The sequence below is a fragment of the Papaver somniferum genome, unplaced genomic scaffold (genome assembly GCF_003573695.1).
Source record: "Papaver somniferum cultivar HN1 unplaced genomic scaffold, ASM357369v1 unplaced-scaffold_137, whole genome shotgun sequence".
NCBI classification, from domain to species: Eukaryota; Viridiplantae; Streptophyta; class Magnoliopsida; order Ranunculales; family Papaveraceae; genus Papaver; species Papaver somniferum.
The window spans coordinates 9,441,837-9,513,925 of NW_020622934.1; the positions used below are offsets into that span (position 1 = coordinate 9,441,837).

Sequence of the window (72,089 nt, forward strand, 5' to 3'; positions counted from 1 at the left end):
TAGATACAAATCTTTGAGAAGGTTTACAGCACTTTAATCTCTCTAAAATTCCCTAAAACAGGTCACACACGTGACTTTCCATATATTTCTGTTGTGATAAAAATCCGTCGATTGAGCCCAGTCTAATCGATTTCAACACCCATATCAGATTCCTAGACCCATAAGGAGTCTTTTCTATGAAATTCAGAAGTTTAATCGACCTCAAACTCCTCCAAATCAAGAACCCTAAATCTGCCAGAAACTGCACCTACTTTCCCGCCATTTTGAATTTCAAACGGAGAAGATGGTGGTCGCCCCCTATCCAGAGTGGGGGTGCGAATAACAGCTGCCTTGGGGGTGTTCTGGGGGTGCCCCTTATCCAAACCGGGGGTCCGAATAGCAAGTGTCCTCCGGGTGCTTTCCAACAACTTTTCGAGCCAATTTTTTCCAAAAATGTTTATTGGCCAAAAATACCTACAAATAAATAAAACACCATAATAAGTACAAAAATGAGCCCTAACAATATACAGAATCAAGACAAATTGGACGCAAAAAATGTGTCTATCACACACTTCATGGGATCAAGGTGTTTACAATTCCAGCAATATAAAAGGCCTCTGAATCATGATTGAAACAAGACAAGAATTTCTCGACAAGTTCATACAGACAATATTTCGTCTACACGAACTCATCGTCTGAGAAATCACTCTCAAACTGAGTAAATTCAATCATTCAGAACTTTCTTACGTAGAATACACAACACACCTACAATCTCGATTACCATTGATCTCACACATTTCTCAGCTTCCCTCCTACACATCGACCCATCCTCTCTTGTGACCGAATTGACTCTGGAACGACCATTGTCTTAGTTTAGTCCGGAGTCCTACAGATTGATCTCTCGAACTTAAAGCACTCCCTTCTTGCAGTGCATCTGTGTGAGGTTGATCATTTGTTCGGTTCAAGGAGTCTCCTCCGCACGTTCATCTCCTCGATTCCGTAAAAACCAGCAAATTGTTTTTCCCCATCTACAGATTGGCGACCACAGAGGTTAATCTCTCGATTTCAATCTCAATTCACAAAATGGATGGTCTTAGGTTTGGGTTAGTTACAGGTTCCAACACAGACATGCTATCACTAGAAACAACAACAATGAGGATATCCCGAAAACCATTATGGCCTGTAACACTGACGGTGGTGATGTTATTTCTCCTCACGCTAACATGGAAGGTCATCCCCTATTCTGCCGGCACCCTAAGGAAGTCAGGGGAAATCCACCACCTACCATGGCTGATCTCATCAAGGTGCAAGAGACTCTTGCAAAGAATCAAACTGACATGGCTGCAACACAGAAGGAGCTATTCAATTATCCCAAGACTCCCACTACCAAGATGACAGAGAATTCCGCAAAGCTGCAGACGATCCATCAGCGAAGGAATCATCAAATTTCATTACTCGGTAATATTTGGAACGCCTCTTGGAGAATCATGGAAAAGACAAGACGTCACATATCCATCGTCACCAACCTCCATACCCTGCTTCTACGCAAAGGATTCCTCTTCCAAAAGGTTATACCTCTCCAACCTTCACTTTATATGATGGAACGGGCAATGCTCGAGAGCATTTTTATCGGTTCCTGGAAGCCTTGGGTGAACATGAGCATAACCATGTTATTCGCCTCAAAGAATTTTCAAAATCCTTGAAAGGCAGGGCATACACCTGGTACAACAACATCGCACCAGGAACTATCAACAATTGGGGAGAAATGATTAACGCCTTCTACAGGAAGTACTTCTTTGTGTCAGAGCAAGTTACCCTCTCTGATCTTGGAAGAATGTTTCAGAGGAACAATAAACATCCCAATGACTACGTGAAAAGATTCAGAGTCCAGGCCCTGAATTGTCATGATCCAAATGTCACGGAAAACAACTTGTAGACTTGTGTATTAACGGCATGATACCGGTCTACAGATCTTTGTTGGAAAATCTTCGTTTCCATACCTTCTCAGAGCTTCATTAAGCGGCGAAGAGATCGGAAACTACTGCACCCGCTTTACTGGAAAGAACAATAGCTACGAAGGCTGAAGAACCGCGAGATGCTCGAGGTAGCAGACGTCTAATCAACAATCATTACAACCTCCAGCCTTCCAAAAACGTTGTCGTAGAAGAGAGCAAACGGAAATATGAACCACCGCGCAAGCATACCTCAGCTCCTTCAAAAGCACAAAGGAAGGATAAGCAAAATGCACAAGCCCCTGACCAGCGCATAGAGGCTCTTGATCAAGACGCACCCGACTTTCCCCTTTCCATAGAGGAAGTGATCGAACTCCTGGATGCTTGGATCCAAGATGGTTCTATCAAGTTTCCATATGTCAAGAAATAACCAACTGAAGAAGACATGGAAAGTCCTCGTTACTACCGCTCCCACAGGTTCGTCAATCATCACACAAGTGACTGCATAGTCTTAAAGAGTATATTCATAGAAAAGGTTGAATCGAGAGAACTTAACTTGGGGACTGAAGGAGTACACAGGGATCCTCTCCCAGTCAGTACTTTCTCCGTCTCTGAACGACCGGTCAAAGAAGCAGTTCAGTCATTAATTGAGCATGTCTGCGAATTGTTGTATCTGTCGAAGGCGCAGAGGGGAGACATGTTCATGGATCTGAACCACCTAGTGTCTGGGAAACGTCTGCCGACCCCAGAAGTACCTCATGAACCTCCAACCACTAACAAGGAAATGTATGACTGGGGACTGCTCACCACAGTGCATATTAAAGGAAATGAATTCAAGAGAGCATTTGTTGATGTTGGCACTGCCATCAACATCATTCCTTTGAAAACTCTCAGAGCTACTGGCATTACTCGACAAGAAGCTACTCATGCTCCCATGGAAATCAGGGATCACGAAGGGACTTCCGGAGACGCATATGGCTATATCATCCTCAAGATCAAAGAAAGTTCGGTATGCACTGAGACCAAGTTTTACATAATCCGGGAATATCCAGGGTATGACATGATCCTTGGACGAACTTGGATTCATGCTGGAAAGATGGCTCTAACGCCTTCAGCACACTCTACTGTTGAAGAAGACTCTGACTCGGAAAAAATGGAGGATACCCCACCATTTGAGCATCTGGAAGAAGTTAAAGCCCCTATGGAACTTACGCAAAAACCTGTAGAAAGCACACACTCTTTCGTTAAAAGGTTCCGTACTCAGGCAAGTCTGATTACCCTTCATGCACCTATATTGCCAATGTTTAATCATGTTTCCCTGGTCCGGGGTCTTCTTCCCACTGACAATTTAGCTGTCGCAAAGTGTTATGAGTGGATAGACCACGTCAATATTACACCAAGTGGTTGAATACATAGTTTCTTCAGAATGAGCATTCTATCAAAAGATTTATTGCCGAAGACATGGCTAGGCATGACAAACAGTACGCTGGATACTCCCCTCTACACGAATTTCCATATGTGCCGCAACCATGGAATCCCATCATACGAGGAATTCCGAATCAGCAGAAGATATTCAAGGCGCGGACGACCAAGCCTAACAAATTCAAGGAAGGAATTATTAACGCAACTAAGCGTGATCTCCATTCTGCAAGGAGCTCCAATTGGGAAGGACCTTTCATGGTTGTAAGATCCATAACTAGAGGCTACTACAAACTTATCAACAGATATGGCAGGACCATGCCGGTGATCCATGAGAATTGGCTTAAGGCATTTGACGCCTGAAATTATTGGGCATTTGAGGTACTGGGCATTTGAGCATTCATGACGTCTGGGATTTTGCATTTAGGATTTTCTTTCATTGTATTTCAATTTCTCCAAAACGTTTGCAATACTTGCATTCAGCATTTGAATTCAGCAATTTATGAAAGTTCAGTTCATTTTGCTTAAAGAAAATCTCTATCAAATCCAAAAAAAAATCCCCAATCATCTACCAATCAATATCAAAACCAAAATAAAACCTCACATCTCTCAGAAGTTCAGAAGTTCAAGAGATTATGAAAAGTAAATCAAAGAAAATCAGCAAAGAAAGATTTTCGCTCCTCTGCATCCTACAAGACTTGCAAGGCCACCTTCTCCATGTTCAGCTCCTCAGTCAGTTTAGCAATCTTGTCTTGTTTCTCCATCGCATCATCATTAGGAAAGGGTATGTTATTCTCACACGAGTTCTTGATAGCATCTATTTTCTTACGAAGCCACTTCACGTTGAAGCCAAGTCTTTCAGAATTCTCCAAGTTGAACTCCCAATCAAAGAGTACATCTGGAGTCATAATATTTCTGGCCCTAGCGCATATATCACTTACAACACGCAAGATGACACTTGCTTGCATTGTTAAAGCATAAGCACGTCCAGGGTCTCTGGTAACAATGATGTGACCAAACTTCCTCCATATCTTCTCGTACAAGCCCGCATATCCAATGAGAACGCTGAACCCACCGACTATTTCATGATATGGGAGCGATGCATCAAATGGAGGATCAAAGGAAACTCCCACACTTGTATATTCATGCACCACTATACGGTTCTCGATTACTGGAGCAACTTCTACGGTCATGGAAACAGTTTCTTCAGTCTCCTCTACTTGTGGCTCGGTTTCTTCTACTACTTGAGTAGCAACAATCGAGGTTTCCATAACTTCAGTGACAACCCTCTCATGGCCTTTAAGTGCAGGGATGGTTGTCTCTTCATCAATAACTCCAGGGCTGCTCGCATTATCATTATTCATTTCAGTATCCTCAACTTCGGTATTTGGTACCTAATACGAAGATTACATGAGGTTAGAGAAATCTAGACATGGAAACCAAGTAGGATCATAAACTACATAATAAAAGCATTCCAACGTTATCAAAGTTCATCATTGTGCACTCAAGATGCGAACAAATAGCGTGAAAGTCATAAAAACACGTTTTGCGGCAAGCTCATCTGAAGAGATTTTACTCTGCTCTGTTCAAGATGACAAACTGGAAGCAAGTTACAAGGAATATGAGGATGAGTTATATACCATTTTCTTTGTATGGATGTTTTATACAACATACCAAAATTTCATAGCAATCTGATAAGCGGTCAAGGAGATATGGTCAAAACATTGGGCAACGTACAGTCTGAAAGTTCTGAAAGTCTCCTAGAAGTTTACAGTTTCGCCTTTTTCAGGCCCTAAACGTGCTCAAAACTTAAAAAGCTTCTTGACTAGAGCTTGGAAATTTTCCGGGCTTGAAGATGCATATGCATATCGTGAAAATCCGACTTCAGACGAAGATTTTATGGCGTTTTTTCTAAAAGACTGAGTTCTGAATTTTCTGGTGACGTATTTCGGCAAAGTTTTTCGTATATGTACATGGATTCTTGTTCACTCATCCATGAATCAAAAATTTCATGTTTCTATGGATAAACTGCAAGGGAAATACTTACTTGGGTGGTCTCTGAAACGTTCAAAGGATCAGAATTGCCCGTGTCAACATCGAGAGTCTCATTACTTCCATTCGGTTTTGAACCTTGGGAATTTTCTTTATCTCTATCCTCCGAGGATGAACGAGTATCAGCACTCTCCACTTCCATGGAAACATCCTCCTGGACATATTCTCAAAAAATTAGCATTTTATCTACGAAGCATCATATTTGGCTATGTGGAAGAGTACTCACATCATTCTCTTCTTCAACAGTCAAGTCAGAAACCGTCTGCCCAGCAGCAGAGAATTGAGGACCATCAATACTTGATGGAGCAAAGTTCTGTAACCAAATAACGAATGTTGGTTTACGATCCTAGTAATACGGTAAGAAAAATTCACGGCGGAAAAGTATTGACAACTCACCAAGGAAACAACTGGGGACTTTATGGTTTTAGGAAACAACTCACAATTCTTGTTCCTGCCTTCTCCACCGTGAATGACTGTTTCTGCTTCTGAGAAGTTTACTTCGATTCGAGGTCTCACAGCATGACCGTCCTGCAAAAGAAAATTGATGCGACAGTAAAATAAGTTATTTTAATCTTATGAAGAATATGCAAAAGATACATACTGGTGAACATCCTGGATATGCTTTTCGCTTATCACCGCCAGAAATATGTTTTAATCTTGGTCGATAAGCAATCATATCAGCAGAAGGAGGCTCTTTCACTAAAGGTTGGCCAACCATTACAAAATGATGTAAACGCTCAAGCTGCTGATCCCAGAAGTCTATATAACCTGGAGTTACATATGTAATTCATTCAGAACAAAGAAACCAGTAAGAACCTCGTTCCATACGTGTGCGATCTAAGCAGGTCTTAAGTTGTTCCACTGATGGTTTCCTTCTTCGAAAATTTGGAACACATTGATCCATACCCATTTGACGAGCTGCTCTATTTATGTTGTCTTCCTTTTCTGAAATGTCTCCATATATTGTTGATATCAAGTGACCTAGGGTACAACTCAACATGAAGGATCTTTCGCCATCGTTCAAGTCAACACCAGATTTCAAAGTCATACGTTTTTCAGTATTGAAAGTTTTCAACTGAGAAACATATGAAGGAATTAGCACCCAAGGGCGGAAATTAAACTCAGATTCATTGTCTAACACATCGATGAGACTTGTCTTGAATTGAGGTTGCTTTGTAGACTAGCGCATAATCCTGGCATTATCCTTCTCAGGAAAAATACGACGAGAATCAGCAGCATTCAGCCCTTGCAAAATATTACGAGGAATAGGTGCATAATTTTTGAAGCGCTCCCACATAAAGGCCATGAGAAACATCGTATTGGCGTAGCATTCAATCTTCATAAAGCCATTCGAAACGCTGGAGTCTATAACCAACGAGTCCAGGTTAGAGTACAAAAAACCCAAGAATAGACTACCTATGGGAAGTTGTTCACCTTGAGCCATCTTAATGGAAAAAGAGATTACAAATGGCTTTAGCAAAGTTCTGAGGTCTTCAAACACATCCCTGGACAAATATAAACACAAGAAAGCAGCAATATATAACATACCGTCATGTTTGTCAAGAGGGGTATCTCGTGTCCACCAGTGGGCGTAACAACCTTTGCTAGACGCATTATTTATTCTCTCCATCTCAACTGTCAAGATGTTGGGAACTGCTGTATCCTCTGCTGAAAGCTCTTCAGGGAAGTTACCCGTGATTGGGAGATGCAACAAGGCAACTACATCCTCCAAATTAATGGTAAACTCTCCCCATTTGCATATGAAGGTATGAGTTGGAATGCACCAGCGAGCAAGTAAAGCTACAATACCTCATGCATCATGGAAAATGAACAAATCTCCAGATGCTTGGATTTCCCTGGTCACCTGTGCTTTATCCAACATGGCTCTAACACGAGGAAAACCCAGCATATGTCTCGCCAACCCAGAGAATTTTTCTAAAGGTCGTCGAGAAAGCTTGAATTCTATAATCGACGCAAGAAAAAGTCCTCTTTCAAGACAAAATAGAATAGCTGCTCGAGGAGTCACTAATTTCTTCTGAACAACCTCTATGGGATTTATCAGAAGGAGAAATGTTGGAGATTGAAGATGTTTTTCAGTTCCCTGCTGAACCGCGAAAAATGCATCATCTATATTTGGAACGTTTTTGAACCCAGGAGTTTCTTATTCTTCTTCACCAGCAGAAGTCTCATCCATACATGTATCGTCTCTGGAGGCATCATTTTCCTGGGAGTCAAACATCTTTGCGAAGTAGCTGTAATGTGCGCAAACATTATTTTAGAATATTGTCATACAAGATGCAAACTTCGATAATATGATGGAGCTATACAATTCATGTAGGCATCTACAAAAATGGTAATCCTTAACTATTACCTCTTTACAATTCCACTAACAGTAGTGATTGTGATACGAGAGCTAGCAATTCAAAACCTTTTTGAATCTACAAAAGACGAACAAAACTCAGGTTTTCATAAAATCACGAACACTTCCATCATGCGAGCATTAATCACCGGATTATGAAAAACTAAACAAATATTTCATCACAAATAATTGTTTGTTTTCAAATATTGCTCAAACTGTTTTCGAAATACATATACAAATATGTGATAAAAAAAAACGTGATTAACTCATGTAAAAAAAAAAAATCTTTGTGGAGGCTCTACAATTTGATAAAAAAAAAAAAAAACTTTTTCCTTCGTACAATCGTTTTTCTTTAAAACGAAGGTGTATTTCGGTTTTGTGAAAAGTTCACACCTTTTGAGATAAAGTTTTGATTTCCATGAAAGCTCATAAACAAATTTTTATCACTGGACACATGCCTATTTCAAAAGAAAAATCTCTCTCAAGCTAGGGATTACTGCTAGTCTCTTGAACTAATGATCGAACGAACATACGTTTAATAAAATAAGGGTTTTCCTACAAAACTCACACTTAATATATGCACATATATATAAGTTTAGCATGAAAAACTCATGGAGGGATCATCAAACTTCTGGGGAAAAAAAATTGACGCACCTGACGGCGCCAGCCGGACGGTGATCGGACGGCGGCGGCTCCGGCGAATTTCTGGCGATTCTTCCCGCTGCTGACGTTAGGGAGGTGAAGAAGAAAGGGTGGTGGTCGGTCTAGGTGAAATTTAAAAAAAAATCGATTAATTCCTTTTATATCAAATTTTATTTCTAGAAACCTAATTTCACAAGGATTTCCTTATTGGGCCCGACCCGTGAGTCCTAAACCGACCAAGGTTCCACCATCAAATCAACGGTTCTACACCAATTCATGCTCATTAGACGATGCTCTATCATGCCACTGGGATCTCCGTTCAATTTGTGGTTCGCTCGCACGATCAAAAATCCGGTAACATCTTATCTTACGACTAAGTTCAATTACTTATTTCGTTCATAACTGGAAAATCACCATTCAGTGCTGACTGAGGAACATGACTGTCCCTCACTAAGCAGAGGACTTAATGTAGATGGTAGATTTTTGACAAGAGTTAAAATCGTAAAACCATAATTATACATGCTCCTGATCCAGCAATCAGATGAGTATTGAGGCTCATGTCTCTCATTGAAGCATGAAAGCTCATGCCATGAAATCTCTGACAGAGAATACTGTCTCTCATAGTATATGTGGATGTGTAGTCTCTCAGCTGAGGTAGCGGCACATCTCATGAATACTGAGTAATTTCAGTAATTACTTCTATATAGAATCGAATGATTGGAGGGCTCCTAGACAGCTTTCCTGCTAGTATAGAGCAATAACGTCTTCAGGATGCAACAAGGTTTTCCCTGACTATATAAAGGAAATATGACGTTTCAACAAGCTCATGTTTGTCAATTCTCAGATAATTAATGCTCCTAGACAGCATGCCTGCTAGTATAGAGCCATCAATTAATTATCTCTAATCGTTAACTGAATATTCAGCAATATTCTACGATTCTTCGTAATATTTCGCCACTTAAATTCGTGGTTCTTCCCAGCAGAATTCCATGGGTTAGTGATAAATGTTCAACGTACGGGCATCTGAGCCGCTATCGAGTAAGCCCCGACCAAAATGGTGCAAGTGTACTCAACAATAATGCACAAATGAGCACCTGAATGCACGAACGAGCATTCCAAAACACGAAGGAACGATGAACCTATGCAAAATAGGAAGAAAATAATAAATAATAAAATATTAATTGAGGTGTCAGGGGACTGGGCCCACCGGCCGGACGGTCGTGTCGTGGCCAATCCCACACCCAATTTTATATTTTATCATACTTTTATTATTTTCCTTGATCTCATGAAAATCTCTTCGTTTGAGCAAATATCCTTCGTTTCATGAAAACTCTTTAAATTCATGAAATTTCCCTCAAGTCATGAAAAATAATATAAAATTGGGGAAACTCGTGGAACCGGGCCCTAGCCGGTCCCACACGCCCCTTATCTTATTATTATTATTTTTTATGTTTTCCTCATCTCATGGAAACTCCTTAATTTCAACAAATTCCTTGGTTTCAACAAACTCCTTGATTTTATGATATTTCCCTAAAATCATGAAAAATATTATAAAATTAGGGAAAGTGTCTTGGGACCGGGTTCCTTGGCCATAGCCGGTCCCACACTTCATGACTCTCTATTTTATTATTATTATTTCCATAATCTCATGGAAATTCCCTAACCTCATGAAATTCCCAGTTTCATGGTATTTCCTTCACAGCAGGGAAAATACATAAAATTGGGAAAGGTGTTGCGGGACCGAGCTTGCTAGCTGGACGGCCATGCCTTAGCCATGGCCAGTCCCACGCCTTGAAATCCCCTATTTTATTAATTATATTTCATCATCTCATGAAGATTCCCCAGTTTCAGCAAAACCCTGAATCCTTCATATTTTCTCAAAATGTTGCTCAAACGCGCATCAGAAAATATCGAAACTCTCAGGACTGAGACACGGACATTATGGTGACACGGGCATGTCTCCTTGACCGACCAAGGTCGGACCTAGGGATTTCAAATAGCCGGTCCCACATGTTTTATTAATTTTGACCTAATTTGCTCAATTGCTCATATTAGGTCCAAACTTTTCTCAAACAACTGGGAGTTTGCTCAAGCGACCATCAGCTGGTCCCACGACCACCAAGAGCCGGTCCCATGACTCCTTGGTCGGTCCCTCGTCTCTCCATAATCAGGTTTTACTACCTAACGCTCACACGATCATTATTTCAATAAATGATTAAACCAGCATTTAATCATCCTTTCACCAAATGGTCTTCAGGAGACTTTAGTATTGCTCATTTGAGCATCTGGGAGTTACATGGTTGACTGGTCATCCCATGTAGCCGGTCCCTCCTTCACTCTTTGGTTGATTTTCAATAAATCACCGATTGATCAAAAATTAGGGTTTCGAATCCAGAGCTCTTCAAAACATAATTCTGAGCAGATTCAAATACTAATAATTTTATGATGATCCCGTGACCAACACTTTTATTATTATGCTCGGCCAGTATCTTAAATTAATATTTTATTTTGGTCCTGCCATCAACAATTCATCACATGAGCAATATTTGCTCAGATGTGCAATATTTGCACAGGAATATTGGTTCAACTATCAATATTCAACAACTCAGCAAAATTTTCTCACCTTAAGTTATCAACATTTATTCGACAATATACTTTTCTCTCAGCAGGCATGTTCAATTCATGAGTCTCGGAACATTTGCAAATCACATTCAACTCATCAATACAAGGACTCATCGTCCCATAAAGTCAGCAACTGACTCCACAATCACGAGATATCAATCGTGTCACATGGGGGTATGTTAACTAGGGTTTTAGTCTGGCGGTCTACGACACGTGTGTTCATACACACGGCGAGAATGTGAGCAAGTCGTGCAATCAGTTGGAGGAGTTAGCAAAGTAGTGGAGGGGAAATCAGCCAAGTCTCCGCACGATGAGCAACTGGTTTTGACACGACTTCCCACTTCCCCACTCTTTGACTTCAATAACTGTCACACTTCATGGGATCAAGGTGTTTACAATTCCATCAATATAAAAGGTCTCTGAATCATGATTGAAACAAGACCAGAATTTCTCGACAAGTTCATACAGACAATCTTTCGTCTACACGAACTCATCGTCTGAGCAATCACTCTCAACTGAGTAAATTCAACCATTCAGAACTTTCTTACGCAGAATACACAACACACCTACAATCTTGATTACCATTGATCTCACATATTTCTCAGCTTCCCTCCTACAGATCGACCCATCCTCTCTTGTGACCGAATTGACTTTGGAACGGCCATTGTCTTGGTTTAGGACGGAGTCCTACAGATTGATATCTCGAACTTAAAGCACTCCCTTCTTGCAGTGCATCTGTGTGAGTTTGAGCATTTACTCGGTTCAAGGAGTCTCCTCCGCACGGTCATCTCTTCGATTCCGTAAAAACAGCAAATCGTTTTTCCCCATCTACAACAAGGAAGTGACCTTTTCTGATAAATGGTTCCTTTGCCAATCACATATGAAATCTTATTGACTTCACATGAATTGGTGTTGGGAACAGTTTGTGCTTAATCAAAAGATTTGACAGGCACATGACTTTTATAAGAGCATTTTCAATTTCTCTAGGGAATTAAGCTTTTCTAAGAATTTCAAAACATTTTCAAATGACCTAAACAGATCCTTGTCAATTGATCCTTTATGGTAGTATTCCTCAAAAAGATTAAGAGTAATTCTTGTGAGAGTCCATACCTTTGAGCGTTGACCATGTTTTCTTTGATAATTCTTTCTCTATTTTTTTCCTTAAATTGTTTTCTCACATCTAGATTTTCCGACATGCTAGATGGAATGTGATTATTATGAGGGACCGTAGGTCTAATGAATAATCTTTGAACAATCTTTAAGGAGCTGTGGTGTGCCTTACAGATGCCATGAGCAAGTCTCCCAAAAATATTTCCCATAGGGATAGACTTTTGAGGATCGAGCAAACACAGACTTATAAGGTTTAAGGTGTTTTCCTGCTCTGGTACCAATTGAAAAAGCAGGGGTCTAACAACCACACCCAATTATTTTGATAAGAAATCTGTATGGACAAACTCCAATATACTTTTACGAGAATAAACTAGACAGTTAGACTCAATCAATAGAAAAGTATATCAAAGAGTTTTATATCTCTATCGCTTGATTTAAATCTTACTTAAGCAATCTGCGAGTCTCGATTAAATACAAGAGAGATAAACTTGGATGGTACCAAAGACCAATATCCAAGGATCAATCAATTTCTAATCAACAACCAAATGTTGGATTTCACTATTGATCGATACAACGCACAACCTGTGATATTTCAATTATATAACAAAATATAATGCGGAATAGAAATAACACAGACACCAGAAGTTTTTCTAATGAGGAAACCGCAAATGCAGAAAAACCCCGGGACCTAGTCCAGATTGAACACCACACTGTATTAAGCCGCTACAGACACTAGCCTACTACAAACTAACTTCGGTTTGGACTATAATTGAACCATAATCAATCTCACACTGATTCAAGGTACAGTTGTGCTCCTTACGTCTCTGATCCCAACAGGATATTACGCACTTGATTCCCTTAGATGATCTCACCCACAACCAAGAGTTGCTACGAACCAAAGTCGAAGACTTTAATAAACAAATTTGTATCTCACAGAAAAGTCTACAAGGATAGATAAATCTTTCTCCCACAGATAAACCTAAAAGTTTTGTTCTGTCTTTTGATAAAAATCAAGGTGAACAAGAACCAATTGATAAACCGGACTTATATTCTCGAAGAACAGCCTAGCATTATCAATCACCTCACAATAATCTAAATTGTATGGTAGCGAAACTAGATATTGTGGAATCACAAACGATGAGGCGAAGATGTTTGTGGCTTCTTTTTATCTTGCCCTATCAGAGATATAATCTAAAGTCAATTATTCAGTTGAAATCGTAAGATAGAAAATGACAAGATCAGATCGCTCAACTACAAGAGAAGTAGTTTCGTCTGGCTTCACAATCCCAATGAAGTCTTTAAGTCGTTAATCGACAGGGTCTCGAGAAGAAACCTACGATTAAAGGAGAATCGACTTTAGAAAACCAACTAGTATCACACAGGAGGTGTGGAAAAAAGTTTTGCACAGTTGCTAGACGTCTCCTTATATAATTTTCAAATCAGGGTTTGCAATCTAAGTTAACTTGGTAACAAAGCATTCAATAATCATCATTAGATGAAAAACCTGATTTATCCAAGCTAATATCTTTCAACCGTTAGATCGAAACTTAGCTTATCACACACAAATGAAATGTATTCATTTAGGTTTGAGTAACCATACCTAAACATGTACGTTGGTTGGTTTACAAATGGTTGACCAATGGTTATCCATATGAGTGCTTTCATATTAACCGTATTCATCTTTCTCATAACTAGTTCAAATGACTCATAAGAACTAGTCCAAGAGTTGTTCAATTGCTTAGGTCTTTATACATAAACACAATTGAAACAAAATCGATTTGATTCGTTTGAATCAATTCATGAACAATATAGCCACGGTTTGCAAAGATTGCATTCCTTATAATTTATTGTTTTAAGTCTATGAACTACCGATTTGAGAAATAACCAGCTTGGGCATGCGTACGGGTATGCGTACCTTAGCTACCGGATTTTGAGTTGGTTTTAGTTTCAAACTCAGCAGAATTTTTCGGGTGAAAAGTTCCGCTAGTACGCGTACCTAAGGTGACTGGTTTTGAGTTCGTAAACTCCAAACTCAGCAGAAATTCACGGACGTGAACTTTCGACAGTACGCGTACGGGTACGCGTACCCAACCTGACTCCTTCACCAATACCGCATGCACACATATGCACGCACTTGGTTTCCGACACATGGATTTTATACACTAATGTGCGAACACACTATATGCTTACATCCATAGGTGGTTACATATTCTCAACTCTACATTTCAATCATTGAAACATTCTTCTATAATGTTATAATAATCGTTAGACATAAAGAATCGACTATCGTCATCAAAGATATTTTCAAGATTGAAACATCATCATGAATTTCGTCACAGGTAAAGATGAAAATGGTTAAAGCAAAATCTTACCAACACGTATTTCGAGAAAAAGATAGGCGAGAAAACTCGGCTCGAAATAGCAAATTTGTATGTATGAAAACTATCATACTTATATGACTTTTTTCTCAAGAGTAGGAGATAGAGTAGATAGACTTTTGAGTGACAAGATGAGTTCAAGTCTCCACATACCTTTTAGTCGTATGAAGTTCCACTGTTTCCTTGAGTAGTTCTTCGTCTTTGCAAGATAATCGCCATGGAGTCTGGAGCTCAACTATTCCTAACTATCCTAGAATGAGACTTAGTCATAAGTATACTAGAAATCAAGACATATAGTTTTGATCACTAATATTGACAAACATGCTTGAGATAGCAACGCATGCGAGTTTGACCGAGCAATGCTCTAACATGTGTTGTACCGCACAGGTTGTCCCATCAAAAATATTAGTGAACACAGGTAAATTGCATTTAGGAGGTATTCTCATCATCTGTATTTGTCTCGCAAATAGAGTTTTTCCTGCTTCTTTAATGGCCTCATCCAATTGTCGCCTTCCTCCTTCTCTTCTGGTGGTCATAATTTCTATTACTTCTGCTAACTCTCTTAAGATTTGTTCATTTATCACCGGGTCTTGTTGCATAGGCCTTTTAAACCTTGCTTGCCTTTCTCTATTTTCACGTTTGTTCTGTCATATTGCCTCTTGTAGTTCTTGTTCTTATGCTTCATCTCTTCTTCTCCTACGTTCATCTCTTTCATCCCTTGCGTACATTTGAGCGTCATTATACCTTTCATCTTCCTCCATGCGATCCTGTTGAATTCTTGTCATTTCTCTGCCTTGTGGTATAATTCTTCGTTGTTCTCTATCAACTTCTGTATTCTGGTTATGGAGCGCGCAATGACGTTCGCGTCCTCTCACCCGATTGTCATGATTGTTCTGACGCATAGCCTCTTGTAATTCTCGTTCTTCAGCTTCTTCTACTCTTCTCTGTCTTTCCCTTTCACGCTCCAAGTTGGTCTGCGCGACATTGTATCTCTCAGCTTTATTTTCGCGCTCGTGATGATTCCGTAGAATTTCTCTTCTTGTAATATCACCCTCCTTTTTTCTGGTTCGTTCCCATCATCTTGATCATGACGAACGCGATATCGTTCGCCTTGCTGTTCATGTCTATTATTTCTGTTACCTTCTTGTATGCGATAACCTTCGCCATGTTGTATGTATCGATCATCAGTCGGTTGTTGTTCTATGCGATATTCACCTCGTGGATCTTGTAAATCTTCATTTATCTGAAAGTTCTCGACAATGTTGTCCAAAGGTGGTTCTTGTCTAATATCTCTGCTACTAGACCTTGACCTGGAGCGCGTGGCCCTTCTTGATCTTTGCTCTTGCAATCTTAGATTCTCTTCTCTTAACTCATTATTCTGGCATGTTAGATTCGCACGTTCTTCATCTTTTATTCTTCTTTCCGCAACCAGTCTCTGTCGAAGTTCCTCAATCGTCATGTTCTCTTCATTTACTTATATAAGTCCTTCGTTTACAGTCATTCGTTCTCTTTCTTCTTCTGTTGAATCTGTTTGTGAAGTATAAACGCTTACTCTATCATAATCGATAATTCTATTCTGCATTGGTTCGTTTTGGATCTGAGTTTGGACTTCATTTCCTCCGTTGTTTCTTTCTCCCATCCTTGATGATTCTACGATTTCACTCATTCTTCTACCAGCGATTCTTTTACTCCTTCTAATTGGTACCGCTTGTTCTGCTGCAATTGCGTGTCTCACCATCTTTTCTGTCTGTAACAATATACTAACAGTGATTGTTTTTCTAAAACAACAAAGATTGTTCACTGAATTTTTCAAACTTTTCCAAGATTAGGAAGATCTTCTAATTTTTTTTTCAAGAAATTCCACCAACAAGGTATATCATTCCGAGCTGATTTCTAGCGCCAAAATGTGGTTGCAGGAAATCCTACAACCACACCCTTAATGAAATCTATATAAGAACTCAAGTAATCATCATAAAATTCATAAGAACATTCATTGGATCTTTAATTTGGATACAAAATAACAAGAAAACTCTAACTTGGAGAATAAACAATCTTTCTCTCTCCTAAATTCCTTGTCTAAACTCTCAGAAAGATCTCTCTCAATACAAGGTCGCTCGATCCTTTATATAGGGGTTTACATAGTGGATGACAGCTAATAAAGCCCTTATTTTCGGATCTAACATGCGTCGTTAACGCACGCTTACATTGACTCTTTTCGCACGTGCTCTATAACATCGCATAGCTCTTCACACTTTTCTCGTGACTAAACTGACGTCATCTGCTGCGTCATTCTGGATACAATGCATGCGATTGTCTTCGCTCAGTTCTGACGCTCGTTATTTCGCATATCTAATAGGTGTGTGGTATTTTACTCCTACATATTTCTTTGGCAAAGGTCTAAAGACCCAAACAAAATAAGGGTATCTATAATAGGAAAATTTATTCCAACATGGTAATGGAGTTGGATGCCCATATCCTAACTTGGTTTAAGATGCTATCACTAAACTTGTTCAGAGATTATGTTTAGCTGCGACTAAACATCCTTTACAAGTCTGTCATTTAATTGAGTCAACTTGCTATACCAAGGCAAGTAATGATCCAAAATGGCGTAACTCCATAGGAACAGAGATAAATGCTTTAATTCGAAACGACACTTTCACTAGAGTATCATATAGGGAAGGAATGAACGTTGTAGGATGTAAATGGTTGCATCACATCAATCAGAAACAAGATGGAGGGAGTGGACTATGGAGAAACATTCAGCTCGGTTGTTAAGCCATGTGAAAACGTGGGGGGTACCAAAATACACTACCAAACTTTTCTTACACAACCTGTATGGACTAAACTCAAATACAATTATGAGAGTTCAACTTAATGAATCTCAATCAAAGAATTATATGAAGAGCTTACATCTCTTTCTCTCACAATCATAAAGTTAACAGAAGCAAGTCCATGAACTTGATCATGTGTGAGAGTACTTGGACGATTCCAGATATCAATATCCAAGAATCAATCAAGTCGTATCCAAAAAACAAGGTTGGATATATCTATTTTAATTGATTAACGTACAACCTGTGATATTTCAACTATAAAGATAAATAATATAATGCGGAAAAAGAAATAACACAGACATCCGAATTTTGTTAACGAGGAAACCGCAAATGCGGAAAAACCCCGGGACCTAGTCCAGATTTGAACACCAAACTATGTTAAGCTGCTACAGACACTAGCTTACTATCAAAACTTCGGACTGGAATATAGTTGAGAATGAGTTAGCCGTCACAGCATTTCAGTTACAGTCACGCTCCTTACGCCTCTTGAATCCCAGCAGGACTCCGCACAATTGATTTCCTTAGCTAACGTCTTTTATAGCCTAAGAGTTGTTTTAACTCAATTGAAGACTTTAAACCAATATGCCTCCCACATATAAGCCTATTTGTTATTTCCTTTCTGATCAAAGATCAAGGTGAGGTAGGAAATCAATTGTAATAGACAAAGTCTAGCAAACCTCAAAATCCAGTCTTATGACTCCCGAAAAGCATCTTAGATTATTATTCACCTCAAAAGTAGACTCATACGGAATCACAAATTCTGAGACGAAAATATTTTGTGATTTTTATCTAACTTGTTTTGTCGGAGCAAGCTCACCAATCAAATAAGATTAGGATACACGAACTATCAAGATAAAGATAGTTGGACCTGGCTTCACGAATCCCTGGGTGAAGTCTTTTTAGTAGCTAAACCCTAGAAGTGTTTGAAGGAGAGGACGACTCTAGTTTACAACTATGACACATAAGAATAGTGTCAGGGATTCAAAAATCCCAGTTGTTAGAGGTTCTCCTTTTATATGCTTTCAAGATCAACGTTGCTTTAGGTTTAAGCTAATACAACTTTTCCGGTTTACATACTGGGTATGCGTACTGAGTCACAGAATTTTGTGGTATGGATACCGGGTATGCGTATCACAAAGTCGTTGTCGAACTATAGCTACGTTGGTACGTGTACTGGGTACATGTACTGCGGCTTCAGACTTATAACAGTTCTCCCAGTATGTAAAATGGTATGCATATTTTCACGTATCCATATTAACAGTAGTTTTATATCTCTCTAATAATCAATTCAAAACATTCCCGAATAACATCAATGGCACATATCACTGTTCCAGGATATTTTCAAATGATTAAATCTTGAATCATAATTTAAGTCATGAACAATAAATTTCTCTTAACCAAATTCATCAAGTATGAACAAATGTTCTTAAGCATAAATAGTCATATTTAGAGAACAATATTCAAGATAAACTTGATTTGAATTTTTTGTTATGCACGTACTGTCTAATTTAGTCATGCAATAATGTCTCATAGATAGAAAGGTGAAAACTTGATAAATATGTGGTTCAGTCTTCACTTACCTTTCGATGTTGAAGTTCTTCGAAGCTCCTGTTGATCATCGCCTTCAAATGGTTGAACCCAATGATATTCGATTCTCAACTAACATATCTATCCTAGTCTAAGACCTGACTAAATGTAGACTAGAAATCAAGATATAGTTTTGACAACAATCTTGAGATAGCAATACTTGTGAGTTCGACCGAGCATTGCTCTAACAATCTCCCTCTTTGTAAATTTTAGTGACAACACTATCAATACATATGGATTAAAATAATCAAAGATTCAAAACTCAAGAATCTATCATGCTTGATTTCCTTGGTTCTTCAACTCCTTGGATTCTTCGTTACTTCAAGTTGCAATGATTCTGAACGTGTTCAACTCAGCATCGTTGTTGTTGAAGATCCGTAGCGATAACAACTTTGAAAACATATATTCTCAATTGTCGTGATATAAAAACATAGTATTATTATCTTCTCCAAAGTTCAATTGTATCATAACTTCGAAGTAATACTACGTTCATATGTTTCTCCCCCTTGATCTATACTTATATCTTTTGCATAATATGTGAAACCTATAGATGTCATTCACTTCGGCTTACATAATGATCCGTAAACCATATGTATGTAATGCAAAGCTACTAATTAGTTCTCCCCCTTTTGTCAAAAAAATTGGCAAAGGTACGAAAATTATGGGATTCTAATGAATTCAATCAAATGATATTTCAAGACTAAAAGGATTATATATCAACTTTTATTTAGATGATATCACTGAGTAAAAATACTTAGAGCTCATCTAGGATATTTAAGATAAATTCCACATCCACTCTCCCCACAAAGGTATAGCAATTAAGCATAAGTTCATTTAAGAACTCTCCCCCATTTGATGTCATTCCCAAGAGAACAACATGAGTGACCTTACTTTTATAAAAAAGAAGTATTTTCTTGGACATTAACAAATCACATGGACTTGTATCCTGAACATCGACATAAATTAATCTCAACGCCAGTTACGATCAAGGAGATAATTTTAATCGTTATGACTCAACATAAGAAAATCTTACGGAGTAGATAGTCCAGTAATAACACAAAAAAGTGATCACGATAGATCAATACTGCGAAAAATTCTCAGAAAGTTTGTTCTATTTTTAATTCAGAAAACATAATAGATTTAACTTTTGAGCATATATGAGATATTAGTTCAATTCACATAAAGTAAACGACACATATATCTCATAATACTTTGCAATACATAAAACCAATAATGATTAAACACAACAAGTACATCTTCCAAAAACTCTAAAATTTAAATAAATATATCTAAAAACATGCAAGATGAAAATCGTTGGAAATGACTTGTGTAATCACAATATTATTATACCAAACCCTAGTTATCCTTCTCGAACACAAGAATAAAAATTATCACAAGAAATTTCTTAATACATAGATGAAAACAAAAATAAAAATATTATAACTTATATATAGTCAGCTACTTAAGATTTGAGAGAACTAAGATCATCAGTTGTTGTTAGAACATAGCTCGGTTGAACTCACCAAGTGTTGGTATGTCAAGTTTGGTTGTCATATTTTAGTGTGTCAAAACTCATCTAAAGTCGCTTGATTATATACTAGAGTCAACTTCGTTTAGGTTAGACTATAAAGTCTAGGAATGTTGAGACATACAAGTATTACTCCGAAGACCTGAATAATGTGAAGAAGAAGAGAACTATAACGACAACATCATCCTTCCTCTTGAGGTTAGTAATATTGACTTGAAATGTTTCATTCCTAACTTATCTTTCAAGTCGTGCTATATCGAAAAAATAACTGCTAAGCTGTATATACTATACATATTGTATAATACTCTAGTGATGTGACATGGTCATATTTGTATGATCATAGTATTAGGGAATTAGACCACGAAGTATAACGCTTATCTTTTGAAATTCATAGATATGACATCGACATAATCTTGTATATACTATTATGATTATATGAATGGGTCATCATGAAGATTTCATCCTAGGAAACAATGTTTTACATTTGTTTAAAGGAAGTACATTCATGAACTTGTTTTATGAATCGAAAAGGAAATCGTTAGGCTTATTGGTATGGATATTCATCGCAAATCTTTGGATTACCAATATATGTGAGATGGTAGAACCAATAGTAACTTTGTTATGTATCTTGGTATAACTAATCACAATGCCTGACCTATGATTTGGTATGACTAGTTTTTATTAATTGGTGTAACCGATCCTAAGTAATCACCATGAGATGGTATGATCAATATTTGTAATTAGTGTGATCGATCACAGAATGTTGTGAAATCGATCCTTGTAATTGGTAACCGGTCCTGGAAATTGGTGTAACCGATCCTGGTAACTGGTGTGACCGATCACAATCAATACCATGAGAATATAGTAACTGGTCCTGGTAATAGATGTAACCGATCCTGGTAACTAATGTAACCGGTCCTGGTAACTTGTGGGATCGATCAAAAGTATTTCCATATTGAGGTATAATCGATCCTAGTGATTGGTAGAACCGATTGAACCCATGTATGCGATTTGATATTTGATCAATCACATAGTAATTTTGGAATACAGGTGAACCAATTCTAAACTTGTTTGGAAGTGTGGTATAATCGATTCCAAGAATGTAAATCCATGTAAATATGAATAAGGATTTATAGTGAAAAGACGTCAAATATACTTTGAACACGTACAATAACTCTTACTCCATCCATTTCAAAAAGACAGTCCGCTTTGACTTTATCAAAATATTAAGGAGACCGTAATAGTTTACATGCATACCCTTAGTTACTTGCCTAATTTATTTCAATAAAAACATTAGTAATAAAAACTACCAAAAATTGTTATGGGATTGTAAATAGCAAATAAAAAAAGAAAGCTAAAAGGAATGAAGGAATATTTGTTTCCTTAATTATACAAATTTCATTAATATTTTAGATTGGACCCATTAAAAAAGAATTTATGAATATAAAACCTTAAGGGTATATTAGAGAGTATATTGGAAAAATATGACTATAAACAGAAGCTGGACACAATTTTGAAACAGACCAAAATGGAATAGAGGACGGTCTTTTTGAAACAGAGGGAGTATAATTTATTGTTTAAAGATATTCCTTAGTACTCAAGGAGATCATGTGCCGAAATAAATTGAGAATCTTTTAATTAAGGTTTTTGGTTTTAAATGCTTTATTTACCAGCAATTAAATGCATATCTCTAGAGAATAAAAATTAGTAACGTGCATCTACTAATTGGAGATTTTCTATTGAGAGATTTCAGAAATCTTGGACAAGCATTTATTGGAATTAGGAAAACCGAATTTTGCTATTCATTGCATATCTTGAAAATATTTTCGGTTTTGGAAATTTCTTGGTGTCCAAACATCCTTGGTCTATAAATACCTAAGTTTGCATTTCTAGCAAACTATCCCAAGAATCAGGCAAACTTCATTCTTGTTGTTTCTGGTGGAGACGTCTAATCGGAGAGGAAAACATCCTAATTAGGTGAAATCTCTTACGACCGCTCGTTTACAGATTTTTGTGGGATCAAGAAGCTCTACCAGTACCGTTGGTGGGAAACTATATAATTGCATTGTTATTAGTTTTCGATTGATTTGATTGACTAACGGTTGTTGAAACTTCGATTGCACCTAGTTCGTTTATTCTTGGGAGTCTTCTATTCTGATATAAGATTCACTCAAACTAGATCGAAGTATCGACGAGATCTTTAGAACTGTTTGTAGATCTAAAGACATCTTGTGATAATCCATTGTTAACAGACTCCGTTCTGTGTGTGATTGATCACAAGAGATTCAAGTGGTGTTGTGCAGGTTTTTATTGAATATTAAAGAATATTTGAAGACGAAAAAGATTTATTATTTAGTTCTTATATCTTTGTGTTGGACAAACCTTGATCGTCTAGGATCCAACTAGAATCGGATTTATTCGATTGATTAGTTGCGTGAGATCGGCATTCTCAATATATCTTTTTGAGATTTATTTTGATTGAGTGTGAATCTAAATTTGAATACTTTGGTAGTTATTAGATAGATTGATCTAACCAGGCAAAGGTGTTTATTAGATTAAACGGAAGAGCCTTTGCATATGACTTGAGATATCTTTATCTTGAAAGAATCAAAAGAGTTGTTACCAAACATATTTGTTGTTCCTTTACTGTTTGGAATACGATCCAAAGGAATTGTTCTAGTGCGCGCACTCATTGAAATTAGAAGCACATGGATACTGAGGAAACTAGGTGAACTAGGGGTAGTTGCTTGGTTTCAACTATATGAAGTTGGTGTAGATTTTGTATAGCTGCTTAATTCTGATAATATTCAATTCTGGACTAGGTCCTAGGGTTTTTCTGCACTTGCAGTTTTCCTCGTTAACAAAATCTTGTTGTATGATTTACTTTTGTTTTCATCAATTATATTTGTTTATATATTAAAAAGAGGGGGTCTAACAACACCACCCAATATTTCATTTAGCAATCTGTATGGACAAACTCAAATATACTTTAAAGAGCAACAAGACTCAATCAATTAAAAGTACATTAACGAGCTTATATATCTCTCTTTTGATTTGATTTCCTCAAACAGAAACTGCGAGTACTGATCAAATGCAAGGAATAACTTGGATGGTACCAAAGACCAATATCCAAGGATCAATCAACGACAATAAACAACCAAAGGATGGATTACTCTAATTGATGATCTAACGCACCACCTGTATTATTTCAATTATAAAGATAAAACAATATAATGCGGAAATTGAAATAACACAGAAACCAGAAATTTTGTTAACGAGGAAACCGAAAATGCAGAAAAACCCAGGGACCTAGTCCAGATTGAACACACATTGTATTAAGCCGCTACAGACACTAGCCTACTCCAAGCTAACTTCGTACTGGACTGTAGTTGAACCCCAATCAGTCTCCCACTGATCCAAGGTACAGTTGTACTCCCTACGCCTCTGATCCCAGCAGGATACTGCACACTTGATTCCCTTAGCTGATCTCACCCACAACTAAGAGTTGCTACGACCCAAAATCGCAGGCTTTGACAATAAACAAATTTGTCTCACACAGACAAGTTTATCAAAGGATCAATATGTCTCCCACAGAAAAACCCTAAAGTTTTGTTCCGTCTTTTGATAATAATCAAGGTGAACAGGAACCAATTGATAATCCGGTCTTATATTCCCGAAGAACAACCTAGATAAATAAATCACCTCACAACAATCTTAATCGTATGGTAGCGAAACAAGATGTTGCGGAATCACAAACAATGAGACGAAGATATATGTGATTACTTTTTATATCTTGCCTATCGGAGATATAAATATCAAGCCAATCAATCTCATTATACTCGTACGATAGAAGATGCAGGATCAGATCACACAAGTACGATAAAAGTAGTATCGGTCTGGCTTCACAATCCCAATGAAATCTTTAAGTCGTTAACCTGGTTTTAGAAGAAGAAAACCAAAGGTTAAAGGAGAAACGACTCTAGCACGTAAACTAGTATCACACGTGAGGTGTGGGGATTAGTTTTGCAGAGTTGCTAGATGTCCCCTTATATAGTCTTTCAAATCAGGGTTTCGCCTTGGTCACAAAGCAAACAATATCCACCATTTAAAACCTGATTTAGATTCAAGCTAATATTTCTCAACCGTTAGATCGAAAACTTAGCTTGTTATACACAAATGAAATGCACGCTTCTAGGTTTGTTAACCGTACCCAAACGTGTACATTATTGGTTCAACAATAGTTAACCAAAAGGTTAGCCATATGAGCATTTCATACCAACCATATTCTTCTTCACCATAACTAGTTCAAATGACTCAAATGAACTAGTTAGAGAGTTGTTCAATTACAAGGAAATCTTATGTACTACACAAGACACAATTGAAGCAAAGATGATTTGATTCACTCGAATCGGTTCATGAACTTTATAGCCACAGTTTGAAAATTGCATTCCTTAGTCTTTATAAGTTTAAGTTCATAAATCATCTTGAGATATATAACCTTCTTAAGTTCGCACACTAGGTTCGCGAACTTAAGCAACCGGGCAGAGTTTACAAACTCCAGCAGAAAATATCGGCAAAGACTTTCCGCCGGTTCGCGGACTGGTACTCATGCAACTAGTTTGTCAACTCTAGCAGAATTTCTCGGGATGAGAAGTTCGGCAGTTTCCGGACTTGGCAACAAGCCATTCTTCCGGTTTCTCTTGATCAACAAAGTTCGCAAACTTTGGTTCAAGGGATATGACTTATGCACATATGTGTTTCCACAACAATACTTATGTCCATCATTGGTTATATAATATAAACTCTCATTCTAACCATTGAAACATTCTTAGAGGACGTTATAAAGTTGTTACACCATTTCTCGTCAAAGCAATTTTCAAAGTGATTGAAACATATCATGACTTTCGTCACTAGGTAAAGATAAACATGGTCGAAGCAAAACGCTTACCAACACATATTTCGAGATATAGATAGGCGAGGTATACTCGGCTCGAAATACCAAATGTGTATAATCTTAGTCTATATATATAGCATACGAATTTTTGTCTCAAGAAGTAGGAGATAGAGTATATATACTTTTGAGTGACACATAAGTTCAAGTATTCACATACCTTTTTGTCGAGAAGTTCCACCGGTTCCTTGAGTAGTTCTTCTTCTTGTATGGTGAATCACCATGAAGTCCTTAAGCTCAACTAGACTATCTATCCTAGTCCGAGACTTAGCTATAGTAGACTAGAAATCAAGACTTATAGTTTTGATCACTAACATTAACAAACATGCTTGAGATAGCAACGCATGCGAGTTCGACCGAGCAATGCTCTAACAATCTCCCCCTTTGTCAATTTTAGTGACAAAATTATCAATACATATGGAATACAAAAAAGATAAAGAAACTTTAGTAGATCCTATTCCACATGTCTAATCTTCAACATTCCTCGAAATATTCGTTACTTCCAAGTACTCCAATGATCCCAAAGGTTGTAAGTTTAGCATTACCGTTGTTGAAGATCCGTAGCTATAACAATGAGAAAGCATCAGTCTCGATCATTGTTATACAATGTCATAGCATTATTACACAGTGTCAAAGTCCAATTGTATCACAACTTCAACAATAATACTATGGTGATATGTATCACTCCCCCTTAGTCAATACTCCATCTCACATGGAATTACACAATGATCCGAAAACCATATGTATTTGTAGTGTGAACTACATATTTGATGTGGTTTTCAATTGAGTTGTAGTAATAAGTTCGTTCAAGACTTGTGAAAGCAAAAGATTTTAGACTTAATTTTAAAGCAAAGAAAGTAAAGAAAATAAATGTTGATATGTTGTGAAAATTATGGAGAGGATGGAGCTAGGATTTCACCATTCATCAATATTTATGTGGTTCTAAATTAATTAATACCATGCAATTTAAAGAATTGATTTGATTCTAAAGTATTTCTAAAATCAGATTCCCAAAATATCAAATGTTAGTCGCATGTATAACGCATCAAGAGTCTAAAACTAAGCATGCATCATCAAGAGAAAACACATTTGATTAATAAAAATCATTTAATTTATTTTTTTTATCAATGCAAGTATCATATAAAGATATTGCATGAATTTATAAAATAAATATTAACACATAATTCTTGAAAGAATGGCTTCCTCCGTCGCCCCAAGGATTGGGTTTAGCTCATCATTATGAAAACACGCTCAAAATTCATTTTTGTTGCTCAAAGGTGGTGTACAAATAATGAAATGGGAGAAAAATCAATTAAAACCGGGTTTGTAACAATTATATTCGTTACAAACCGCACTGTTACAAAGAACGATAACTGTGAACTGTCGTAGGTACTGTAGCATAAACGACTGATGTTGCGCGTCTTATGTTCTTGGTGTTCTTCACAGCAGCAGAAATGGTGATTCTTCTGCAACTCGACTTTCACAACTCTGTAATCTCCCAAACTCTCCGTCACCCCTTACTGGCTCTCGTAGACCCTTTATATACCCAACAGCGACCGGAATCACGCTCAATCATTCCAAAAATATTTTCATCACTCGGCAGTAAAGAAAATTATCTCCGGATATTTTCTTTGCTTTCTTGCTTCATACATGCATCTGCAGCTGTCCAACCTTCCTTATTTATCTATTTCACGCTCCTTCTTGTTTCTCGAATCATCAGGCATGTGTAGAACACGCTCAAATTCATGCGGTCCCGTGAAATACTCCTCCATTGAACGTGATACCCTTTTTTCTTCTCGCGGAATATCCAGCCAAACTGGATCGAATCTAAAACCTCTATCATCCCTGTCTAGCCCATAGGAACATACCCAATCAATATCAGCTCTTTAGTCTCCCTAAAACTCCTTCAAAATCGCAACCCTAAACTGCCAGTTTTTGACTTCCATTTTCCCGCCAATTTTTAGATTTCAAATGTTGAAGACGATTGCCCCTTATCCGAGACCTGGGGTGCGAATAGTAGGTGGGGCCCTGGGATGTCCCTTCGTAACTGGGTGCCCCTTATCCAATCTGAGAGTCCGCATAGCAAATATCTTCCGGGGGTGTTCCGCATAATTTTTCGAGCCGATTTTTCCAAAAATGTTTATTGGCCAAAAATACCTTCACACACATAAAACACCATAATTAGTACAAAAATCGGGCACTAACAATACACACATTGAGGACAATTCAGACACAAAAATGTGTCTATCAATATTAAATTTCCAAAGGTACAAGAATGGGATCATAATAAAATTTCCGAAAGAGACATTTCATGACTAAAAGAAAAAATACATACCATCTAATTTAGATGCAATCATATAGCCGAAGCTAATAGCATTCATCAAGGAGTTTAAAGATACAAGATAACCCCTTTAAAATTCCACAGCGGCATGCCCCTCAAGATATGACCATTAAGCACAAGTTCAAAAGAACTCTCCCCCATTTGATGTCATTCCCAAGGGAACAACAAGAGCGACCTTAATTTCAAAAGAAAAGAAGGATTTTTATTGGACACCAAAAACCATGAGAATGATTTCCTATATCCAAAATCTCAATCAAATTAATCACAAGTAAACCCATGATTAATTTAATCGGAATATCCAATCAAATTAAACAAAAAAAGTGATCAATTCAATTGATTATGCTCAACATAAGAGAACTTATGGAGACACGAAAATACTCAACTAGATTAATTACAAGAGAACCCATAATTAATCTAATTGGAATACACAACCAAACTAATCACAAAAGTAATCAATTTAATTATCATTTGTTTTGCTCGACATAAGAAAACTTACGGAGCAATAACTAAATAACCAAACAAGATGATTAATTTAGTTCAATATGCTCGACATAACATATCTCACGGAACAACAACTAAGCTAAAAAAATCAACTTGGTTGTTTAGTACTCAACATAAGATACATTACAGAGCCTCACAGTAATACATAAAATATGGATCAGGGATGATCAATACTGCGGAATACACAAGGATTCATTCTATTTTCCATCACTATTTGCATAATTATATTTAATAGACATAATCCTTGAAAACAAAAGATTTTAACCTATCTTCCATCAAATATTTGACAATATAGGCTTAACTTTTGTATTTGTCAAAAGTCCATTCATCCTTTTATCAATACGTGAATATCGACAACGAACGACTTTACTTTTGACAAGGTATGGGACAAACATAGTTCACGGACGTAAACAACAATATCCCATAAAAAATTGCAATATATAAAATCATAAAGATTAATACTGCAAAAATCATCTTCAAAACAAATTTAGAGTTTAAACCAATAAATCTAAAAACATGAAGATGAAAACGTTGGACATAGCTATGTGTAATAGTAATCCTTCTCAAAAACAAGAATAAATTCTCATAAGAAGTTTCCTAGGCATCAAGACAAACTCGTAATGCACATATAAGATGATTTGTCCTTAGAGAGTAGAATCAATCTTTTTCGCTCGGATTTATAACCAGAATATCTACCAAAGGCATATACAAATATTTTCAAATAAGAACATGCAAAGTCATTAACGACCCATGCACCATAGTTCACATAAAGTGATTATGAACATTCAAGAATCCCATAGTAATGCGTACTACTGCCCATTCTTGAACTTCCTTCTTTGTGATTCACCAAAAACATTCTTGTAAAAGCTACAAATGAGCTTAAAAGAGTATTACTCCATAAATCCAAGTGCCGAAGTCCAATAGAAGTGGAACAAGTGCAACGAAACGGAGCAAAACACTCAACAACAAGAGACAGGACAAATAACAATCTTAACTAATCCAAATTCAATAATTATCACCTTCAGTTTGAAGAGAATTCAAATAGGACGAGAATTCAAAAAGAATGAGGTCATTCCGAGTTCGGACGAAGAAGATACGGCCAAAACAAGTTTACCGAATATCGACGTCAAGTATGCATACGGGTTTGCAAACGAATTTTCGTATCCTGGAGCAGTATGCAAACGAGGTTTGCGAACTTAAACCCCTGGATTTTGGTTTTAAATGATGTTATGCATACTTGGTAAGCGTACCATGAAGTCCAAACATCCCTAACTAATGTTTTCAAACCTAAACATTTAAGAACCTTAAACACAGATCAAGTTAGGTAGAAATGAACGATAATCAAGGTACACGGATCATTATAAGTACTCAAACAAGTAATAAAAACATAAAACTGGCTCAAGTTTATAGACATACCTTTTTAGAAGAGTCCAATTGAATTCTACAGCCTTACCAAATATAATCTGTGTGCCCCAGTTGTTGTGCTTCCCTCACCGTATACATAACAGGGAATTTCTTGGTGAGGATGCACTTTCAACACAAACAAGTTGTGTTGAGGTGAACAATATCTTGCTCACCATGGCACCAAGAAAGAGTTTTTTTCCAACAACTCTTAAATCTTGTAGTTTTGAGAAACACCCAAGGAACTGTTTTTATAAGTCTATCAAAGAACTTCAAGAGAACCCAAAAAGATTTGTGTTTCTGATTTCTTGTTTTCCAACTTATAAAAAACAGTTTCTGCAGATAGTTTTTAGTACTGCGAAAGGAAACTCTTTTGATAAAAAGAGACGTCCTAGATTCTTCATAAAAGAAGATAATACTACTGTCTTGATAGGAAGTATCAGGAATTGAGCAACAAATCAATTCATGCTTTGAGGTGATACACTCAGATGACTGAGATTTAAACTCCTCTTGTAATTCGTTTAGTTTACCACAACTAATTGGATTACGTAGAGGAGGAGCATTGCTCTCACTGATTAGTAAATCAATATCAACCTCAATATGAATATTATTCATCATACCTTGATTTAGCCTGTCAAGAGATTCTTGCTCTTTCTGGAGGTATAACTCAACATCAAGAGATAAGCTCTCAATCTTCTTTTCAAGCCCTGAAAACACTTCAAGGAATTTTAAACCTGGTGGAGGTTTAGATAGAATTTCTTCTACAGATTTTATTAAATCATTCGTGGAAGAGAATTCTGAAATCCCTGGATCTGGTGGTGCATTTATTGAGATAGCACTATTGTCCATAGAGTCAGATCGCTACAAACACAGACTTATAAGGTCTTAAACGTGTTTGCCTGCTCTGATACCAATTGAAAAAGCGAGGGTCCAACAACACCACCCAATATCTCGTTTAGCAATATGTATGGACAAACTCAAATATACTTTTAAGAGAATCAACAAGACTCAATCAATTAAAATTACATTAACGAGTTTATATATCTCTCTCTTGATTTGTTTTCCTCAAACAGAAACTGCGAGTACTGATCAAATGCAAGGAATAACTTGGATGGTACCAAAGACCAATATCCAAGGATCAATCAACGACAATCAACAACCAAAGGTTGGATTACTCTAATTGATGATCTAACGCACAACCTGTATTATTTCATTTATAAAGATAAAACAATATAATGCGGAAATTAAAATAACACAGACACCAGAAATTTTGTTAACGAGGAAACCGCAAATGCAGAAAAACCCAGGGACCTAGTCCAGATTGAACACACAGTGTATTAATCCGCTACAGACACTAGCCTACTCCAAGCTAACTTCAGACTGGACTGTAGTTGAACCCCTATCAATATCTCACTGATCCAAGGTACAGTTGTACTCCCTATGCCTCTGATCCCAGCAGGATACTGCACACTTGATTCCCTTAGATGATCTCACCCACAACTAAGAGTTGATACGACCCAAAATCGCAGGCTTTGACCATAAACAAGTTTGTCTCACACAGACAAGTCTATCAAAGGATCAATTTGTCTCCCATAGAAAAACCCTAAAGTTTTTGTTCAGTCTTTTGATAATAATCAAGGTGAATAGGAACCAATTGATAATCCGGTCTTATATTCTCGAAGAACATCCTAGATAAATCAATCACCTCACAACAATCTTAATCGTATGTAGCGAAACAAGATGTTGCAGAATCACAACCAATGAGACGAAGATGTTTGTGATTACTTTTTATATCTTGCCTATCGGAGATATCAATCTCAAGCCAATCAATCTGATTGTACTCGTACGATAGAAGATGCAAGATCAGATCACACAACTACGATAAAAGTAGTATCGGTCTGGCTTCACAATCCCAATGAAGTCTTTAAGTCGTTAACCTGGTTTCAGAAGAAGAAAACCAAAGGTTAAAGGAGAAACGATTCTAGCACGCAAACTAGTATCACACGTGAGGTGTGGGGATTAGTTTTGCAGAGTTGCTAGATGTCCCCTTATGTAGTCTTTCAAATCAGGGTTTCGCCTTGGTCATAAAGCAAACAATATCCACCGTTAGATGAAAACCTTATTTAGATTCAAGCTAATATTTATCAACCGTTAGATCGAAAACTTAGCTTGTTATACACAAATGAAATGCACACTTCTAGGTTTTTTAACCGTACCAAACGTGTACATTGTTGGTTCAACAATAGTTAACCAAAAGGTTTTCCATATGAGCATTTCATACCAACCATATTCTTCTTCACCATAACTAGTTCAAATTACTCAAATGAACTAGTTAGAGAGTTTTCAATTGCAAGAAAATCTTATGTACTACATAAGATACAATTGATGCAAAGATGATTTGATTCACTCGAATCGGTTCATGAACTTTATAGCAACGGTTTGGAAATTGTATTCCTTAGTCTTTACAAGTTTAAGTTCAGAAATCATCTTCAGATATATAACCTTCTTAAGTTCGCAGACTTAAGCAACCGGGCAGAGTTTACAAACTCCAGCAGAAAATCTCGGGAAAGACTTTCCGCCGGTTCGACTAGTTTGTCAACTCCAGTAGAATTTCTCGGGATGAGAAGATCGACAGTTCGCGGATTTGGAAACAAGCCATTCTTCCGGTTTTTCTTGATCAACAAAGTTCGCAAACTTTGGTTCAAGGGATAGGACTTATGCACATATGTGTTTCCATAACAATACTTATGTCCATCATTGGTTATGTAATCTAAACTCTCATTCCAACCACTGAAACATTCTTAGAGGACGTTATATAATTGTTACACCATTTCTCGTCAAAGCAATTTAAAGTGATAGAAACATATCATGACTTTCGTCACTAGGTAAAGATAAACATGGTCGAAGTGAAACGCTTACCAACACATATTACGAGATATAGATAGGCGAGGTATACTCGGCTCGAAATACCAAATGTGTATAATCTAAGTCTATATATATAGCATACGACTTTTTGTCTCAAGAAGTAGGAGATAGAGTAGATAGACTTTTGAGTGACAGACAAGTTCAAGTCTTCACATACCTTTTTGTCGAGAAGTTCCACCAATTCCTTGAGTGGTTCTTCTTCTTGTATGATGAATCGCCATGAAGTCCTTGAGCTCAACTACACTTTCTATCCTAGTCCGAGACTTAGCTATAGTAGACTAGAAATCAAGACTTATAGTTTTGATCACTAATATTTACAAACATGCTTGAGATAGCAATGCATGTGAGTTCGACCGAGCAATGATCTAACAATATAATTTAAAGTAAATTACACAAACGTTAACTCCGCATATACTTGATAGGGATCCTATAAAGTTTGGTTAAGTCTGAACCTATTATCAGGTATCATACTTCGTTATTGTATTGTCTAGATCTTGTATCCATAGTCAATCACACAAGTTATCTTGTTGTCGTATTCTCGATCTCGTATCCATAGAAGATCACACGAAGTCTGAACCGATTTTTTGTATTATCTCGACTCAGTCTACAGAGAATCACTTTCGGTAGAGGACTTATAGGTGGATAAATAAAAGATTTTGGTGTATTTGGGTACCCTCGTCTTTTCAATTGGTATCAAAGCAGACAAACACGAAAAGATCTAACAATCTGTATTTGGTGTGATCCATCCTATAAGAATTGAATCTATGTATGATTCAGTTAACGTTATGCAAGAGTATGAATACTCAAAAGTTGAGAATGTTACTCCTTCGTTAGCTCATGATCCAGGAATTACAAAAATTAAGAGTACATCTGAGTCTAACTCTGATAGAAAAGAAGATGCTGATAAAGAGTTGGCAAAACTATTAAAGCCTATAAGATCTCTGTCTACAAGGATGTTAATATTAAAGACAGAGTCAAATATTCTTAAGCAAGAGATCGGAGAAAAAGACATTCAACTGAATATTCTAGCCAAAGAGAATATGGATCTCGCTGTCAAAGTAGAAGCTCTTGAAAAATCTCTTACTCAAGAACAAGAGATTTATCTTATGACTCTGACTAATGATTCTGTTATAATTTCTTCTGATGAGGAAAACAAAATTCCTTGCTCGACTTTTACAGATCGTGATAACAAGACTTGTTTGATCACGTCTGAAATAGATCATGATGATGGGAGTTTGCATAACTACATCAATTCAGAAGAGAATGAAGAACCATCTTCTATTACTACTGATGGTCAAATGAAATCTTGCCCAAAGGAAATTTTGAACCAATTCCGTGAAAAAAGATCTTAAGGAATACAACTTTCAGTCACTTAACATGAAACTTATACTTCTTCAAAATACTGTGGTAAAAGTATTAAAAGAAGTTTCTTGTCTTTAAAAACTGAAAGATCATTCCTCAGTAGAAAGACAGGATCTACCCGAAACTGATAAAATCAACTCAACAGAATCAGAAGAAAGAGTTGATAATCACTTCTGGAAAAAGGTTCCTCCTCACTCATGTCGAGACATTTTTCGTTTACATGAAGAACATTTTCAGAAGAAAGGGAAGGAAATAATTTTTGTCAAAAGAAACAATCAGGGAAGATTTCCAATAATTGTTTCAGACAATCAAACTGATGTGCATAATAAGGAAATCCTTAGAATGGGAAAATCTTATGAAAATCTCATTGACAGAATTAAGAGAGATTTATCCATCTTTGAAATTTCTCACATCAGTACAATTTCTCCTCATGATCATACCTTTAGATCAAGGAAGGATCATCTTCTTGGGAGAAATTATTTTGGGCAGAAACTTCCAAAGAGAAATATGAACTATGTTTCTGATACTCGGTGTAAGCTCGATAAGGCTTACTCTGATACAACCTAGTTGTATGGAGAATGTGTACCCTTATCCAAATTCGTGCTCACATATTTGGGTTGAGGAAGCACATAAAATGAGAGCACATGTTATTGTGTTTTTTATCTGAAAAAAATTGTGACAAATCTTGGATAAGCTGCGAATCCATCTTGTCTTAAAAATTATTGTTCATGTTTATCATGATCTTCCATGATTAGGTTTTATTTGAATTTTTTGAATTTTAATAAACCTTCCAGCTTGAGAAGTTCGGGCATAGGAAATAAAATATATTCTTAATATATTTTCGGAAATTCCATTGTATTTTCGGTCCGAAAGTTGTCTCTTCTTAAGAGAAACTTTCTCTTGCTTGTATTGTAAAACCCTGATTAATTCTTATTTTTGAATTCTTGAGCATGCCTCCAATAACTCGCAGTACTACAAAGGTAAATAAGGAGGAAGCTCAAAGAGTTAAGGATTGTCAAGGAACCAATACAGAAAGTAAGAACAAGATCATATTAAAAATCATGTCTGATTATGAATCTGATAGTTCTACTGGATCCCAAGATGAGTCATGTTTGTTGGCTTACAACCTTCAAGATCCAACAAAAACCAAGTGGATTCTTGCTGATAATATGGTAGACTATATCCATGGTTTTGAAGAACTAAGAACCAATTTCATATTAACGGTTCGAAATCAAGATTGGCTCAAGAAAAGGATTGAGGAAACAAAGGTTGATCTTGCAGACATGAAGGTTCAAGTTGAAAAGCTTGAAAAACAAGAAGTGGTTGCTGACAAGTCTCTCGAGACATGCTTCAAGAGTTTGTGTTAGAGTATAGCTCGGTTGAATCCACCAAGCGTTGGTACGTCAAGTTTAGTTGTCATATTTTAGTGTGTCAAAACTCATCTAAGAGTCGGTTGGTTATGTACTAGAGACAACTTCGTTTAGGTTAGACTAGAGATTATAGGAATGTTGCGACATACAAGTATTACTCAAAGACCTGAAGAACGTGAAGAAGTAACGGGCTACAACGACGACATCATCCTTCCTATTGAGGTTAGTAATATTGAATTGAACCGTTTCATTCCTAACGAATCTTTTAAGTCGTGCTATATTGAAAACATAACTGCGAAGCTGTGTATCGGATATATTACTCTAATAGTGAGACATGATCACATGATCATAGTATTAGGGAATTAGATTACAAAGTATAACACTTATCTTTTGAACTTCGTAGATATGACATCGACATAATGTTATGAATGCTGTTATGATTATGTGAATGGGTAATGCTGAAGATTTCATCTTAGGAAATAATGTTTTACATTTTTTTTAAAGGAAGTACATTCATGAACTTGTTTTATGAATCAAAAGGGAAATCGTTAGGCTTATTGGTACGGCTATTCATTGCAAATTTTTGGATTACCAATATGTGTGAGATGGTAGAACCGATCGTAGGTTTGTTATGTATATTGGTATAACTAATTACAATGCCTGACTTATGATTTAGTATGACTAGTTTTGATTAATTAGTGTAACCGATCCTAAGTAATCACCTGAGATGGTATGATCGATATTTGTAATTGGTGTGACCAATCACAGAGTGTTGTTTAATCGATCCTTGTAATTGGTGTAACCGGTCCAAGTAATTGGTGTAACCGATCCTGTTAATTTATGTAATCGATCCTAGTGACTGGTGTGACTGATCACAAGCAATACCATGAGTATATGGTAACCGGTCCAGGTAATTGATGTAACGGATCCTGGTAACTGATGTAATCAGTCCTGGTAACTTGTGTGAACGATCACAAGTGTTTCCATATTAGGGTATAACCGATCCTAGTGATTGGTAGAACCGATTGAACCCATATATGTGATTTGATATTTGATCAATCACATAGTAGTCTTTGAATACAGGTGAACCAATTCTAAACTTGTTTGGAAGTGTGGTAAAACCGATTCCAAGAATGTAAATATGAAAGATGATTTACATAGAAAAGATGTCAACATAATTTGAACACGGACAATAACTCTTATCATTTATTCAAAGATATTCCTTAGTACTCAAGGAGATCTTGTACCGGAATTAATTGAGGATCTTTTAGTTAAGGTTTTTGGTTATATATTCTTTTAATTACCATCAATTAAATGCATATCTCTAGAGAATAAAAATTAGTATGTGCATTTACTGATTGGAGATTTTCTATTGAGAGATTTCGGAAAATATTGGACAAGCATTTGCTGGAACTATGAAAACCAAATCTTGCCATTTATTGGATATCTTGAGAATATTTTCGGTTTTGGAAGTTCCTTGGTGTCCAAACATCCTTGGTTTATAAATACCTAAGTTTGCATTTCTAGCAAACCATCCTAGGATCCAGGCAAACTTCATCTTTTTTTTTTTTTTTTTTTTGTTTCTGGTGGAGCCGTCTATTCGGATAGGAAAGTACCCTAATTAGGCGAAATCTCTTACGACCACTCGTTTAAAGACTTCCGTGGGATCATGAAGCTCTACGAGTACCCTTGGTGGGAAAGTAGATAATTACAATGTTATTAGTTTTTGATTGATTTGATTGACTAACGGTTGTTGAAAATTTGATTGCACCTAGTTTGTTTATTCTTGAGAATCTTCTCTTCTGGTATAAGATTCACTCAAACTAGTTCGAAGTATCGACGAGATCTTTAGAACTGTTTGTAGATCTAAAGATGTCTTGTGATAATCCATTGTTAAACGACTTCGTTCTGTGCGTGATTGATCACAAGAGATTCAAGTGGTGTTGTGTAGGTTTTAATTAAATATTAAAGAAGATTTGAAGATGAAGAAGATTTCCTATTGGTTTCTCATATCTTTGTGTTGCACAAACCTTGATCTGCTGGGATTCAACTAGAATCGGATTTATTCGATTGATAGTTGCGTGAGATCGGCATTCACAATATATCTCTTTGAGATTTATTTGTATTGAGTGCGAATATAAACGTGACTAATTTTTTAGTTATTGGATAGATTGATCTAACCATGTAAAGGAGTTTATCAGCTTAAACGAAAGAGCCTTTGCATATGACTTGAAATATCTTTATCTGGAAAGAATCAATAAAGTTGTTACCAAACAAATTTGTTGTTCCTTTACTATTTGGAATACGATCCAAAGGAATTGTTCCAGTGTGTGCACTCATCGAAGTCGGAAGCGCAGGGATACTGAGGAAACTAAGTGAACTAGGGGTAGTTTCTTGGTCTCAACTATACGAAGTTAGTTTAGATTTTGTATAGCGGCTTAATTCTGAGAGTATTCAATTCTAGACTTGGTCCCGGGGTTTTTCTGCATTTGCGATTTCCTCGTTAACAAAATCTTGATGTGTCTTTTACTTTTCTATTTCCGCAATTATAATTAGAAGTAAAATACACAAACATTAAATCCGCTTTACTTGATAGTGATCCTATAGAGTTTGGTTAATTTTGATCCTATTATCAAGTAATCACACTTTGTAGTCGTATTATCTCAATCTCGTATCCATAGACAATCACACAAAGTGTGAATACCGATTTGTAGTATTGTCTCGACTTTGTCCATAGACAATCACTTTCGGTAAAAGGACTTATATGTGGATAAATTAAAGATTGTGGTGTATTTGGGTACCCTCATCTTTTCAATTGGTATCATAGCGCGCAAACACGAAAAGATCTAACAATTTGTGTTTGGTGTGATCCAACCTATAAGGAATGAGTCATAATAAGAAAATCAAAGCTAAACTTGTTAAGAACTCAGTTAACGAACATCAAGATGCTGAGAATAAGCTCTCAGAAAAGCTCAATGGAAATTGGTCTCACAAGTCTTTTCGGAAATCAAGAACAAAGTCTAGGACTGATAACTTGATTGAGAATCATGATCATGATCATAAAAGAATGCATCCAAAAATAAAGGAATATGTTTTGGATCCGACTCCAATCACTAGTGAAAAATCTTCTGATTCTATTCCAGAAAGAAGAAGAACTTTGATTCACTATCTGATAGACACATTTTTGTGTCTGAATTGTCCTCAGTGTCTCTATTGCTAGTGCTTGATTCTGTACTTATTATGGTGTTTTTATGTTTGTGTAGGTGTTTTTGGAGAAATACACTTGTATAGAAAAAGTTGCTCAAAAAGTGCTATTTGGACCCCTGGAGGACATTTGCTATACGGACCCCAGATTTGGCTAAGCGGCACCCAAGTTTATGCTTAGCCCAAATTCATCCTCAGCACCCATCTGCTATTCGCACCCCATAACAGGATAAGGGGCACCTCTCATCTTCACCGTTTGAATAAAGTTTTGGCGGGAGAATTCTTCACCGCCTGTATAATTCTTTGGATCGATATTTGGACGAGATTCTTGAGGAGTTTGTCCTGGATATTAACTGGCATCAATCTTGTACGACAAAACAGGGTTAGTAATACTTTTTTAATCAAGAAAATAGGAGATAAGCACCAGTTTTGGATAATACTGGAGGATTAGTTTCAGATATCTTATTGATGATTTTGAAGATACCTGGGACCTGAGATGAGAGAATTTTATGTTGTTTGATTATATCTAAATTTAGAAAGAGGATTGGAGACAGTATAGCAGCCGCATGAGATAAAAAGGGAAGATATCCTCTCCTTTTACAAAACAGAGCATTCACGTACGGGAGAGATACTCTGGTTCTGTGGAGATATTTTGGAGAGTTTGCGTGTTCCTACAGCGTGTTGACTCAATCATATGCGTGTACCAGCATGTTTAGAGTGCATCTGCAGCATTTTAACGCATGGGAAGGCAAGAAGGGAAAGAAAATATTTTCTTTACTGCCCGAAGTATGAAGAGATTATTCGGAGTAATGAGGAGATATTCGAAGGCCTGTGTAGTATATATAGAGTGTTGGAGTATCAGAGAAGGGTCACAGAGAGTTTGGGAAGGATTTGGAACATCACAGAGGAGAAACACGATTACCAGAGAAAACTGCTGCTGCTGATGCCATTGAAGAACACGAAGAACATTGACCCACATAAGCAGTCGTTTTCGCTACAGTATTTGCCACTGCTCAGCGACAGTCTTAGAGCTACAGTAACAGTGACACATCCTCTGTATCGTTCTTTGGTTTGCAACAATTATAAGCGTTACAAACCCTGTTTTGAATTATTTCTCCCTTTTCATCATTTGTAAACACCATTTGAGCAATGAAATCAACTTTTGAGCGTGTTCCCAACATGATAATGAGCTAAATCTCACACAACCAAGGCAATGAAGAAGCTATTTACGCATGAATAATTGGTAACTATTTTATTTTCTCTAATTTATAATTTATAATTCACTCAATTACTGCTTTTGCCGAGTTTTAAATTGTTTGCATAATTTTCTTAATTAGTTGTGATTCAATCTGATAGGTTATACTTTGTTTAGTCAATTGATAATCTATGCTTAGGGAATACAATTGATATTTGAGGATTTGTCTGATTATTTGTGTATTAAGAAATAAGGGACTTAAAAGATAATTAGAGATTTGGATTATTTGCCATAATTTATTCATGTGTGATAGTGGAATCAGTGTCTCGGTTATTCCTAATAATCTTGAATTAAGTTTTGTTTGTTTTTAAATTTCATTAAGTCTAAAATCTTTTGCTTTCACAAGTCTCAACAACTTTTTACTACAGCTCAATTTGAAATCACATCAATTTTTGGTGCCGCCGACGCGGGCTTGTCTTTAGGCTAGAGTTTTTAGATTTTTTTTTTAGGTTTGATTTGTTTTTCATTTTCATTTTATTTGTTCTTCTTTACGTTTCTGGGTTTTTGTCTTTTCCTTACAAATTTTGGAATTTGGAGCGAAAGAAAAATTTGCCAAAGCTTTTGGTGAATACTTAAAGATTTGGAGTAAAAGCAAAGCGAAAGGAGCGAAAGAAAAGGAGAATAAAAATTAATTAAAAAAATAAAAGAGAGAGATAGAGACAATTTTTTTTTTTTTTAGAATTTCTTTTAGATTATTTTTTTTTCTTTTGCACTTTATTTTTGGACTTTGGAACTTTATTTTTTTAAACCCTACGGAAGGGTAGTTTAAATATAAATTGTTTGCAGAGAAGGACGACGATTACGATATTGCCTCGGCCCCTCGGGTTCGTACATGACATAGGAGTCGTGGCCCGAGTCGACTTCAGCAGTTCATCCCCCGTCTGGTACGGGAGGTAAGTTTGTCGAAACACTCGCGAATCCCCTGTCAGCGAGTTACTGTATTCCTTCGTTTGCATATATGCTGAGGATTTGAAAACGGCTGCTTTAATTTCCTATAAAGGGCAAGGACTAGCCATACAATATAAGGGTTCGGATTTCATCACCGTTACCTTCTTGCCCGCCTTAGGAAAGAAACCAAACGCGAACCTAAGCCTAAAATTTGACTAGAACGAGACCTATAGGGTAACGAGCTTAATAGGAAAGTCATTCGAAAAATATTGGTTACTCTTTTAAGCATGCTTCAAAGTTCATGATGGTTTCTGCGAGATGAATACGCCGCCTTGTAACGCCGGTGAGGCCTTGGGTATCAAAGCTCCACTGAGCTTCCCTCGTCTCGATTCAACTTACATAAACTCGGATTGATTCCAGAGGGGTTTGCTTAAATTTTAACGAATTCCCTTTCGAAGGATTAGAAGCTGGTCTAGAAACAATCTAAGTGGAGCTATCATGCTTTTTGTTTGCTAGAAATCAATAGGTTTGTTGTGGTGGAGTCATCCTTGTTTGTGTTTGCATAGAACTTCCCTTCCTTTTAGGATTTCTTTCTTTTTCTTTTGTTTTTCTAGTGTATGCCCAAGGTTATTAAAGAGCGGGATTGGAAAAGAAACACTCTAGGTCGTTTGATTCGTGATAAGCCTAGTAGTTCTTCTTCTTGTGAAGGCGGGGAGCTCGAAGACTCTTCTTTTGAGAGCCCTGTTTTTGGAAACTTCAGTTTTGAGAATCTGTCTCTTTGTGAGGAAAATACCCCTAGCACTTCAGCTGTGCCAGCGATGGCAACTTTTAAAGATTACATGTTCCCAACTAGGTCCACCCGAGCTTCGTGCATTAAATTTCCAGCCACTACAGCTAATTTCGAGATAAAACCTAGTATTCTTCAGATGATCCGTATATTCTTAGGGAAAGATGATGAGAACCCTTATTTTCATATTAGGGACTTTGAGGAAATTTGTGGGACAATTAGAACAAAAGACCTTACTGATGAAGATGTTTCCCTTTTCCTTGAGAGATAAAGCCAAGACCTGGCTGAACAACCTACCATCTGAATCCATTGAAACATGGCAGGAACTTATTGCTGCTTTCTATATGAAATTCTACCCTAAGCATAAAACTGCATCTGTTAGGCAGAAAATTAGTGCTAGTGTGCAACAAGAATGAGAGTCTCTTTATAGGTTTTTAGAGAGATTCAATGATCTCATATCCCAGTGTCCTCACCATGGATTTGATAAGATGAAACTAGTAGAGATTATTTATGATGGTTTAGACTATTCAACCAAAGCCATGGTTGAGTCTATGTGCGCTGGTGAGTTCACTAGTAAAAGTGCTGATGATGCTTTTACCTTTTTAGGAGTTTTCGCTGAAAAATCCCAACAGTGGGAGTCTTGTGTTGAACCCCCCAAAAGACTTTTGGTCAATAGAAGTAGCACCAATACGGTAGATACAAGCTTCAGGTCTGATGCTAAGTTTGTTGCTTTGTCTAGAAGGTTAGAAGCTTTGGAATTGAATCATCTTAAACATAGGTCTCTTGTTGAACCTGATGATAGGTTTAGAGCCTCTCAAGTGTCTAGTTGTGGAGTAGAACCCAATAACTCGTTTTGAGAAGGTCAGGTTAGTGAAGAGCAAGCCTATATGTTGTCTATAACAATGCTAGGTTTGAGAACCGTCAGAAGTTTGACCCATACTCAGAGACTTACAACCCTGGTTGGAGAAACCATCCTAATTTTTCTTGGTCTAAGGGTCAGAATCAAGGACAGTCTAGTAATTCTCATCCTCCCCCAGGTGTGAGGAATGTTGTTACATGCAAACGCAAAAAATACTTGAAAAACTGCACATCCAACAGGTATAATTTCGGTGTCTTGGCATTCTCGACATTAGGCGAGTTAGGTGAAGAGACTGTGGCTTTTCTGAAAAGATTGAGTAATTTCCTTCATAGGCATGATGTTAATATCAAAGGGGAAACTATCTCTTCAATAAAATAAGGGCAGTTATACAAAAAGGCATCGGAGCACAGCTTGTCTCAAAGCTTCCGACTAGTTTTTTTTGTAAATATGGTAATTGTAAAAAATAGTGAATAAACATTTTCACCTTAAACTTAGCTAATAATCTTGTAATAACATTATAATTGTAGTTGCCTTTTAATCTCTAACATCGATAACACTAGGGAGTTATGCAGTTACTCCAGCTTACAGCTCGGAAATAAATCATTGGCTACAAGCTCAGCTTGCATAAAAGCGGTCAACCCCATTTAAAGCTAACACTAGCGTATATTTATATTTATTTTTGAAAAAAAAAAGGCTAAAATATATTGATAAGAAAGAAAATTACAACTTGCAAATAGGTATGTAAGTCTGCACCAAAGCAAAAAGAAGTTAAAAGATCAAAACAATGTGAAACTAGTACTTTTATTATTTTATTTGAAGCATAAGTTTTATTTTTGAAGTATTCTGAAACATAAATGATATATTACCAAAAATTGTCGTATCCTGGTTACAGTTTGATCAAGTAAAAAAGAGACCGAATGATCCCATAAAAAGTTTGTCATCCGACTGCTACTCACTTTGAAATTTCTTCCCTATAATTGTGATGAACTGCGCATTACAAAGTTTGGTGTCAGCGTGTGCATAACTGCGTATGCATCAGCTCGACTTTCTTTCTGTTCAAATCCACATTTGAAACAGTGGTTCACAGCAGTTTCGCTTTCACCTAGTCGACTAGTCGCCTAGTCTATTGCATTATAAGGAAAGTGGTGATGAGGCACAACTGTAGTGCATTGATGGCGGGTAGGTACCTAATTCCAAAGTTTTGCACATCATGTGAATTGCTCTCACGCACACCAAAGAATATATCTAGCAAGCAAAAGATACCATCCGCCATAATAATATCAACATGAAATAAATTAAGTAGTATAATGTAAGTTATGCCTTCACCGCATGGAATGGATACACCGCATCAGCATTAGGACACGTTATGGATCAAGCAGAATGAACCCTTTCCAACTAAGCTAACCCAACTTATTATTCAATTGATAGGTAACCCCTCTTTCTGAATAAACTAACACCGATAACAATGTCTTCAATTTTTCGGTGAAAAGTCCTGTGATCTTTTAACTATCCAGAACATCTGTCATCGAAAATCCGCCGCATTTTATACGCGTTTTATGACTACTGGCAGAAAAGTAACGTCTTCATTTTTCGGTGAAAGTACTGTACATTTTTCTCCGTCCAGAACACCGTCATAGAAAATCCACCTATTTTAGTTTAGACATGTTTTCTTAAGAATACGGGCCCAAAAATGGTAGCTTAATGTGCAAGTGTTCACTTGCAAACCAACTTAGAAAGAGGGGAAATTAATCATCCATTATTGCCGAACATTTGAAATGAAAGGAAGTTAAGAAAGTTGGATTTATGTTCTTATACGACAAGAAAGCACTTGATACTTTCAAAAGGAGAAAAAAAAAAAAGAGTGCTTGCTGCATTCCGTTGATAAAGATGAATCTCGGCAGCAATGGCAAAAATGTGAATTACATTGACAACATGTTCGTTTGAAGAAATTGGATTCAGCGGAGGGAATGCACCCAATTCCTTGAACCAAACGGTGCAAATGAGCTTTTTGTAATTAAGAATTTTGATTCTTAGGAATCCAATTCCCTTCAAAATAGTAGAATTCTATTGCACTGGTCCAATAGTGCAACGGAATTGGATTCCAGGGTAAAAACAAAGATAATTGAATTATCTCAACCGAACATGAATTTTTAGGATTTGAATTATATTCCTTGGAATCCAATTCCAAGAATTGGATTACCCTATAATTAAATTCTTAGGTTTTCAATTATCCCAACCAAACCGGCCATGAGTGTTTAGTGTTCCCAAAAACTCTCAAATGGATTAAGGACTTAAATCTATACTTACCACTAACCGCTACCACGAAAAATCCCGAAAAGGGGCCAGACGGGTTTATGGTAGCTCTCTACCATGGAGATTTTCAATGAATAAAAGAGGGCCCGAGCATCTACACTTAGAGTAATGCGACACTTACCACTAACCGCTACCATGAAAAATTCCGAGAGGGGCCACACAGTTTGTGGTGGCCCTCTGCCATTGGAATTATCAACGAGTAAAAGTGTGCCCAAACATCTATTTAAGGTGGGATATTTGTCGCGATTACTAGTCGATAAACCTAGTATTTTTGAAGAAATTATTATAGGAGGGGTTAGTGAGTGTGATTAAGTGTTGTAGTAATAGTAGTGTCTAATTCTATGTGGGAGGGAGGACCAAAACATCGTGATAGATTATCATGAAATCCTTAAAAGTCTGAGACCTTATTCTCTTTGATTTCAAAGAAGGTCGTGTAACGACATGTTGGAAAATTGACGGTAAAACAGGGTGAAAAAAAGAATGTTGTAATAGGGTTCAAGACTCTAATGAAATATTCTTTTTCGACAATTATTCGATCCTTTCCCAATTGAATTGGCGAGTACAAACAGGTCAATGAATATCGCCGTCAGGATACTTGAAGCCCCACAACAGTGTTAGATTCAAAGCTTGTACGACCTTGATCCAACCAAGAACACACTGGTTTTGTTTCTGATGATGCTTGTAAGAAAGAAAACAGAGAGAGTTGAGATGTGTTTTTGAATGAAGACAAGTCTCCTATTTAAAGAGGAAATCACACCCTTTGGAGATGACTCTTCATCTCTACAGGCATCTTTTTAGAGTGAACATGCACGACTCTTCTTTCAATGCGTCCATTGGTGAAACGAGATTTCTGTTCAGTTTTCTAACTGACAATAGAAACCCTAGAACAGAAAAGTTCCAACCGGGTTTGTTGAAAATATCCAACATGACATGGGTCATAAGCTCATAAAATTTGCTGAACATATCCCCTTCATTTTAAAATAATAGGTTGATTTGTGTGCAAATTATTTAGAAAGTGAACGAATAGTATATCAGGTATCTGATGTGGTGGCATGAAAACCCCAAATACATATATTAAGTAACGTTCTGTTTTATGAATATTATATTACAATGACTTATTCCTTTTACAGTTTGGTGGATAATTTAGAGCAAAAGAAATGCAAGGTTGTATGGGAATGGAAGGAGGAATACGGACTAGTTAAATGTACTCTTTATAATTGGGCTCTGCCAACTAAAATCTTGAATGACTATGTTTTAAGTTCGCTTACTTGTGATTGGAATGTTGTGATTGGTAACTGCTAATCACCTTTTTTTTCTTTCTGTTCCGGTAATTGTCACTCTCCGTGTGACAGTCTACATAATAAAATTTACCCTTCTCTTGTCTAAAAGAAAATAAGTAACAATAATAATAATTCCATATCGCAAAAGATCATCCGTTGTGACAATGTCTCTTTCCTGTGGAGGAGATCTTGGTAGCAAATTAGTTACTCTTGCCTGTGGACGAGACGCTTGGTAGCAAATTAGTTAATCCTAATGTAACTACATAAGTGGTGCCAAAAATGCAAAATCTGCCTGCATGGCGCATTTTAATTAGGTAAGCAAACAAAGGAAACAAGTTGTTAGTCCCTTCCCATAAACATAATAACCTTGAATAACTATCCCACTATGGAATATTGGATGGACACCATAACTCTGGATAACGCCATGACAGTTGACGACTAAGACAGAGTCACTAAGATCAAATTTATTGACATAATAAACCGAAGAGCATGAGCAGACATGTCTCCATCTTTTGCCCTTTTTACCAGACTTCAACTGAAAACACCTAACAATTTGAGCCCATTATTTTGTATGTCATATACGATTGGCTCTAAATTACTCTTGGGAAAACCCGTTGGTTGAAGGTATTTGGTATAAAGGGTTTTTACTTTTTACTATCTTTGAAAACATATACTACCTCCGTGGTACTTCCAGTATTTCATTTTAGTTTAAAAATAGACCAAATTGAAAAATGAAAATAACATTTTCCCAGAAACGGAGAGAGTATTTTATTTTTTTGATCGGCAAAGAAAAGATTTTATTGATCAAAAAAAATGGGTATAAAAGGATTATACCACCCTAATCAAAACAAGAAAATAAAAAAGTGCTAAAAACAGGCTAATAACACTTTAAGTAATGTCAAAATAGATAGCACTCCAATTCTCCATCACTTCCTTAGAATCTACCTCCTAAAAATCCTTGAAAACTAAAGCCCAAGTGAACAAAGTATAAATAACTTTATTAGCAACAACAATTACAGAATTATGATTGTCGGAAAAAACTCTACCATTTCTTTCCTTCCATAGACACCATATGATAGCAACTAGGGATGCACAAATGTCGGTTCTGTGCGGTTACATGCCAAACAGTCCACCTAACCGCATATAGGACGGTTTTGAAAAAGAAAACCGTAACCCAACTGTGGTACTGACGGTGCGGTTAAACAACTCTGTTTTTGACCAGTTCCAATCGGTTAAAACCGTATATTCAGGTATTCCTCCTTCAACAATAATTTTTTTATTCCGATCATGATTTGTTAGCTAAACTAGCAAGTTCATTTGCAGCTTCAACAAGATCAGATACACACCCATACAGAGAATTGATAACCAAAAATAATAATGGATACAGGGAATTGATAATTAAAAAGAGAATTGATAACCAAAAATAATAATGGATACAGGGAATTGATAATTAAAAAGAGAATTGATAACCAAAAATAATAATTAATACTGGGAGTTGATAATCAAAAATAATGTATCAATTACTAAAAAACATTGAATTCAAACTACCCATCGTTCAATTACTGACTAACCAAACTGGACAATCGTCAAACCTCAGAATAACGAAAATTTAGGGTTTCAATCTGAACCCCCAATTTGAAATCTAGGGTTCCATTATCCTTATGGTTTGATGATAAATAGATACTTCATACTTATGAAATTGTGATTCTGATTAGTAATAAGAAGATGGTGACTAAGATGAAAAGAAGAAGAAGGTGGAAAGGTTGCTACTGCCTACTTCTCGTGGAGATGGAAATTGTGGTGTTATTGTCTGTAAGAAATGAAGTTGAAGAAGAAAGACGATGGAAAAGAGGCAAAGGCAGCGATAGAGATATTAGGGTTAGGTCTAGTTAGGCTTATAAGTAACTTAGTTGGCGGCTAGGATCTAATTAAATCAATGGACGAAAATGATCGGTTATACGGTGCGATTATTATACGGTTACGGGTAAAACCGTTAACCGATCCGAAGATCTAACGGTTATCAAAATTAAAACCGTCAATATCGGTTCGGTTAGTGCGGTTATCGGCTCGGTTGCGGTTATCGGTTCGGTTCTGTGCAGCCCTAATAGCAACAGACACCAACTTCCAGATTTCAATCTTCACCTTGAAAACATATTTTCATTTTACTAATTTCAGGAAATTGCATATTTATATCTGGATTAAAAATCCATTATGCATCAAGAATATGGCAGCATGCATGTTCATTTCTACAAACGCCTATGCAGGATGTGGCCTAATTTTTAGGGTAGAAACTGCTGAGGAGCAAGATGAGACCGAAGATGGAGCTTTAAAAAAGTGATGCTAAAGAAGTATCTCAGTTGTTGATAGAAAGACATACAAAAACAATATTGACCTTATATCTCAACCTAACTCAAGTCGTTATTATCATCATTCATTGACTTTACCATTGTACTACGATGACATTGACCTCACTGTAATATAGTAAGCAAATTTTTCAAGCAGAGGTAAATTTTTTATTTTGTAAGTTTCATCAAATCAACACTAATTAAACTTGTTTTCTTCTTCCTTATTTTTAAAATATGCTTAAAGCGGAAAAATAGGTTTGATCGTGTGTTTTATGGCAGAATGAATAAATTTTTTTTTTTTTTGATTATACTAATAGATGTTTCAAAGGAAAAAAATTAGTATAAATATTGTTACACTTTGGAATCTTATCAACATGCAGCATGATCACGAAAGGTTAGCATGAGTTGACTGTTGTAACAGAGGTCGGCTATATCCTCAGCACTCCTTGTCAAATTCCCAACATCACCTTTTCTCTTCAAATATCAAATCTTGCTTCAAATCGAAGTTAAAAAGACTAAAAGCCCTAGTCATTTTCCAATTTTGTTATACACTTGTTCGGAGATTTATAATTACATAATGACAACAAAATTATAGATGAAAGATACTCCGTTAAAGACGATAAGATCAAGAAGAGGATAAGCACATAAAATATATGTATATGTCACTATTATAAGCCCCTTATAGAATAAGTGAAAAAGCCAGAACACATCCAAGAGCCTTCCAAACAGGTCCCACCTCTAGGAAAAAAGATTCAAAGGCAGAACAAAAGTATAAACAATTTTATTAAAAGAATAAGTTGAAAGGCCAAAATGAAACCATAACTGTTCAAAAAATAAGTGCTTATTTTTATAGAAATCCACTCGAGTGTGGTCCCACTTTATACCGACCTTGAGATATTCAGTTTAGGTTTTGAAAATTTGAATTTCGTTAAAACACTTGAAGAATCAGTACCCTCCACATTTAAACTTGTGTGCACGTATTTCATCATCAAACATGTGTACATAGGAACATACGTGGAGAGCATGCGGACAAAGTCATCAAAGCATGATGACATGTGCCCACAACCAAGATGCTCATCCCGCCGACATTGGATCATCGCCCGAGCAAATCTAAGGGCAGAAGTTAAAGGATGTTCCGGTAACACGTTGTACTGCGGAGCACCAAATAACTCCCAATGAGTTACTTTATCTCATCCCCAAAAGAAGCCAAGATCAACGATGGAGAGAAGATGTACTGACAGACGCGACAGAGGCAGAGAACACTTGCCTGACACGAGCAGGCGCCTCAACTACCCGCATTAAACACTCTGAGCAGCATACGTGTCGATCAACCCGTGGAACGAACGAGGATGACTCTGCGTGATGAAGTTACGAACGAAGACCCCTGCGTGATGGACACAAAACACAAGAAGATAAGGTTCCAACGGCCTTCAGAGATGGGTCCCACACTCTAACCCTATAAATACCCCCTCTCCATCAAGAGTAAGGGGATCGGAAAAACAGGGGAAGGAGAGAGAGAAAAGATTGTAAGTGTAAGTTAGTCCTTTATAATAGATAGACCAATGTAAACTACAAAGTCACTCGACTATCATTGTAACCATCAAGTACATAGTGAAACAACAACCCCGTGGATGTAGGCCTTAGTGATGAACCACGTAAATCCCGGTCTCATTTACACTTCAGCACTTTATTTTTGTCTAACGCTTCATGAGTTTTACTTTTATGCTTCGTTTTCTTTATCTCCCCTTGCGCAAACGCCACTCGCAGTATTCTTAGATGTGGCTATGATAAACCCGAAGGTTTTGAGCCAAGGAATCAATGCCATTGTATTATCAGCACGAGTTGGTACCTAGAGTTTGAGTATTGTTTGTGAACATATAGATGCCTACGTGATTTACGTGTTCACAATTTGGCGCTAGAAACAGGGACTTCGTCCCGGTAAAAGATTTATCTTATCCTGTGATTTCATAATTAAATTAGCGTAAGATTGCTCTGCTTCATTATCTTTAACAGTATTTATCTTTTATTAACTTTGCCATGTTTAAAAACGCACCCGTCGTCTTCGGTACTACCGACAGTATCGTCGTTTACAGGTTAAAAGATTTATTACTTAGATCCACGGATCTACATTTTTCTAGATCTCGTACGGACCTATCTTTCCGTTGGGATTTCGTAAGTTTTCAAAGGATTTACGTGCAGTTTTAAAAGGGGTTTTCTCGCGTCTCCTCATACTTTCAATGAATCTGCACTTTTAATAAGAATTTAATCCATATACTTTTAACTCATGTTTGAATCAAATGGGCTACCCTAAGAGTTCTCTGTGGCCCTCGGGCAGTTTCTCCCTGTCGTGGAATTAGGAATTTTCGCAAACTAACCCGATCCGCACGGACATTTCTGTTTCCCGCTGTTTGAAATTCCCTTGTGCAGAAAGATGCAAGAAGTAGGAAAATCCAGAGCCACATCGAAGGAAGCACCGAGGACAACCCCAGTCATCACCCGGAGCAAGCAGAAAGGAGACAAAGCCAAAATGACCAGTCAGAAACAGGACACTGCGGAAATCACTTCGCCTATGAATGCTAATTATGTTGCAGCCGCGGCCCTCAGAGCAGCGGCGAAAAAATATAATACGACAGCGGCAGTCCCGAAGACTACGGAAGTCGTGAAAACTCTTGCTACGAATCAATTTCACCAACCAAAAGAAAGAGTGGATGAATCCAGAACGTACCAACACGCGCACCCGCCAACCTTCGGAATGCCATCAACCAATGAGCTGAATCAAACTGTGCAGATGGCTCTAACACCGCAGATGGGCACTCCGCCCGATCTGGGAATGCCAACAATCGAAGCTGAACCTCCCCCGCCTTTAGTACAAACCATAGAAGAAGGCGGCACGGTGGCCGTAATAGCACGAGCTGGGACTCCCAATCAAGGGTCGAACCAATCAGACCGATTGATGGACGAACTTGAAGAATTGAAGAAAAGCCAAAAGGTTTACGCGGATGCTGTGGCTTTGTTGGCCAGAGAAAACCAGGATTTAAAAGACCGGATTGCCTTAAGCACAAAGACGAGCCAACAACTCGATGAAGCAAATTCAAAGGCACCCGAACCAAACCGAGACCTAAGAGTCATCGTAGCGGCCAATGGAAACGCGGCCAGAGGAAGTAGCGCATCCGACCCAGATTATAACGATGGAGAGTCAAGCTATCATGAGCAGAGGAATGTAGGGCACCGCCGCGCGATGGAAGAGCTGCGTGATGAAATGATGGAAGAGATTAGGCAATTAAAAAGTAGACAAGGCGGAGGAAGGTTGGAAGAAGTCATGAGAGAGGCTAACTCCACACCCTTAACTCATCGCCTGGCCAACACACCTATTCCACTCAAATGCCCTGTCCCGACATTCGAATGCTATGACGGATCCAGCGATCCCGCTGCACACATTCGGTATTATAACCGTGTACTGGCTAGATGGAGCCAGAACGACGCAGTACTCTGTAGATACTTCCCATTGAGTCTAAAGGGATCGGCATTGTCTTGGTTTGATAATCTGCCGCCAAACTCCATCCACTCCTACGACCAACTCGCAGAAAAGTTCTTAAGAACTTACATGTACAACAAGGTTGTTAATACTGGAATGGATAAGCTTTTTTCACTGGCAATCGGATATAAGGAAACCACGAGGGAATACACCAACAGATGGCACAAGGTCAGCCAAGCCATAGGAAGTGTGGACCCGGTGGTAAGTATCAACTGCTACAAGTGGGGATTAGACCGAATGAGTCCACTCTTTGTTGATATTCATGGAAGCGTGCCCAAGACAGAGGGGGATCTTCGAATAATTATTGAAAAACACGCTCGTCTTGAAGAAATCCAGCGTGAAAACCCAAGGGCGTACCCACAGAGAACTCACCGTACGAATTCCGCAGAAAAAACCACTGGAACCAAAAGGAGTTGCTCGGTGGAACGACCCCACGAAGATAGGAAAGAACAAAGGGACGAAAGGCGAAAAGACGATCGGAAGTTCAAAGATCAAGTTTACACAAAGCTCAATGCTAGCTATGCTCGGATCCTGCGAGAGGTCAAAGGAAGGGAAAATATGGAATGGCCATGGTCTAAGGGAAAACAACCCCCAAGAACCGAGAAATCCAAAGATTACTGTGAATACCACTGTTTCAACGGGCACCAGACCGAAAAGTGTAAAAACCTCAAAATAATGATCCAGAAACTAATTGATGCGGGCGAGCTCAAACATTACATACGAAAGGATGTCGCAGAGGATAGATCTAAACGAACCAAGCCAGTCCAACTTCCAGAAGGGAACCGCACAATCAACACCATCTCATGTTCTGAAACCGCAGGGCCCTCACTTACAGCACAGATAGGAAAGAGGTTATGGAAGCAGTTCGAGGACCAATGTGAATTGTATAAGATCGATGGGATAGAGGTGGACGAACATGAAGAGTGGATGGACTCACCTATTATCTTCGATGCTGAAGATATCGACGAAGATATGGAAGACCATAACAACCCCTTGGTCCTCACACTACCCGTGGCTGGATGTAACCTTAAAAAGATCCTCATAGACGGGGGGAGCTCAGTGAACGTTCTATTCTACGATGCATTCAAACGAATGAAGATCCATGAAGAACAGATAATGAACTCTTATAACACCATCTACGGATTTAATGGAGCACCCACGAAGCCCTTGTGAGACATCGTGTTGCAGGTTGACGCTGGTGGCAGGTCCGGAAGGGTGTATTAAATGAAGCAATGAAACGGGCCTACAGTAATACCGCAAGTGCACGGTCGTCAGTTGTAGCTCGTGCAAGTACGGGTCGATCCACAGAGATTGGGTGTGTTTCGGAAAAGTGTCTTAGCTAATTGGGTTCCTAGATTTGCTTTAGGCTTAGAAGCCCTTTGGAAGTGTTGGGCTTAATGTACTATTGGGTTTGAATGCCCTTTGAATGAATTGGGCTTAGTGGGTTTGTTAAAAATGAAATGAATTGAGCTTGGGCTCAGTTATCTTTGAAGTGCAAATGGGCTTTGGTTCTAGAAACTGGATTGAGCTTTGGGCTCAACAGTTCAACTATGACTTGGGCTTAACAGTTCACTTGTGAGTTGGGCTTAACAGTCCACTTGTGAGTTGGGCTTAAGACCTTGGACTCAGTTGGCCTTGGAAGGCAGCAGCAGCTGCAGAAAGGCAGCAGCAGCAGAAATGGATTGGCAGCAGCAGTGCAAGAGCCACAGAAGTGGATTGGCAGCAGCAGCTGCAAAGGCTCAGATGCAGGAGGCAACAGCAGCTACAGCAGAAGAAGCTGCAGCAGCAACAGAAGTGGTGCAGCAGAATGGAGCTGCAGCAGGAGAAGAAGTGGCAGCAGCTTGGCAGAGGCAAAAATAAGGGACAAATCAAATTGAACCAAGGCCTAAGGCCAAGGGCAGGGTGGTGATGAAAATAGCAAATGAAAGAAAGAAAACAATAAACAATGGAATGAGTCTAAATATGAAAAAGAACAAAATAAGAACAAAACAGTGAGGACAAGAGGATGAACTCAGCTGATCATGCCAATTCTTCCCTAAAGCAGGTAAAGGTAAAGGTTCAAGCCTGCCTTTTACCTAGGGTGTTTCACCAATGGACAGTTGAATCACAACTAAAGTGTCAATCCTAAGCACTAAATGTCTGACTAAAGCACAATTAGTCAGAGAATTTGACAATATCAACTAGGTATGAGTTGTGGTAATATCACATAGTTTTATCCTAACTACAAAGCATACATGATATGCACTGTGAGAGTAAAATGTGGTTTACCTTGATTCAATTCTATCCTAGAACATTTCACACATCTAAGAATGACATGAACAACATGAGAACATTTACAAGACAAAACAGAATATGCACATTAACAGAGAATATACACAGAACACATTGAAAAATAGTAGCAGAACATGCACATTAACTATAACTAACAGGAGCATTAACACATTATAGATTGAAATTAAAATCAAACTAACAATATTGAGCTAACTAAACATCAAACTATGAAACATCCAGACATTAACACTAACAGTGAACAATTGAAAAATATGCAAATGGTTAAAATTGAAAGTGAAATTAAAATCAAACCTAACCCAAATTGGGTGGAAACTTGGCTAGTCCAAGAACAAGTTTTAACATCTCATACACATCCCCTTTTATACCCAAATTAGCAAATTAGGGTTTACACCCATTTTCCCCAAATCAGAAAATTAGGGCAATTTTAAATTACATAAAATTTACCTACAAACTCCCAAAATTTGCTCGACCCATGCTTCTTGATGTCCCTCTGATGCTCTTCCTGCTCCTATTGTCCCCTAATTTCTAGCTATTTTACTCACCCCAAAACCTAGGGTTTCAGAGGTTGTGAGATGAAGAAAATAGCTAGGCTAGGGTGTTGTCGGGTGTTGGAGATGGTGGTGGCAGTGATGGAACTGGTGGTGGTGAGGGAATGGTTGCGGCAGAGGAGACAGAGGAGGAGGTGGTGTTGCAGAGCTCTGCAATTTTTTTTTGGGAAGAAGGGGAAGAAGAGCTCGGGAGAAGAATGGGAGAAGGGTCTGTTTGTTTGGGGTGGATGGGTTCGGTGCTAGGGTGTGAAGCGGCTGCATCGAGTTCGATATTTGCGAAGCTTAGATGTTGGATCATTAGATCTGAGTGGAATCGAACGGATAGATGGAAGGGTGTGTGAAGAGACCGTCGGATTCTGAGGTGCAACGAAGTTAACGGCACCAGATGGAGTTAGGTGCTGTAGTGTAAGGCGGAGATATCAAACTTTGATGCACAGCAAGGGAGAGACCGTTGGATTCAACTACCATCTAATCTGAAGGCTTGGAATTTCAGCGCTGTGGTGCTTGGCAGAGACTTCCGATTTTGATGCTCTATGAAGGAGCGACCGTCGGATGCTTCTGAGAACTGATCTGATGGCTGAGAACGGAGGCGCTTTTGTGTGTAGAAAATGAGGTTGTGCGCACCATTCTTCGCGGTTTCCTTGCGTAATTTCTCCCGGCTTTTCACTACTTTTCTGCTCTTTTCGCTCCACGACTCATCCGAACTTTATTTATTACCTGAAAATGCAAAATTAATTAATAAAAATATTTATTCTTGAAAACAATGAAAATACAGAATATGGGATAAAATGTAGAATTACTGCACAAAAGATGAGTTAAAATGCCAACAAAAAGGGATAAATATATACAATATTTGGCACTCATCAAATACCCCCAAACCTGAATTTTACTTGTCCTCAAGTAAAAACAAACTAAGGAAATCCTACCTATACCACTGTCGCTGGTCTCTCGAATGCATTTAGCGTATGCACTAAGCCTTTTAAACCACTAAGTGTCCCTAGTGGACGAGTTGAAGTCTCGTGAAGGTTTACCAGAGGTGTGCCTACAAAACCTAAGGACAAAATATAAGCTCATATTCCGTCAAACGTGACATGTGCAAAACAGTAGAAGCTCACAGCAAAATGGAGATGTCAATCTAGCTATCGAAGGCACAATCCTAGCACTGATAACAAAAAAAGACATGTGATAAGAGTGTAAAGTGTATCTACACATGTGTAAAGAAAGATCTGAAGTTATGACTACTAATCACCAAGAGATAGTTTCTCAGGCTAAGAACTGAGGTCGAAATCTAGCTAGCTGTCCGGACTTTACGAGAATTGTGAATGAGTTGGAGGTATTTCACAATTGCTCGCGTTGTACATCAATGGCATACACCCTCCTTGCTTATTACAACGAAACACAAAAGAACTCTTTACATGACTCTTATTTACATTGACAAATCTCTTTTTATTTTTGGAACAAGAGATGATGGAATTGATAAATACTTGAATTTTTTGGTATTTTTCTGATTTTTTTTTTTTTTTTTTTTCTGAATATATACATCGTTTTTTTTTTTTTTTTTTTTTTTTTTTTTTTTTTTTTTTTTTTGAACAAGGAAACACTTTTGATACATAACAAGAAGAAACAAAAAATTACATGACACTTTGCAAGAGGTAGCCCTTTTTGATGCACCCAGTTAAATTCGATGGTTGTCTTTCTTAATGTAACCTCCACCTTCTATCCCAACCAACCAAAGAACAAGCTAGTCCAGTTTCGTTCAGTATTCTAAAGTGATTGGCAATCGTAACTTCCTATCCAACACCTTGAAGATCGAGGCCATACATGTATTGGTAGATCGTGCGCGTGCAAATTTCTTATCACTATGTGAATTGTGCTAGAATCAGGGTGCCTAAATATCTAGACTAAGACTCCTAATAATAATACATATTTGCACAAGAGTCAACATTTCAAGGTAAATGAGCTCCATTTTTTATGATTTTTCATTTTTTAATTTTTTGAATTTTGAGTTTTTTAATTTTTTTGGAATTTTTCACTTTTTTCAAAAAGAAGAAGGAGTTCGTTTTTATAGCATATTATCGTGGTATCTACTCTATACCCCCAAACCTAAACTAAACATTGTCCTCAATGTTTCAAAATATGGAAAGAATTAAAATGCAACATATGGAAAGGGACATGCTGAGTAGAGTAAAAGGAGAGAGAATACCCGATTTCGGCGAAAGCAGAATTAAAACTCCGTTATTCAAGGCAAAAATCCAACATATTTCACCGAGATCATATTGGATTAGCAAAATATATACAAAAGGAACAAAAGGGTTTTTAAAATTTTATCTACTGGATTATATACAAAAAATTCACCATACACTAACAATCTAAAGAGTTGAGGATCAACCCAAAAGACGAAGTGTAGACATTTCAACAGCTTCACACAATAATAACAGGAAAGAAACGCAAGTGAAACTGTGAAACAAAATGAGCTACCCCCAAACCTGGATTTTACAGAAGATATATTTTGAAAACAAAATCGCGCAGTTTCGGGGGTTCATCATGCAAAAGGTCTAGCTCGAAATGAACTGTGCTAGGGACGGGCAAACATGCTATTTCCAACTGTGGTTCCTCAAATGTATTATATTTGGAAGCAAAATAGTCCAAGAGGACTTGGGAAGCACACAGTTCCAAACCTAGGTTGGGCATTCTCAGAGAAATTGGTTTTATATAGGTACAAACCAAATCTAGGTTGGGTGGAAGGCCATCAGATTGTGACTTAGGTAGAAGAATAGGCATATCATTATCAATCAAATCAAAATCTTCTAACTCATCTACACATGTCACATCATGCTCACAATCATCAACACATTGGCAAGTTCACATCAGATCATCAACATCATCAACAAATTTATTCTCATGCATCGGCAAATCAGGAGAAATATCACAATGTGACCTAGGTAGAGAATCAGACACATCAAATATATTTTCATGCATATTAGTGTCTACAGAAGATTCAACTATTCCTATGTCATGCTCATCTTCACAGAATAATTGTACGAATCCCATGTCAATATCAAAATCATATGAATTACAATGAGTATTAGAAAAAACAACATTCATGAAGGTCGAGGGCGAGAAGCCATATGTTATTGAACCAACAGGTTCCACAATATTTTCATGTTCTTCTAACACATCATCATAATCATCATAATCATCATCATGGTAGCATGCATATTGGTCCTCATTAAAAGTGGTGGTGTCGTTAGTCGATTCATGTTCCTCTAAATTAGGTTCATATTCAACATTATTTATATGAATGGGACTAGACACTTCATTAGGGACAACATACATTTCCTCATGAATTTCCTCCTTTTGTAGGTGAAGCAAAATCTGATCAAATATGCCTGAATTCGTGATGTAGATCTATCGAAGTTTTGCTCACTAAGTCTGAAAGCTTCTGTGGTGGAGTCTAAATTCATGGGAGTACAAAATTCTTCATGTTCAAATTGTGGTGATTGGTACATGTGTGCATGGTCATTAGGGTCTAAAAATATTGATCGCAACCCTCAAAGGATTGATTATGGTCCCAATGACTACCATTCTCACAATTCATGGGCATTTCATACTTGGATTTTCTCTTGATGCCTAAAATTATGCAAAATATGACAATGCTCAACAGGGTGGTCTAAACTACCACATGCGGGACATGCATAGATTTCAGGTTGCCTAAGAAAATTAGATGTGACAGATTCCTCATGTGATTGCATTTCTAAAGCTGCGATTCGAGCTTCTAATTGATCCACAAGAGATGATTGTGTGAGTGAGGCACTAGCAAAATGTTCATTTTCACGTTGTGGCGAATGATGCATGTGTGAATAGTCATTAGGGTTCATGTATTGAGGCTCGGGACTTTGAAAATGTCCATAATAATTCCTATAACTATTGACATCATGGTCCGTGGGAGGTTCATAACGTGAAGTTTGTCCATACGCAAGTTCTCTAAGGGATTTATTGTATTCCCCAACTGTAGAAAAGATCTATACATGATTGGGCTCAAAAGCTAAGTAACTATGTTACAAAGCCAAATTTGGTTTTTAAGGGTTTGGATTTTTGGGAAAAATTTGGTTTTTATGGGTAACATTTGGTTTTTGTGGGTTTGAAAAGAAATTTGGTTTTTAATGTTGGGAGCAAGTAAAATTTGGTTTTTGAATGGGAGAAAAGTAAATTTTTTTTTTTCTTTTTTTTTTTTTTTTCTTTTTTTTTAAAAGAAAATAAAATTTGGTTTTTGAATGGGAGCAAGCCCACTGTTTGTTTTGTATCTGCTTTGGCTCCGCTTGGTTGAAAACTTTTGGTGGAACTGAGTCCAAAATCTCGGCCTAGAATTTGGGTACTCGGCCCACTAACGAGTTCAACTAGCGTGATCGGTTACAAGCTCAGCTGGGTTTAAACCCATAGTCCAAAATACAAGTCCAATGAAAGAATTTAAACAAGCCCACAAATTAAACAAATACAAGCCCACAAATAAATTATTACAAACCCAACAGAAAATAAGAGAAGCCCAAAAATTGGCTTTAATATTACAAGCCCACAATTAAAAAAAAATTGGAAGCCCACAATTCAGGTTCTCTTAAATGGGTTACCTTTTAAGCACAGCCCAGCTGCTCTGATATTGTTGCAAAAACCCAGTTGGGTTTTGGTTCTTTTCCTTGGTGGCGTCCCAGCAGAGGAAAAACAGGTTCGGAACAGCAGGTCCAACAGCAAATGAAGTGAAGCAGATGCAGATGCAAATGCTATGCAATGAAATACAAAAATAGCTAAGAAAAACACAGATAAAATTTGGCACCAATCCCCGGCAGCGGCGCCAAAAACTTGGCAGGTCCGGAAGGGTGTATTAAATGAAGCAATGAAACGGGCCTACAGTAATACCGCAAGTGCACGGTCGTCAGTTGTAGCTCGTGCAAGTACGGGTCGATCCACAGAGATTGGGTGTGTTTCGGAAAAGTGTCTTAGCTAATTGGGTTCCTAGATTTGCTTTAGGCTTAGAAGCCCTTTGGAAGTGTTGGGCTTAATGTACTATTGGGTTTGAATGCCCTTTGAATGAATTGGGCTTAGTGGGTTTGTTAAAAATGAAATGAATTGAGCTTGGGCTCAGTTATCTTTGAAGTGCAAATGGGCTTTGGTTCTAGAAACTGGATTGAGCTTTGGGCTCAACAGTTCAACTATGACTTGGGCTTAACAGTTCACTTGTGAGTTGGGCTTAACAGTCCACTTGTGAGTTGGGCTTAAGACCTTGGACTCAGTTGGCCTTGGAAGGCAGCAGCAGCTGCAGAAAGGCAGCAGCAGCAGAAATGGATTGGCAGCAGCAGTGCAAGAGCCACAGAAGTGGATTGGCAGCAGCAGCTGCAAAGGCTCAGATGCAGGAGGCAACAGCAGCTACAGCAGAAGAAGCTGCAGCAGCAACAGAAGTGGTGCAGCAGAATGGAGCTGCAGCAGGAGAAGAAGTGGCAGCAGCTTGGCAGAGGCAAAAATAAGGGACAAATCAAATTGAACCAAGGCCTAAGGCCAAGGGCAGGGTGGTGATGAAAATAGCAAATGAAAGAAAGAAAACAATAAACAATGGAATGAGTCTAAATATGAAAAAGAACAAAATAAGAACAAAACAGTGAGGACAAGAGGATGAACTCAGCTGATCATGCCAATTCTTCCCTAAAGCAGGTAAAGGTAAAGGTTCAAGCCTGCCTTTTACCTAGGGTGTTTCACCAATGGACAGTTGAATCACAACTAAAGTGTCAATCCTAAGCACTAAATGTCTGACTAAAGCACAATTAGTCAGAGAATTTGACAATATCAACTAGGTATGAGTTGTGGTAATATCACATAGTTTTATCCTAACTACAAAGCATACATGATATGCACTGTGAGAGTAAAATGTGGTTTACCTTGATTCAATTCTATCCTAGAACATTTCACACATCTAAGAATGACATGAACAACATGAGAACATTTACAAGACAAAACAGAATATGCACATTAACAGAGAATATACACAGAACACATTGAAAAATAGTAGCAGAACATGCACATTAACTATAACTAACAGGAGCATTAACACATTATAGATTGAAATTAAAATCAAACTAACAATATTGAGCTAACTAAACATCAAACTATGAAACATCCAGACATTAACACTAACAGTGAACAATTGAAAAATATGCAAATGGTTAAAATTGAAAGTGAAATTAAAATCAAACCTAACCCAAATTGGGTGGAAACTTGGCTAGTCCAAGAACAAGTTTTAACATCTCATACACATCCCCTTTTATACCCAAATTAGCAAATTAGGGTTTACACCCATTTTCCCCAAATCAGAAAATTAGGGCAATTTTAAATTACATAAAATTTACCTACAAACTCCCAAAATTTGCTCGACCCATGCTTCTTGATGTCCCTCTGATGCTCTTCCTGCTCCTATTGTCCCCTAATTTCTAGCTATTTTACTCACCCCAAAACCTAGGGTTTCAGAGGTTGTGAGATGAAGAAAATAGCTAGGCTAGGGTGTTGTCGGGTGTTGGAGATGGTGGTGGCAGTGATGGAACTGGTGGTGGTGAGGGAATGGTTGCGGCAGAGGAGACAGAGGAGGAGGTGGTGTTGCAGAGCTCTGCAATTTTTTTTTGGGAAGAAGGGGAAGAAGAGCTCGGGAGAAGAATGGGAGAAGGGTCTGTTTGTTTGGGGTGGATGGGTTCGGTGCTAGGGTGTGAAGCGGCTGCATCGAGTTCGATATTTGCGAAGCTTAGATGTTGGATCATTAGATCTGAGTGGAATCGAACGGATAGATGGAAGGGTGTGTGAAGAGACCGTCGGATTCTGAGGTGCAACGAAGTTAACGGCACCAGATGGAAATCAAGGGAGATCGGGTCTCTGCAAGAGAGTGCCAAGCCACTCAGGATCGCATCAACAACGAACAAGAAAAGCAACACAAAACCCGAAGACTTAAAAATAAAGAAGCTGCGAAAGAGAAGACCATAGACCAGTTCCTCAAGGAAACTACAGGAAGGGATTTGACCAAAGATGATAATGTCCGGAACACGGAGACAAGTACTTCAGCATCCAACGCTGGACAGAAACATACCAAGTAGCAATTAAAGAACGCCCCAGTCCTCGGGGATCCGAAGCCGGTTTTCACGCCAGTAGAGCCCGTAAAAGAAATCAACATAGGAACGGAGGAAAACCCGAAGATGATCAAAGTAGGAACCATAATGGACGAAAAGAGAGAAGATTCCCTGACCAAGTTACTTAAAGAATACACAGATGTATTCGCCTGGAAATTAGGAGATATGCCTGGGATTGACCCAAAAATAATCCAACATGAGCTACGCATCAAACCAGACACTCCACCTTTCAGACAGAAAATAAGAAAAGTCGCGCCGGAATATCATAAGGCAGTGGAAAAAGAACTTCGAAAACTACTAGACGCAGGTTTCATCAAGGAGGTCAAGTACCCTACATGGATCTCCAATATGGTCGTCTTTCCTAAGAAAAATGGGGCGGGTTAGGATATGCATCGATTTCACTAACCTCAACAAAGCATGTCCAAATGATAGCTATCCATTGCCAAGCATAGACCAGCTAGTAGAAGCAGTAAGGGGATATGAAGAACTGTCATTCATGGATGGACATTCTGGCTACAACCAAGTGGCCCTGGAAGAAGAGGATCAGCCACACACAGCGTTCTACACACCACATGGTCTTTATTGCTACACTAGAATGCCTTTCGGACTTCGAAACGCAGGGGCAACATACCAAAGAATGGTCGATGCTATTTTCAGGCCATGGATTGGAAGCACTTTAGAAGTCTACGTTGACGATATGCTCGTCAAAAGCAAGCTGCGCAAAGATCACCACAAGGATCTGAGAGACATCTTCGAAGCAATGAGGAAACACCGCATGAAAGTAAATCCAGAGAAATGTACTTTCGGTGTCACCTCAGGGAAATTCCTCGGGTATTTGGTAACAAAAAGGGGCATCGAGGTAGACCCAGTGAAGATTCAGGCCATAGTAGAAATGCCATCCCCAAAGAATTTAAAAGAAGTTCAGAAGCTCAATGGGTCCATAGCAGCCTTGGGCAGATTTATTGCCCGATCTTCGGACAAATGCAGACATTTCTTCAATATTCTCAAAAAAGGGAGCAAGTTTGAATGGACCGCAGAATGCGAAGAAGCCTTCCAAAAAATCAAAGAACACCTAGCTTCGATTCCGATCCTGCAGAAGCCGGATCCTGATGAGGTTTTGGCATTATACATAGCAGCAACCGAAGACGCAGTCAGCGCAGTGTTGGTCAAAACCAATACGAAGATAGAACAACCTATCTATTACGTCAGTAAGACCCTCAATTCTGCGGAAAGGAACTACACAAAGATCGAACAGCTTATCCTAGCATTGGTATGGGCTACTCAAAAGCTGAGAACCTACTTCCTAACTCACTTCGTCCGGGTCCCATGCAAAGCACCACTGGAAGCAGTCCTCAAAAGCGCGGGAAAAGTGGGCAGAATAGCCAAGTGGAACACCCACCTGGACCAATTCAACATCATTCATGAAATTCAACATTCTCGAAAATCCCAAGTTTTGGCGGATTTCTTAGCAGACCTTCCCCTGGACAACGACGATGAGATTAAGGGAATACCAGAAGCCGAGGAAGAAAGCAAGGATCCAATGGATATCCTCGAACCCTCGAGTCAAAGACAATGGGAAGTCTTCGTCGACGGTTCCAAAAATAAGGAAGGAGCAGGAATAGGCATTGTCATCACCACCCCAACCGGAGAAAGGATTGTACAGGCACTCAGGTTAGAATTCAAAGAGCATACCAACAACATCGTCGAATACGAGGCAGTCGTACATGCCCTCCGAATAATAATAGAGATGGGAGTAGCCGACGTAAGACTAACAAGTGATTCACAGCTTGTCATACGGCAAATAGGGCTCGAGTACAACGTGTACGATGACACCCTCTCAGCTTACATGGCCTTGGTCCAAACATTGGCGTCACAAATTCCGAACATCAAGTTCCGGCACTTATGCAGAAGGGATCTCAGGCACGCAGATGCCCTGGCATATATATCATCCATGCTGAAGGACGAAAGCATCGAAGCTATTAAAATAACAAGGGTATACGAGCCTTCGATTACACCTCAATTCTCCTTCGCTACCAATCAAGATACAGTGGAAGAAAATACCGAAGACCAGGTAGGAGAGGACATCCATAACGATTTCGACGAAGAAGATATCCTGTCAAGAGCAAATCAAGACGAAGACTTCAGCAACGAAGATGATTGGAGAACGGTGATCCATGCGTTTCTCGAAAAGGGAAGTTTACCCGCGGACCATAAACAGGCTAGGAAAATACTCTCCAAAGCAGGAAGATATGATCTTCGGGATGGGGTCCTGTACAAGAAATCCTTCCTCGGACCGTTACTTTGCTTATCTCGAAAAGAGGGGCACCGAATTCTAAATGACATCCATTATGGGGACGCAGGGAATCATAGCGGTATGAGATCACTAGCCGACAAAGCCAAAACGCAAGGATATTACTGGCCCACGATGATACAGGATGCCGCAAGAATGTCCCGACGAAGATGAGAATGTCAGCGTTTCGCCAAAAAGATACACGCGCCAGCAACAATGTTAAATTCTGTAGATAGCCCATGGCCATTCGCAAAATGGGGCATAGATATCGTCGGGCCTTTCATCGAAGGATCAGGGAAAAGACGATTTTTGATAGTAGCCACGGACTACTTCAGTAAATGGGTGGAAGCTAAAGCCTTAGCTAGGATCAGAGACGTGGATGTGTTTACTTTCATATTCCAGAACATCATCTGCAGGTTCGGCATACCAGCAGAAATCGTATCCGATAATGGTAAGCAATTACAAGGGAAAAACATAGACATGCTCTTCGATGCTTTCAAAATAAGGAAGAACAAATCCACCCCTATATACCCTCAAAGCAACGGACAAGCGGAAGCCACCAACAAGACCCTCGCCCTTATCCTCAAAAAACAATTAGACGAACATAAGGGGCGGTGGTGTGAACAGTTACACAATGTGTTATGGGCATACAGGACAACGCGAAGATCTGCCACTGGGGAATCCCCGTTTCTTCTCACTTATGGAGCTGAAGCAGTCATCTACAGAGATACTCATGCCAACCACAAAGACCGAAGCGGGGAGAAAAATCTCACAACAGACATGATGTTAGAGAGATTGGACGACCTAGAAGAAAGAAGGGAAGCAGCATTGCAGAAGATGGAAAATTACCAACGAAGACTTGCAAGGGAGTACAACAAAAAGGTAAAGCTTCGGAATTTTGTAGAGGGGCAGTATGTGTTGAGAACAATCCCACAGTATCAACGAGAGAAGAGATGGGGAAAGTTAGCACCTACGTGGGGAGGACCTTTTATAATACACGATATTGCGGGAAGCGGTTCCTACTACCTTCGTAATCTGAAAGGCGAAGTCCTCCGACATCCTTGGAATGCTAAGTGGCTCAAACCATACTTCCCATAGGGGCAACGCAGCCTTGCAACTGCGTGAAGGGTACCAGAAGAAGAAGGGAGCGTGACCACTCTACATGTTTCTATCTCTGGACGAGGAATTGCAGGCCTCAACCTATCAATCAAACAATCTTTCTATATATCAACTAAACCTATCGACAATATTGGGGAAAGTAGTTAATCTACAATCTCTCAGGGCTCCCCCGTCAGTGTCCATAAGTGTAAGACCAGGGGGAAGGCACCCAGCAGAAAGAGATACCCAACCAATCTTAAGGCAACGGGTCGACGGAATGGGTGTATGTAAATTTTTTAACCCCATATCCTAGAACGTTGCCTCGGCCCCCACCGTCTGGGAATCCTCTGGCCAAGGGTTCGCCAGCGGGGTGACAGGTCTCAAGCCGATCACGAAGGTACCTCCCTTCGGGATCGCACCCAAACACTTCAAATCCTCTTATATTTTTAGGGTCTTTCATCACAATAAAACAACAAACTGATATTGCAGGTATATCAAAAAAATGATCCATTTCATAAAGGTTGGTTACAAAAAGCGACAAGGCCATGGATTGTAAATATACACATCCAAAATTTACAAGGAATACACAGCAAAAATATTCTCTTTTCACCAAAAATTTACAAGGAATCTCAACGGAAGGATAACGATGTTGCGGTCTCTACTTAGAAGGGGCCACCACATCAGCAGGATTGTTCCGAAGAGTTGAAGGGACGCTCCCACCAGACGAGGGTCCCGAAGAGCCAGGCAGGGAAGCAGGCACTGGACGACGTGGATAGCTTTTCACAAGGCCATGCTCGGTCTTAAGGCCAAGCTCAATCTTCTCCAGCATCTTGTTTGTCTCCTCAGCCAATTGACACCGAGCCTTGTGCTTAATAACTATCGTCCGCTGTTGGGCTTGGGATAACAATGAAGACAGACGATTCACTTCTTTAGAAGCTGCACCAACGGCCTCTTCGCGGGACGCCGCCAAACTCTTAAAATGATTAGTCTGTTCTTCCTGCTGCGTTAAGGAAGATTGAGCCTTTTTAAGCTTTTCATTTGCAACGCGGAGTTGTCCCTCGAGCTCTGAAAAAGACAACACAAGGGAGTTAGCACAGTAAAGACACAATCACACTCGATGAAATAGAGTTATACCTTCGACACAAGCCGAAGCCTCTTCATACTCATTAACAACCGCATCTCGCGCTTCATCAAGATGGTCATATTCCGCGGATAATTTCTTATAATCTAGTTGAAGGTTGGTGAGAGTAAATTGACTGGCATCTAATTCTACCTGCTTCATCGAATCCATGTGACGAAGGTGGTCGACCTCTTTGTTTATCTCTGATACCCCCTTGCTCAATCTGTACATACACACTTCAAGATTTCTCTCAGACTCAGCCTGACGAGCTACTTCAGCGCGGGACGCGGCAAGGGCCTTGCTTAGAGCATCGGCTTCGGCACGGGCATTGTCCCTTTCTCTGGCAAGACACACACACACTATCCTTAACTCCTGGAAAAGGGAGGGATCGAGCCTTTTGTAATTCCTCTTCCAGAAGTTGTATCCTAGACTCCAACAAGGAAGTACGCTCATGGGATTCCCGCAAATTCTCACGTGTCCACAACAGTGTACCGTTGAATAAAGCACGGTCATGGTTATACAGATTCTGCATATCAACTATCTGAACATGCCTTGCGCGCCATACCTCAGCCCGAGCGTCCCACTTTTTGGCTTCGCTTTTAATTTTCTCAACAAGCTCTTTGATACGAGATTTCTGCCGTGCCCTTTCATTGCGGAGCCATATCAGCTCGGGGATGCCACCCACTGAAGATAGCGTGGGGAGACTCAGACAGAACACCCTAAGTAATGAAGGAATTATGACACATTGCGAGGGAAAAAGAGGAAAAAGAGCCAAACCTGTGAAAGCTGAAACTTGGCCGCGAGTTTGTTCTAACTCGGCGCGAACGACTGCAAGCTCTGAACGAAGACCAGCCTCCGCTTCACCCAGCTTTTCTTTCTCTTTGAGGTTTTTCTTCAGCTCTTCAATTTCCACCTCAGCCGCAGATAATTCCTTTTCTCTGTGACGAAGCTTAGCCTCGAGCTTCAGAGATTTCGCTTTGAAGAACTGATACAGCACGTGGTTACAATGCTCACTCCTCATCATCTACACATCAAGACGACAAACATTATTTTACCGAAGAATTCGATCGTCACGAAGAAATATGTACGAAAATTTACCTCCAAGACACGCTGCTGAGGAAAGCCATATTGATACCCGTCGGCTATGGCCATCATATCCGCAACGGAAGAAGGAGGCTCAGACACAAGGGTAGCTTCGGGAACACTCAAATTTCTTCCCCAGGCCTCAGATACCCGCGCCTTGGAAGACATTTCCATCATACGACGGGTATACGCATCAGAATCCTTTTCACCAGTAATAACCGGGGCGGGATGAGGGACAAATAGCAGATCCTTTTTCTTGAGCCAATCCATTATGGCGTCCTCACCCTCAGATGTCGGCGAATGAGGAAGATCCGCGGCAGGCGAATCAATCACCGACTTCCCCTTTTCTGATACGGCCCCTTCAGCACAAATGTCGGCACCAACATGCGCACCATGCTCCTCCGCGCCACCATCCTGAACAGCAGCGTCTTCGTTATCAGCAACCCCGAGCACATCCCAATCGTCATTGGGGGAAAGTAGAGAGAAGTCCTCAGGAAAATCGAGGGCATCGTCGAAGAACTCCCCTGTGGAATACATCCGGTCAAAAGAAAACTCTTGAGAAAGGGTGGGGAGAGTATCCGCGGCATCACCAGCAGGGACAGAAATATCACCATTAACACCGCCATCAGCTACCACGGCGTTGTTTCTCCCTTCATCACCATCATGACCCGCACGGACCTCTTCTTCGACATTGAGAGGGGAAGTATCAGTACGTTCCTCCCCATCTGTAATCTCCTCATCCTCAGCAAACTCTTCGTTCACCGGACTGGTAACTTCTTCATGAGCCTCAGCCTCACCCATCACAATGGTAGAAGACTGCTTCGACTTAATCTTTTTCTTCTTCGACACCTGAACCAACACCACAAAAAGAGTTATTTTTCCCCGAACAGTTGAATTTCTAAAGAAGGAAAAGCGCAGCTAGAAACCGCATACCTGGGCAGTCGAGGCACTCCTCGGTGGAAGTATAGCACCAGAACCTTCCTCCTCGTCTCCCTCAACGACGTCAAGGGCATAAGGAAAATTCATACCTGAGAAGTTTAAACGCCAGGGACAGAAATCTCCATAACGAGCAGGAGGAGATTCACGTGGCCTGCTACTCTCAGTAGGACGCCAACCGCGTGGACCGGGAATCCAACCGTACGCCCAAGGACCAACAACTTCGATAACGGTAGCGTGCCACTCGTAGTCATGGTCGCGCTTGATCCTCTCGCGTGCCGGAAAAAGTTTCCGCTGACTAGACCCTTCCGTGCCGGGAACATACTTCAGCTTGGCATCGCTGACCTCATTTAACAGACGAATTTCGCCCCGAGGAGCAGCAAGATTCCGAAGGCTAACACTCCACGGCTTACGGTTCCTACTATTGACGTAATCACCGAAGGAGTTATTGAAATTCTCAGGAGTATACCATTCCTTCTCCGCGGGATTGGGAACGTAACAAGTCATTGTCGTCTCTCCCTTACTCCGCAGATAGCACTCCCTCAGTGCACAGAGATAATTCCACGATAGTTGCGATACAGAACGGTTGTGAGTATTGGTGGAAGAGCCTTCACGACTAGCAAGCACATCATAGTAGAAGGAATCACCTGACTTGCATAACGGCAGCATAAGACCAGCTTCGAATGCTCCAACCGTAGTCAACAAATGAAATTCATCGAACTCATACTTTGAGATAAGCTCATAAGTAATATCATCCTCAGGGGTATAGAAACGAACCTCGAAGGCTTGAAGCTCATGCTTTTCTTTGAATATTTCGAGATCAATATGCTTGAACGTTACTTTTTTCTTGCTGACCGAAACGCTGCGTATCAATGGGGCAGCCTCATCCTCCTCGGCGGGACCGGATGAACCAATGAAAGCCTCGGAAGCCTTTCTCTTCAAAGAAGGATTTTTTGAAGACTCAGCCCTCGGAACACTACCTTTGGTATTCTTCCCTTTAAAAGAACTTATAGGAGGGGGCGGCAGATGACGCTCGGGCTCTACAGAACGTAGTGGAGGAACATCAAAAGCGACAGCACGGGCCGGTGGCTGCGCACTCCTAATATCATCACGAGGACGAGACACCGCGCGATCGACAACTCTTCGAGACCCAGAAAGATTGGTCGAAGGAACCGCTTCCCTAGAAGATGAGTCCTTCGCCCCAGAAGAAACTCGATTTCTACGAACATCATCTTGAGACTCTCTACGCGGAGGAGATCTCGATAGACCAGAACCAGGAGTCTGATAAGGAAGCCGCGGACGGTCAGACATGGCTGCGAAAAGATTAATCATAAACAAGTCAAAAACAAACACTAGGCCATCATAAGATCAAAAAATCCACATAAATAGCAATCCACACACGATAATGCAGAAACCCTAAAATTAGCATACATGCTCGAAACTCCCTAAATCACTACCCTGAAAGGCTCAAGCAAAACAGTGTCCTCCTTGATTTAAGACGAAGAACAGGGGCAAACTAACATGCAAGCATTAAAAGAAGTTCTTCATCACAAACAAGGGACAACAGTAGCAGAAAATTTACAAATCAACATAGCGTAAAACAGTGGAAACAAAGAAAAGAAAAAACTTACCAGCAAAAACAGCAGCAGAAGGAACAAATCAGAAATAAAGAGGAGGCAAGTGTGATTAATGCTAAGGCGGAGAGAATTTAAGGACTGAAGAATGAAGACTGACAGAGAATTTAAATGAAGACTGACAGAGAATTTAAGGGCTGAAGAACAAGGAATGAAGAGCAAGGAATGAAGACGGAGAGAATGAAATTAATTTTTCTCTCTTCCTTAATATACTCGAAAGAAAGAGGAGGAAGTTAAGAGAGGAATGTGAAACGTGCCCATTAAGTGAGCAATTAATGCACGAATAAAGAAACATGCCCAAGTATTTAGGAGAAGTTATTAGGAGAGAGGAAGAATATGTAATGACTATTTTCTTCAATGCTCCCGCTAAACACTCAAGCCCGAAGAAAATGGGCAACTTGTGTGCACATATTTCATCATCAAACACGTGTATATAGGAACATACGTGGAGAGCATGCGGACAAAGTCATCAAAGCATGATGACATGTGCCCACAACCAAGATGCTCATCCCGCCGACGTTGGATCGTCGCCCGAGCAAATCTAAGGGCAGAAGTTAAAGGATGTTCTGGTAACACGCTGTACTGCGGAGCACCAAATAACTCCCAATGAGTTACTTTATCTCATCCCCAAAAGAAGCCAAGATCAACGATGGAGAGAAGATGTACTGACAGACGCGACAGAGGCAGAGAACACTTGCCTGACACGAGCAGGCGCCTCAACTACCCTCATTAAACACTCTGAGCAGCATATGTGTCGATCAACCCGTGGAACGAACGAGGATGACTCTGCGTGATAAAGTTACGAACGAAGACCCCTGCGTGATGGACACAAAACACAAGAAGATAAGGTTCCAACGGCCTTCAGAGATGGGTCCCACACTCTAACCCTATAAATACCCCCTCTCCACCAAGAGTAAGGGGATCGGAAAAACAGGGGAATGAGAGAGAGAAAAGATTGTAAGTGTAAGTTAGTCCTTTATAATAGATAGACCAATGTAAACTACAAAGTCACTCGACTATCATTGTAACCATCAAGTACATAGTGAAACAACAACCCCGTGGATGTAGGCCTTAGTGATGAACCACGTAAATCCCGGTCTCATTTACACTTCAGCACTTTATTTTTGTCTAACGCTTCATGAGTTTTACTTTTATGCTTCGTTTTCTTTATCTCCCCTTGTGCAAACGCCACTCGCAGTATTCTTAGATGAGGCTATGATAAACCCGAAGGTTTTGAGCCAAGAAATCAATGCCATTGTATTATCAGCACGAGTTGGTACCTAGAGTTTGAGTATTGTTTGTGAACATATAGATGCCTACGTGATTTATGTGTTCACAAAACTCTTTACATTGAGATAGCGACAACAAGAAACTGGTCAAAATCAAAGCGGGTTCTACTGCTTTTGAACCAGTCTGGGCCGATATATACATGACAATTGGCAAAATCCTACAAAAATCTCAATGTTGAAAGCGCATCACTAATCTTTTAGGCAAGATGGCAAGTCATGTAATCCAATCGACATTTCAAGATTCCTATACCAGTTTTCCTTTAGCTAGTGCAACACAATTGGTGGCGTTTGTCAATTTTATGGAACAATCAATCACTTCAAGATTTCTATGTTTCTTTCTTTATGCAACACATTTGGCAGTTTTAACAGTTTTTACAGTTCAATCAACTCCTTTAGATTTCTAAGTAATTTTTTCGCTCGCTATTAGCATTAGTCTTTTGGTGACATCAATTTTTCAGTTTCCCAGTGGTTGTATTTTTTTCTTTTTATTTATGAATAAAATCATTGTTTCCATGAGTTGGAAATGGTCTGTAACAAAAGAAATCATTAACTTTTAAGTGTAAAGAATTTCTCAATAATCTCATTGTTTTTCTTTCTCTCATAAATGTTATTGATGAAGTCTCATAAGAGGAGGTCAATCGGTTCCAAGTCAAAGACGAAGCCTCACATCTGTTTCCGTCTAAAGGCTATAATTGTCATTAGAAAATACAAAGGGGTATTTTGGACAATATTTGTCTTATGTTTGGTTCCTTTTAAAGTCGAGAAAGGGAGAGACAAAACGAAAGGAAAGAAGAAATAATAATAGAAGAGAAGGAGAAGGAGAAGGAGAAGAAGAAGAAGAAGAAGATTCATAATCAGCACAAGAA

General features: G+C 38.7%; 1 protein-coding gene across 1 annotated transcript in view; it reads left to right on the forward strand.

Annotated features, from left to right (window-relative positions):
- The first annotated feature begins 72,012 nt into the window (after positions 1–72,012).
- The window catches only part of LOC113334409, a 2,950-nt gene continuing 2,873 nt past the window's right edge, over positions 72,013–72,089 (forward strand). The window contains exon 1 of the mRNA XM_026580670.1: positions 72,013–72,089. This exon is cut by the window's right edge and continues 182 nt beyond it. The gene's annotated coding sequence lies outside the window, so the exon portion shown is untranslated.